The sequence below is a fragment of the Pinus tabuliformis genome, chromosome X (assembly GCF_031772625.1).
Source record: "Pinus tabuliformis cultivar Carrire ecotype Pingquan chromosome X, CPIR1, whole genome shotgun sequence".
Classification (NCBI taxonomy): Eukaryota; Viridiplantae; Streptophyta; class Pinopsida; order Pinales; family Pinaceae; genus Pinus; species Pinus tabuliformis.
Window position 1 is genome coordinate 1,680,620,051 of NC_142308.1, and position 72,089 is coordinate 1,680,692,139.

The 72,089-nt window shown below is 39.6% G+C and overlaps 1 protein-coding gene across 1 annotated transcript; it reads right to left on the minus strand.

The window, feature by feature from the left end:
• Nucleotides 1-19,354: 19,354 nt before the first annotated feature.
• Nucleotides 19,355-50,352, minus strand: LOC149146470 (uncharacterized). Its single transcript, XM_089452775.1, has 3 exons — nucleotides 50,288-50,352; nucleotides 23,505-23,595; nucleotides 19,355-19,975 (listed from the first exon to the last, which is right to left on the minus strand). The coding sequence occupies exons 1-3, from the start codon at nucleotides 50,350-50,352 to the stop codon at nucleotides 19,436-19,438; spliced, it is 696 nt and encodes a 231-aa protein (XP_089308901.1). The 3' UTR covers nucleotides 19,355-19,435.
• Between the last annotated feature and the right edge of the window lie 21,737 nt (nucleotides 50,353-72,089).

Below are 72,089 nucleotides of genomic sequence, written 5' to 3' on the forward strand. Positions count from 1 at the left end.
CAAAGATACTAGGTCAGGGAAAATGAGATATGATTGCAGACATTCAAAGGGGAAGGGTAGGTAGAAAACCTAACACTTTAAGGTGATTTAATGAGATGGTTTAATACTAGTGAAGGGCTAAGAAGAGCATGAAACACGTGAATTCTTCCTAAACTGAATAAATGGTTACAAACTGTGAAAGTTTCCCTGAAACACGGCATGGAAACTTATGAATTCTGTTCATCAACTTGAAAACTATCACAAAATAGACATGAAATGATTGCTGGAATAAAAAACACATTCAAACATATGAGAAAACAAAATAAACAATGTTAAATTTTCGTACCAGAAGTATCCCATGGAAATAGTTGCAACTCATCTATTAATACTGGCCAAAATCTGATACAATAATGTCTCTAATCACTAGTACAACATCCAACTGAGTCCCACACCTGAAAAGAGTGAATAAAGGGAAGATATAGACATCAAAACAAACTCCTCCCAACCTAAGGGGTCGAATCCATGAGAGGAGGAGAAGCTACACCAAAATCTGAATTGATAGCTAGAGTGTAGGGTGGTCAAAGTGACTCATCCCTAATTACGTTGAAACTGATTCATTTGACTTGCTGAGCTCTATTTACCTAATGTATTTACCCCTAGGTAATAGTAAAAGACCATAACTACATTTACCATATCAATTACATGATTAAAACGTTGATTCCCATACTAGAAAATTAAATTTGGCGACGAATAGTAAAAAATCAGGCAAACTGTCAAGTGCACATTCTTTCTATCAAGTGTGCCCTCACAATGTCAAGTGCGCAGCGCCATCTTCAGACCAACTTTTTGTTGCCTTCTCGGTGTCCAAATTGAGCCCAGGATAACGCATTGGAAATAATATCCTGCCTAGTTTCCAAATGTGAATTTAGTTTTCAAAATGGACATGATTTGACCTTCCAAAACTTCATTCGCCCAAGAAAGGTCAAGGCGCAATGCCTAGCTAAAAAAGAGGGAAGAAACATTATTTTTTGCTAGTTTTTTCTCCCTTTTCACCTGCTAGTTTTTTCTCCCTTTTCACCTGCCAGTTTTGCAAACTAGGGCTTTATACATGGTTTTATTATATGTATTTGTCATTATGAATCTAGTGGTGGTCTACATTTCTCCAAAAAGTGTCCCAAAAAAGTGCACAACGCCTAGGGCTCTATGCGTTTGACCATGCAGCTGATATTTAAATTGCCTAAAAAACACAGAAAATATATATTTGCTAAAATGTGCCAAGAGGCTTCAAAATTGGTCAAGGAGATGATTTTTGGTGTAGATAGGCTTGGAGTGAAGCCTCTACTGTTGGAAATAATACTGAGGGGGGGGGGGGTGAATCAGTATTATCAGATCAATCAAACTTTTTCAATGCTCAGAAACATATACGCTACTTCAGTTAAGTGAACCAGCGTGTACACGCTACTGTGACTAAATAAAACAGCGTATAAGAAGAAAACTCATAATTTACTTAGCTTATTCTTCAGTTAAGTGCATGAGGACATTATTCACCACATTAACAGTAAACAGGTGCAGTATAACAGAACAGATCAAAAGCCACACACATGAACACCAAGATATAAGGTGGAAACCCAATGTGGGTGAAAACCACCTGCTGCAAGTTGTCTCTATCTTTCTTTAATATGAAACTTCAGTTTACAATCTTTTTGTACTGGTGCAGCCTTATACCAGTACGCAGGCTACAACCTGCAGAAGGCTACAACCTTCTCTCGTTCTCCAAACTTCCTTGGAAGGGAGCTCCAACCCCCTTTGTTCTTGTACTAGCCAAGATACTAGTACGTAGGTGCTGACCTACAATCTTCTTTCTTTCAGGTACCACTTTTCATACATTTTCAGACTGGATATTCCTGAAGCACAACATTACAATCTGAAGACCACAATTCATTCACCTTTCATAACAGATCATTGAAGCATAAAACAACCAAACTTTGAATCACTGAACCACTGAACCCTGTCAATCACCAGTTACCAGAACACAGAGCAGACTACAGAACTCTGCAAAAACAGTCAGACCCAACTGTAAACCCAAAATCAAGCTTCAAAAGATATACGCTACTTCAATGAGCAAAACCCGCGTGTACACGCGCTTTTACCGAAGCCAACCTGCGTACAGATCTAAAAATAAACTTTCTCAATTTGCAGCTGTACCAGACATCAGTTAGACCCAGAACATAACATTGCGACAGTATGCAGATCTAGAATTACGCATAATCAACCATATCATGATAGTGCATTTCAAACCATTAGATCCCGATCTATACTTAGATCTAGTCTTCCATCAACCGATGTGATCTCTCCTTGGCTTAGATCAAGCAACCTAGAACCTGCATATCAGATCTCTTTCTTTTCAGATATTCAAGCCTTTTCCAAAAGATGGATTTGCCTAATGATCTTCTTCTCCTTATATAGCCTTAGGCCTTGCTCAATACCAAGAGCCAAAACCATAGAGATCCAAAACCATCAACTTCAAAACTAGAGATCTACACGACTATCGAGGTACTTTGGTCCAAAGACATGGGCACAAGTACCGAGGACTAACTACGATGGACCAAAAGGAAACTTCCCGACATATACGCACTTTTCTGTTCATTCATCTGCGTGTATACGCGACTTATTATATAGCTCTCCTGCGTATACGTGACTTACTATGCATATCACCAGCGTGTATACGCAACTTGGACTTAATTAACCTGCGTATATGAGATTTCTTCTTCATTCTGTAGACTGAACGGAGGTCTGTCATCAAAGAGAGTTGCCATCAAGGACAACACCTGTATCATAGCGCCATACCTGAGCCAAAATGCCAACAATCTCCCCCTTTGGACTTGATGGCAACCTTCAGATCCTTAGAATCATTCTCCCCCTTTGTCATCAAGGGCAAAGGGCTATGCTCCCCCTGAGAACATGCTGATACCTCTGCTTGGTTGTGCTGAAACATGCTCCCCCTGACTGTAGGCAAGATCTGCAAAAGATGATCTTCAACAAGAACCAAGACTTATACACCATAAGGGACCTTTCTATCACCAAAAGACTCACTACATACATCCATACTCCCTACCAAGAGGGGACACATCAGAAACAATCAATTATATTACATCATTCATCCCAGGCATAGTGGGGAAACCAACATAGGCCGTTACATGACCTTGACACCATAAAAGAGATATCACAAGAGAGATACATGACATAGAGACAACAGATCTAGACCAAGACTTATGAAAGTCACCAACAGCATATGATAAGCATCTTTTTAGATCAGCAACCAGGATTTCTTTCTGAGCTCCTTTTCCTGAAATCAACAACCAAAACATCTGAATGCCAACAATGCTTTATGAGACTTTTAAGTTGCTCCCCCTGAGCCTGTGCCTGCTGCACCCCCTACAACTGTGCCTGAAGAATTCTGACATACCCATTGCTGTTCAGAACTCCAGAGTTTGCCCTTGCTGTTCAGAACTTCATATACGCGATTTCTCCTGCATGAAACTGCGTATGTACGCGGATATACTTTCTGCAACAAGCGTCCAACAGACACGCGACTTACCCCGCATAAATCGGCGTATATACGCGGATATCCCTTCCGTAACCTGCGTATACCAACTTTTCTGAAAACAAACTTCAACAGCAGGATGAAGCATCAACTACTCCCAGCTTTTGTCTGAGATATTCAAAAGTTTCCCTGGGCAGTGGTTTTGTGAGAATATCAGCAACTTGTTCCTTAGAAGGAACATACTCCAACTTGACCTTCTGCTCAAGCACTTGTTCCCGAAGAAAATGGTACTTGATTGGTATGTGCTTGGTCTTTGAGTGCATGACTGGATTCTTTGAAATGCTGATTGCACTTGTATTGTCACATAAGATAGAGACTGGTGGAGTGCAAGTGATTTGAAAGTCCTGCAAGGTCTGCATCATCCAAAGAAGTTGTGTGCAACAAGATGCTGCAGCCACATATTCTGCTTCAGCTGTAGATAAGGCAATCGAACTCTGTTTCTTGCTGAACCAAGATACTATTCTAGAACCCATGAAGAAAGCACCACCACTTGTGCTTTTCCTATCATCCACACTTCCAGCCCAATCTGCATCTGTGTAAGCATGAAGAGTGAGATCTGTATTTCTAGGATACCATAAGCCATAGTTTTGGGTCCCTTGAAGATATTTGAAGATTCTTTTGACTGCCTGAAGATGAGTTTCCTTTGGGTTGGCTTGAAATCTTCCAACCATTCCTACTGCATGTGTAATATCTGGTCGAGTACCTGTCAAATAAAGCAAACTCCCAATCATGGATCTATAAGTGGGTTGGTGAACTGCTGCTGATTCATCATTTGCACTGAGGCTGCATCCTGTAACCATGGGTGTACATACTGGTTTTGACTCTTCCATGCCATACTTCTTCAAGATTTGCTTGAAGTATTTGGTTTGAGATAAGAAGATACCTCCTTCATTTTGTTGGATTTGCAATCCAAGAAAATATGTCAATTCTCCAAGTAGTGACATTTCGAATTCTTTCTGCATAACCAAGGCAAAGTTTTGACTCATAGTCTCTTCATTGCTGCCAAAGATAATATCATCTACATAAACAATAAGAATTAGCAATTTGTTATTTTCAACTTTTATATAGAGATTGCTATCTGCTGATCCTTTTGAAAAGCCTTGTTGGTGAAGATATTTGTCCAACCGATAGTACCAAGCCCTTGGAGCTTGTTTGAGTCCATAGAGAGCCTTTTTCAATCTGCATACAAGGTTTGGATCATTCCCAAGAATGAAACCATCTGGCTGCTCAATATATACTTCTTCTTCTAAGTCTCCATTCAGAAAGGCCGATTTCACGTCCATTTGAAAAACCTTGAAGTTTTGAAAGCTTGAGAGAGCAAGGAACATTCGGATGGCTTCAAGTCTTGCCACAGGAGCAAAGGTCTCTTCAAAATCTATTCCTTCTTGCTGTGCATACCCTTTACAAACAAGTCTGGCCTTGTTTCTAATTACTTCTCCATTTTCATTTAATTTATTCTTGAAGACCCATTTTGTTCCTATCACATTCTTATCTTTTGGTCTAGGAACTAATTCCCAAGTGTTGTTCTTTTCGATTTGCTCAAGTTCTTCATCCATTGCTTTGACCCAACATTCATCTTTGCATGCCTCTTTCACATTTTGTGGTTCAGTGGAGGAGAGTAATGCCAAGTAGCTTGAAGCTTCTGCAAGTGTCCTTCTTGTTTGTACTCCTGCTTCTTTCTGCCCCACAATCTGAGTTTCTGGATGATTCTTTTGAACATATCTGGATGGAGTCTTCTCTTCTATTCTTGTCTGCTCCTCTGGTTCTTCTTGAGATTCTTCTTCTTCTTGAGGTTCTTCTTCTTCATCATTCCGCCTTTGAGAGTAGCCTTCATCTTCTTCAATGTCTTCATGATGAACTTGCCTAGGAATATATCCCTTCTCATCAACCACTACATCAATGCTGTCAACAATTTTGCCAAGTCTTTTATTGTAGCACTTGTATGCTTTTCTATGTGGAGAATAACCAAGAAGAATGCCCTCATCTGCTCTTGGTTCAAGTTTGCCAAGTTTCTCATCAGTATTCTTAATATAACATTTGCTCCCAAAGATTTTGAAGTGCTTCACGGAAGGAGTTTTACCACTCCAAAGCTCATGAGGTGTTTGAGTGCTGTTTACTCGGACATTTGTTTTGTTAAGAATAATAACAGCAGCATGTGCAGCTTCACCCCAGAAGGTTGCAGGAGTACCTGATTCATCGAGCATAGCACGAGCCATTTGTTGGATAGTTTTGTTCATTCTTTCCACAACCCCATTTTGCTGAGGAGTTCTAGCTGTAGAGAATTCTCTTCTTATCCCATGTTCATCGCAGAAATCGAAAAATTCATTTGAGGTGAACTCCCCACCTCTGTCAGATCTGAGGCACTTAATTTTGTGTCCTGATTCATTTTCAACCAATGCTTTGAAGGATTTGAATTTTTCGAATGCTTCATCTTTGTGCTTCATAAGCCCTAACCAAACAAACCTTGAGAAATCATCAATGAATAATATCAGATATTCTTCTCCTCGAGGTGTCCTTTTCCTAAATGGACCACATACATCTGTATGGACTAGCTCAAGAGGCAAGCTAGCTGATCCTTCCTTCTCTGGAAAGTTAGTTCTGGTTTGCTTTCCAAACTGACAAGATTTGCATATGGTGTTGTCTGGAATTTTGATATCTGGAAGATCGCGAACTGCCTGATATTTGCATGCTTTCCTTATTTGTGAGAAGCTTAGATGTCCCAACCTTCGATGCCATAACCAGTGCTCTTCATCCTTGCTAAGATAGCATTGTTGTTGTCCTTCTTCAAATATGTACAGATTATTTGGAGTTCTTTTGCCTTTGAGAACTGTTTTACCTGTATCAAGATCACGAACAAGACATCCATTCGATCTGAAAATAACCTCGGTTTTTTGATCACACATCTGGCTGACACTTAGTAGATTATGCTTCAATCCATCAACATACAAAACATTTCCAGCCTTGACCTTTTCTTTCAAAGGAGCAATACCTTTTCCTTTTATAGTTGCAGGAGTATCATTTCCAAAAGAAACTTTCTTTCCCTTTTCTAAAGTAGAATAAGATTCAAGTTTTTCTTTATCACCTGTCATATGTTTCGAACATCCACTGTCAATGTACCATAGATTTTCCTGTCCTTCTGCATAAAATGCTATCCCACATCTTTCTGTTTGAGGTTCCTTTATTCTCCATGTTTTGGTGCTTGTGGCTTGTTCCTTTTTCTCCTGAAACCTGCTCCTGCATTCAGAGTCTTCATGACCAAAATTATTGCAAATAGAACATTCAACTTCATTTTCAAGAACCGAAAAGTTGTTATATGTCCTTTTTGTAATCCCTGTCATACTTCTTTGTTTTTGAGCTTCCCTAGTCATGATTGTTTTATATGCAACACATTGAGCTGCTTTGTGACCAAAGTTATGGCAATAAAAGCATTGTCCATTGAAGAAGCTTCTGCGATTATTGAATCTACCAGCCAACTGATTGTAATTTCTATTTTCATTTATTCTTGAACCAAACTGAGAGGATTTTACCTGTGGCTGGTTGTAGCTTTTGTTCACCCTTAAGATGGATTGTCCCTGATAGTTTCTGTTTGTAATTCGTCCCTGCTTTACCTGATTATCTTCATTGTTCTTCTGCTCATTTCTTCTTGCTGCATCAAGATAACTTTTTGAGGTGGATGCTTGAGAGGTTTCTCCATTATAGCCCAAACCTGTCTTGTTTAGAGGAGACCGCTGCACATTGATAATCTCATCCAAAGTTTCAGATCCTTTGACAAACTTAAGATTAATAGCTTTTGTTTTCTCAATTTCTTTTCTGAGGCCAACAATTTCACCTTCTAGTTTTTCAAGATGTTTTTCCTTTTCATCAATTTGAAATTGCAAAGTATCAATGATTACATTCTTTTCTTCTATGCATCTCTTGAGTCTAGTAATTTCATTATAGAGATTATCCACATCTACAGCATCCTCATAATCATCATCTTCAAATGCCATTAACAGCTTATATTTATTACCTTGTTCATCTTCATCACTGTTTGATAAGCCATCACTATCTTCATGGGTGTAGTAGCTTTTCTTATTTGCATTTTGTTTCTTGTTCCATCTAGCAGGTTCTTTTCCTTTATCCTTATAAGGACATTTTGCAGCATAATGACCTACTCTTCCACAAGCAAAGCATTTGAAAGGTAGCTTACCTCTGAACCTTCCAGAACCCCTTTGAAGATTTCTGACAAAATTTGATTCTTCTTCCTCTTCTTCTGGAACATGGCTTGCTTCATAGTAATCTTCTTTTCCTGATGCCTTAAAAGCAGCTTCCCTTCTGTCTGATGGACCTCCCTTTCTCATTTCATAAGCAGTTAGAATTCCATGTAGCTGAGACATAGTGAGAACACGGAGATTTTCCTTTTCTTCTATTGCAGATACTTTAGATTCAAACTTGGGGGATAATGATCTTAGAATCTTTTGAACTACTATAGTCTCTTTTATTTCTTCACCCAAATTTTTCATACAATTAACAATCTCATCTACCCGAAGAAAATAATTAGCCACACTTTCATCATTATACATCTTGAGAGTCTCATATTGAATCCTGAGAGTTTGAAGTTTAGCTTGTTTTACCTGTTCATCTCCTTCATAGCTAGTGATCATTTTGTCCCATATCTCTTTTTCTGATTTGAAGTGCATGACCTTCATGAATTCTGTTTGGGATATACTTCCTAATAGAGTACTGACTGCTTTTGCATTTGTTTCATACTGCTTTTTCTCAGCTGGATCTGTGGGAGTAGCTGAAGGAAAAGCATAGCCTGTTTCTACAATGTTCCAAACTTCTGTACCAAGAGATTGAAGATATGCAGTAACTCTTACCTTCCAATAATTGAAATTTGTCCCATCAAAAATCGGTGGCCTGATTGATGCTTCTTTCTCGTAGTTGCTCATGATGAATGATCTACCTTCAAGCGATCAAGCTTCTCTGAAGGACCTGCTCTGATTCCAATTGTTGGAAATAATACTGAGAGGGGGGGGGGTGAATCAGTATTATCAGATCAATCAAACTTTTTCAATGCTCAGAAACATATACGTTACTTCAGTTAAGTGAACCAGTGTGTACACGCTACTGTGACTAAATAAAACAGCGTATAAGAAGAAAACTCATAATTTACTTAGCTTATTCTTCAGTTAAGTGCATCAGGACATTATTCACCACATTAATAGTAAACAGGTGCATTATAACAGAACAGATCAAAAGCCACACACATGAACACCAAGATATAAGGTGGAAACCCAATGTGGGTGAAAACCACCTGCTGCAAGTTGTCTCTATCTTTCTTTAATATGAAACTTCAGTTTACAATCTTTTTGTACTGGTGCAGCCTTATACCAGTACGCAGGCTACAACCTTCTCTCGTTCTCCAAACTTCCTTGGAAGGGAGCTCCAACCCCCTTTGTTCTTGTACTAGCCAAGATACTAGTACGTAGGTGCTGACCTACAATCTTCTTTCTTTCAGGTACCACTTTTCATACATTTTCAGACTGGATATTCCTGAAGCACAACATTACAATCTGAAGACCACAATTCATTCACCTTTCATAACAGATCATTGAAGCATAAAACAACCAAACTTTGAATCACTAAACCACTGAACCCTGTCAATCACCAGTTACCAGAACACAGAGCAGACTACAAAACTCTGCAAAAACAGTCAGACCCAACTGTAAACCCAAAATCAAGCTTCAAAAGATATACGCTACTTCAATGAGCAAAACCCGCGTGTACACGCGCTTTTACCGAAGCCAACCTGCGTACAGATCTAAAATTAAACTTTCTCAATTTGCAGCTGTACCAGACATCAGTTAGACCCAGAACATAACATTGCGACAGTATGCAGATCTAGAATTACGCATAATCAACCATATCATGATAGTGCATTTCAAACCATTAGATCCCGATCTATACTTAGATCTAGTCTTCCATCAACCGATGTGATCTCTCCTTGGCTTAGATCAAGCAACCCAGAACCTGCATATCAGATCTCTTTCTTTTCAGATATTCAAGCCTTTTCCAAAAGATGGTTTTGCCTAATGATCTTCTTCTCCTTATATAGCCTTAGGCCTTGCTCAATACCAAGAGCCAAAACCATAGAGATCCAAAACCATCAACTTCAAAACTAGAGATCTACACGACTGTCGAGGTACTTTGGTCCAAAGACATGGGCACAAGTACCGAGGACTAACTACCATGGACCAAAAGGAAACTTCCCGACATATACGCACTTTTCTGTTCATTCATCTGCGTGTATACGCGACTTATTATATAGCTCTCCTACGTATACGCGACTTACTATGCATATCACCAACGTGTATACGCAACTTGGACTTAATTAACCTGCGTATATGAGATATCTTCTTCATTCTGTAGACTGAACGGAGGTCTGTCATCAAAGAGAGTTGCCATCAAGGACAACACCTGTATCATAGCGCCATACCTGAGCCAAAATGCCAACATCTACAAGTATGTCAAGCTTCTCCTTCTCTTTTTGGTGAGGTATGGATTCAATTTTTGCCTTAGCAACCTTGAGTTTTGCCCTTGCATTCCTTTCTCTGTTGGCACAATGTTTTTCCATCTTCTTCTCAACTTTAGTTTGCTAATTAGCTTTGTCTAGGAGCTTCTCTAAATGCTAATTAAACTTATCAAGCTAATGCGCCCATTTCTCATTGATCAAGATGGAAAATTTCTCATTCCATGTGAACTCATTAGCAAGCTCAGCCTCCTTTTGTTTCTCTAGTTCTAGAGCTCTTTTCAGCCCTCTAGTTCTAGGTATTTTCTAGGTTATTGCTCTTCTTTAAGTTCACCATACCTATCATAGGCCTCATCAAGCAATGCCTTGGATTTCATTGCTTCCCTCTTTGCCTTGATGAGCGGAATCTCCATGACATCATGTTTGGCTTGAAGTTGCTCATTCTCCTGCTCTAATATGGGATGATGTATTTTGAGCTCTCTAGGTTGATCTGGAGCTCCTTGATGAGTGCATCCTTTTCTTTGATGAAAATTCTTGTGTTCTCACTGTCATCATGCTCACCTAGGTTAACCAAGTCAAAATCATGCTCTGTCTCATGGAGGTCCTCCTCGTCATGTTGAATTTATGTCTTTGTCATATTTTCGTTGCCCTTATGTACGTTCTTTGCTGATGAAGAAGGCAAGGCCCCTCCCACAATCTGTGGGGAAAACAACTGCCTATGGCCTCTCTGATAAGTTTGTGTCAAAGTGCCCAAATCAACCCCTTTAGGCTTGATGAAATCAACCTATTCAATCTTATACTGCTCTCTTATTTCATCTCTATTAGGTGAATGAATATGCTCATGAAATGGTGATGATGGAGGTGATGGTGGGGATGGCTAATCAGATGATGATGAATGATCTATGGGCTAATATGGAGGAATCGAGGTGGAAGAATGAGATGATGAAGGGACACTTTGGACATTCTGAATAGATGAATCAGTGAATATGGGATTGGCTATGAAGGTACTCCATGCAATGTTGAGCTCTTTGAGATGATAAAGGACTATGATTTTAATGAGGGAATGATGAAAGAGACTCTTCATTTGATGTTCATATTCTATTTTCTAGACAATATAGGTCATCTTATAATGCTCCGAAGAAGATAGTAGGGCATATTGAGAATTTTTACCCTAGTGAAATGCATTAAAAGCTATATGTGATAGGAATAAAGTCTAGAAAATCCACCTTCACATGAAAATTATTTCATGATAATTTTCATCATTGGAGCATATCTCTCTAGCAGGTGAGAAAAAGGAAAATAGCCCTTTATTTCATTTTGGTACCTTAGTTTTATGAAAGGATCATACTAGTGTCTCTCCAACTCACCTTATTTATACCATTTCTCCTCAACATCTAGGGTTCTAGTGGCAGCTGATATAATGCTCGTAGATAAAGTAAAAGTGACACCTGCTAAAGTGACTTGGCTGTCTTGGAGTTTTGATATGAAGAGTCTAGTCATAGGATGGTGTTGGACTGCCTGAATTTTCTCACAGAAATCATAACAACCTAGATATTTGAAGGATGTCCCAGCCATAGGAGATGCAAAGAGTTCCTTGAGATTTTTTGGCTTAAATCTGAGCATTCTACCTGCTTTGTGTGTTTTCTGGACCCATATTTCTTCTCCCTCTGTTTCTTCTTCCTCACTGTATGGTTTGTATTCCTCTTCTGCCATGGTCTTTTATTATCAAACCGTAGGGATGTATAAGGTTGTTGGAATGTGGTTTTTTGGGAGTAGGGAATGGGGAAGGGAAATATGAAGGAGATGGGTGAAGGGATGTATGTAATGGATGAGGATATGGGGTATTAATATGATAGATTTTTTGGGATCGGGAAATTGTTTGCAATGTAGGGGGTTTGGGAGGCCAGGTAGTTGTAGCACCTAGGACTTAGGTTTTTGGGACAAGGGTTAGAGAGTATTAGGATAAAAGGGTTTAGGGAAAGGGAGTGAAGGTGTAGGGGGTTTATGAAAGTGTAGGGGTGTTAAAATTTAGGAATTGAGAGTGCAAGGGTAGTTTTTTAGGGAGATATTAGGGTTTAGATGTGAAAATAACACCAAATCTTCAACAAACTTTCAAAAAACCATGAGAATTATTTTAGGAGGAAGAAACATGCTATATTTAGTTGTTACTTACTTGTGGGAGGTTAAATACAACTTTGGTGGAGCTGAGGAGGCGTTTCTAGCTTTCCTAGACAAACACGCAGTGCTTGTGGAAAGTGAGTAGCCCCTATGGAAGGTGCTCATCGCCTAAAGGGAATGCGTAGTGCCCGTGGCAGGTGAGCATTGCCTGAAGGGAACGCACAGCGCTCACTCTATTTTGTTGTTCACACAGAATTGTGAAAAATGGTCTCTTGGGGTTTGCTCGAGAAATGACAAGAGGCAAATTGAGTTGAGTTAGATGCTAGGAAGGCCTTTATACTTGAGTGAATTTTATTTTTAGTTTTAAAACCCACTTTCTAATATTTTACTTCTCCTTTTTTGAAATTTTTGCTAATTTCCCTTTACACTCATATTTTCTTCTTTGCAGGTTGATGATACTAGAGATTTGGCACTCTTTACCTCTGAATTTACTTGGTTGAAGTTGGAACTTAGAGTTGATTTAACAACTTATTAATAGTTACTTATTACATATAATGAACATAAAATTACATAAATTAGAAAAAATATTATATCTCTATTTTTTAGAATAAAATTACAATCTAAAAAAGAACTGATACTTGGAATGAAAATTAGAACTTGGGCAAGCATAGTTAGATGTTTTCCAATCCTCTTTGAATGAGAAAAGGATATTACTTTTCTCACTCTCATACTTTTTGATGGATTTATGCAGTGTAATGGATATTATTGGAACCTTGGAAACCCTAATGACGCAATGAACCCTTGAAAAACCCTAAATGACCTAATGAGACCTTGAAGGACAGAATTTCAAGATGACATGACTGATGTGATGGCATGATGTCATTAAATTTATGGACAATGGATACTTAGCAAGGTTGAAATGAGCCAGCAAGGGGTAAATTTCTAAAAGGTGTAAGGAAACCCTAATTCAACCTTCAGTGACCAAATTTTTGCATGACGACCTAGTGGAATGACAAAAATTTCAGAATGGGACACTAATGCGATATGAAAAGAGGACTTTTGATCACTGATGGTAGTATGCAAATACTGACTCTAACATCGGCCTTGTTGGGGATGATAGACCCTTGGAGGTGTCAAGAACACCATAGACCAAGTGCCTAACCATGTGGTCAATACGGTCACAAACGCAAACTGAAATGCATGACTAAATGCTGACAACTCAAATGACACAAACTGACTTGTGAAAAACTGATAGCTGACTGAAAAATGACCCAATTCTGACTTACTTAACTGACACAAGTACTTACAAAACTTATTAATGGTATTAAACCATTGAGATTTTAGGGCTTCAAATCCGGATGACAACCACCTGCTTACTGAAGAAATATGTACAATCATGTGAAGTGATCCTTCCAGTGTAACCAATCTAGCAGATGGCTACATACTGAAATTATGCTCTCACTTTCCTCGAGCTGGCAGAATGATGTACATGTAGGCAACACACAATAACAATTGAAACCAAGGCTTATGGTAACAAACAAGACAACATTCATCTTCTCCAATGCTTGAAAAAGACTATCGAAGGGATCTTGATAATCCCGAAGCACTACCTTGTCTTGAGATCTAGCAAAAAAAATCCAAGTAGTCCCTTCATTCTCATCTGAAAGAACAGTGGGTTGTTGATTGATAGGAAGGCATAGGGAAGTATAACCCTCTTCTATCTGAGTGTTGGCTATAAATTCCTTGATCATGAGAAATTCTGACTCGATTCCTGATATATTGTCTCTCTTAGGATCATACTCCTCAAATTCATAGTCTAAGTCATCCTTAAACTGAAAAAATTCTTCAAGATTATCAAACATGACAACCCTATCACCTTCATGAAAGAAAACAATATTTGTTATTTGATCTCCTTGTAGGAAATCATCATCATAAACTGGTTTACTCACAACAATTTCCTGTATAGTTTCATCAAATATGAACATTGGAAAATAAGATTGTCTTTCTTCATGCTGATCCATAAATCTAATTTCAAGACTATCCTCCTTTAAACCTAGATTTTCATTTTGAAAAGTGGAAGAAGTTTCACTAACACCTTCTTGACTATGTGAACACTGCAAACTTGCATTAGCTTGGGTCGTGACATGACTTTTTAGGAGTTGATCTATCTCATCTTCAGATAGAGGAGAAAGTACTTTTGTTTTCTTTTGCTAAAGTAGTAATTGCCTTCTTTCCCTCCTAAAGATTCACAAGGATGTTGAATATGGTCTTGTGTATCAAAGTGACTAGCTTCTTCAGATTGTTCTTGAAACTCAAAACTGAAATTTCTATCATTTACCACAGAGTCATCCAAAGAATATTTTTCACTTACTTGAACAAAGATTTCGTCTTGTTTTTCATAAAGGGATTGGATTACCTCCTTCTGAAAACTTTTTTTCTCATGGGATGAGAACAGTTGGGTCGATAACTTCATTTTATTCATTCAAGGTGATCTCAACAATAGAGCTCTCCTTCATGGGATCTGGAACAACATAATCTTCATCATCACAATTTGAATCTAGAACTGGAATAGCCAGCTTGATCTTATCACAATTTGAAATTGGAACTTGATTTTCATTCATACCATCTTCTGCTGCAAGAAGATCTGAAATAAGACCTTGTCTTCCATCATTTTCAATTGTACAAAGATTTTCAGTCTGCTACGAACTTTCCTGAGCATATTGACAAGTATCCTACAAGCTTTCTTTATGCTACTGAAATTGACTTTCATACAGAGCTTCCATGATCTCATCGTCCATGAATTCATCATCTCCATAAACATTCTCAAGATTTTCAATATAAGTATCAACATGTTTACAACAGTTGTAAACTAGTATTAATGATGGACAAGATTCTTTATACCTTTCAAAGAAAATGGTATGAAAATCCTTTAAACAATAAATACAAGCAGGAAGCAAACTTTCATACCAATATTGGGCTTCACCTTCCAGAGTGACCATGAATATCTTCATCAAGCAGTCTTCAGGCAAATAAATCTTTAATCTATGCACATCATAACCTTTCACATATTTGAACATAGTCAAATTTATTTGCCAATTTACCTTAGGTATTTTATTTTGGAAACCTAGAATGTGATCTCTTTTGAATGAAGCATACCTTCTTGCAACAGATCCCATATTGAAAGTTATTCAAGCTACTAAGCTTAATGTAGTGGAGTCACCATGAAGTGTTGATTTTCTAGATATTCCAGTCAATGGAGTCACTAGGTGAATGGTACAACCTTCATATGTGTCCAACTATTGTTCACCATCAACAATTGGATCTAAATCATTGTCGTTCTTTCCCAGGGAAGATAGAGCTTTCAACCCCGACAATGACGCCAATATTTTATCACTCCTCCAGATCTCCAAGGCTAAGGAAGAGTCCAACTGAGCTAACCACAGACCAACCTTTTGACTTGGTAGCTAGCCCTACTAGGCTAGAGAGGGCTCTCTCCAAAGGATCATAGGCAAGATGGCTGGATAGATTAGGGTTTTAGGCTAGGTATAAAGTGCAGGGGTTGTTTTGATTTGATGTTGGGTTACTGGATGAGGATTAGGTCAAAGAAACTAGGTCTTGCAGACATTTAAAGGGTCAGGGTAGGTAGAAAACCTAACACTTTAAGGTGATTTAGTGAGATGTTTAAGACTGGTGACGAGCTAAGAAGAGCATGAAACACATGAATTCTTCATAAACTGAAGAAATGATTACAAACTATGAAACTTTTCCCAAAACAGAGCATGGAAACTCATGTATTTTGTTCATCAACTTGAAAATTATCACAAAATAGACATGAAATGATTTCTAGAATAAACAACACATTCAGACATATGAGAAAATAGAACAAATAATGCCAAATATTCATACCACAAGTATCCCAAGGAAATAGCTGCAACTTTTCTATTAATACTGGGCAAAATCTGATACAATAGTGTCTCTGATCACTAGTACAACATCCAACTCTCTCCCACACTTGAAAAATGTGAAGAAAGGGAAGATATAGACATAAAAATAAACTCCTCCCAACCTCAAGCGTCAAATCCATGAGAGGAGGAGTAGTTACACCAAAATCTGAACTGATAGTTAGAGTGTAGGGTGGTCAAAGTGACTCATCCCTAATTACATTGAAACTGATTCATTTGACTTGATGAAGTCTATTTACCTAATGTATTTACCCCTAGGTAATAGTAAAAGACCATAATTACATTTACCATATCAATTACACCAGTAACAAGCTGATTCCCATAGGTGAAAATTGTTAAACACACATGGACAACAAGAGAATATGAAAGATAAAACATGCAATACATTTTTTTATTAACATGAGATATACATTTATAGTACAATACGTGACTCTTGGATTTCAGATCCCAAGGTCTCTTGGACTGCTTTGGTCTATTCGGCTTCCACACTAACCCATTTAGGATTAGGTGTCCAACATTCCCCCCCTTAATTCGAAGGGTTATGTATGAGTCCAAGAAGAGAGCTGTAATACAAAATGTGCAAAAAATGCATGGCAGCACTAGGCTGAATGTGCTCTATGAAATGTTGGTATAAAGGGCAGTGGTTTAAGGATGACCACCAACACTGGAACGCTTAGTGCAGTTCCCGGAACTCTTCCAAAACTGGCAAGAAACTGAAGTTTTCTGCTAGAGGAAGTGATCCTATTGTTTTAAAGAGGGAAACCTTCAACCATAAAAGGGAGGTCTCACCCCGCATAAAAGGTAAAACTTCAACCTGAAAGGGGAAGTCTCAACCTGTGATGGTTTAAGGATGACCAACAACTCTGGAATGCTTAATGCATTTCCTGGAACTCTTCCAAAACTGGCAAGAAGCTGGAGTCTTCTGCTAGAGGAAGTGTTCTCAATTGTGTTCCTGGAATGCTTCCAAAGCTGGCAAGAAGCTGAAGTCTTCTGCTAGAGGAAGTGTCCCAGATTGCCAACTGAAGGCATGTTCACGGGCATCTTTGTCTCTGGCTACAACTCTGAAACTGGTGTGGCAGGTTGTGGCTCAGGCTTGCTTGATGTGACTTTGAAGCTTGTAGATGACCATCATTTCCCCCCCTGTTAGATACAAGGTGAGAAGATGGAGAAAACTCAACTGCAAGACTGTTCAATATTCTGGAACAAGTTCTGACATGTGTTTGGAATATCTTCTTGGCTGTTGATGCCCATTGCCAAGAAGCGATCCATCCAAGATGAATCTTTGTTCTTGCAGGACGTTTGTTTCTGAAGCATCTGTGTGAAGAATGACTGGTTTTATCACAGTGCTTACATGGATGAAGATCAAAGATCTTTCAAATGGCCAACTCGGTCACAGTGTTGGCATTTCACGATCTGTTGTTGTTGTTGTTGTTGTTGTGGAGGAAGGGCAGAATCTGGAACAAAATGGAGGTGAACTGTCATGAGGAACAACTGAACAGTCATGAATGAATCCAGCACTCTGAAACTGAATGGGCTTGGCATAGTCTGGAATATGAAAGGACAAGTCCTTGTCATATCCAAGACCAGTTCTGTGCTTGTTGTGGACAAGCTGTTCCCAAGGTCTGATGATGGGCTTGGGAAGTGCAGACTGATTTTCTACATCTGCATGTACAATTGCTGCTTTATTGGATACTGAATCTGAATGAACTTGAACAATATTGACTTTTTGTTTATGGGAGTCTGCTTCATTGTTTTGAATAGAAACAGGTTCAGAATGACTCCTTCGTTTTAATTCTTCTTGCTATAGCTGTGTTTCAAGCTACAAAAAATCAATTTTCTCTTGTGCATATTGTAGACATGTCTGAATTTCTGAGAGAGAGCCTTTGCTGATTTGGAATGTTTCATGATTAGAGGAATGTATCAGAGTTTTTAAGAACTCTAATATTTCAGTAATTCGAGGCATATTCTTCATTGTCAAAATTACACCCCTTTAAAAGGCAGATTACAACTATGACCCAATGAGTAAAAGTAACACCCACTCACAATACAAAGACACAGAAAAATCCTTTGTAAATGTGCAGCAAATGAATCAAGGAACAGAAACTATAATGAGTTTTAAATACAGTTCCACAACTGGGGCAGCAGCAACTGCAAACTTGCTTGGATCCTTCAAATACTCCTTCACTTTCAAATCAGCATCAGCAACAATTTCCCAGAATCCAGGTTCTTTAAAATGGACTAGTAACATGCATCTCATAGAATAATAATCATCACATATATTCTGAGTATTTCCAGGTTTACTGGACAGTGAATATGTTGTTTTTCTTGTTAGTCAGGGTATCTTTTTACATGATATCATCAGAGTATCTTCCTATAAGATTATATTTCGACTTTGACATTTTAATGAGTGCACTCATTTGTTTGGCCATGACTATCTGCACTCTCTTTCTTAATATCAACTATATGTAAATTTTTGAAAAAATTTACCCAAATTCCAACAATTTTAACCGTTCCTTCACCTCGTTAGACATCTCCTTTAGAAATTCACTGTTAAAATAAATGAGTACGGTTACGCCTGGTTTAACCGAACTGACCAAATGAGAAAAGAAGAAACCAGAGAGTCCGCAAAAAAATAATGAGTACGCTTACGCCCAGGTAAACCAACCTGACAAAATGGGAAACGAAGAAACCAACCTATGGCCGGTTTGGAAATGCAATCGTTCTAGAAGTAGCCGAAGAAAATGCATACAGATTGAATACGGCCGGTTAGATGCGCTTGAAACGTGACCAAGTCAAAATCCAGTTAAATTCAGTGAACTGATAATGTATGTTGAGTCAACAACTCAGCGATACGTGGCCAGGTTTACAAAAAAAATCCCAACCAAAGTATTTCCAGAAAAGGCATTGATAGCTGGTTTGTACCCTATCTCATTGGGTTACCTAGACGAGCCGAGGCTTCTCTTTTCTGGGGGAGGAGCTCTTGATATCCGTTCCAGGTCAAATACATCATCAAAAGATTGGATTTCTTTCACCAGGCCGTGCGAGGTCGTCCTTTTCTAGAACAAATCTTTCTAGAATCACATTAATGGAAGGCGTTCTAGACATGGATAAGTGCTTTATCACCTCCCTGGATAACTCTTATGCTTGATCATCCAATGCGGCTTTGAGCATGGAAAATTGACTGTAATTAGCGTTTGCAATCACAAACAAACTCCCGTCGGACGGAGGAGATGAAATCAAGAATATTGCCGTCTGTTCTCTTCAGATCCGCAACGATATGGCCAGAAAATCCCGGTAATCTTCTGCATCATCTTCACAGGGAGGAGGATTCAAATCTGGCAACATTTTCCGCTCCTGTCGCTCCGGGCTTCTCCATTCCTTGTAAAGATTGAGATCAAAACCACTTTCCTGCAAGGGTTTCACATCAGACGGGAAATCTTCGCCAGAATTAGCATCATTGTCCACTACTACAGACGACGACGAATCGCAGTCGCTGTGGCACGGAGCGGCATCGAACCCGAACTGCTGTACAGGATCGTTTGGCCAATCCCGCACTTCAGAAACCCTGCTTCGCCTGTATTTCTTATAGATATCGTTGCCAGTCCGCAAAGCGTCTTTAGCCCCTCTATTCCGATGAGTTCTAGTGCTAATTTCGACCAACTTTGTTCCCCTGCCGTTCAAATTGAAAGCTTTCTTCGAATCATCCTGATTTCTTGGACCGCTCGAAGACTCCACGGTGCTGCTATGGCTTGTACTCTGATCGTTGCAGGGAACGGCGAAATTTGTCTTCTTATTCTCATTCTCGACGAAAGAATTGATTCATTGGATCGTGCACCAGCCAGGCTGCAGAGGCGGATATCAAGGCTTCTTTGGCAAGCGAGGATTGTATCAGTCAAGATCTACGCATGTTTCACAACACGCAGGTTTCACAACTCAAGATGTACGCATGGAGACCGCGCACAAGGAATTCAACGAAGGCTTGGCTAGCAATCCTTCAACGGTAATACGCACCCTTTTAGTTTCCCTGAATAGCTAGAACAAGGCGGAATGGTCGCTGGGAATGGGTAAGCCTTGGCAGATTGGAGCCAACAAATTTGGAATATGGACAGACCAGTGTCAGACCAGCGTTATGAATAGATATGTTATGGCCACAGGCAACGCTGGTGCGCCAGAGAGCATTATGTCAGGACAGATGCGTTATGGCAGAGGCAACACATTATGTTAGGGAAACCGTTACACTCAAAGACACCAGAATTTGAGATGCCACATAGAATTAACAGACTTGGAATAGAGATGAGGATTCGGTATGCTGTGAAAAATGTCGTGGTATAAGTCAAGGCATAAATAACACTCACTAGAATAGGAGACAAATCTTCACAGCACCAAAATAGGAAACAGGTCTGGACAGCAAACAGGTCTGGACATACTACCACACAAATGGGTATAACGCATCCTGAGACAATGACACAGATATTACTAATAACCACAAAGCTTTCAATGGTTTAGACTGATAGGAACTTTCTCACGACTTGGCTCTGATACCATGTTAAACACACATGGAAAGCAAGAGAATATGAAAGATAAAACATGCAATACATTTTTTTATTAACATGAGATATACATTTATAGTACAATATGTGACTCTTGGGTTTCAGATCCCAAGGTCTCTTGGACTGCTTTGGTCTATTCGGCTTCCACACTAACCCATTTAGGATTAGGTGTACAACAAAAATAAAATGTGGAGAAGAACAGTGAAAAATTAGGCAAACTGTCAAGTGCACCATCTTTCTATCAAGTGCACCCTCACAGTGTCAAGTGCGCAGTGCCATCTTCAGAAATATTTTGACTGCCTTCTCGGTGTCCAAATTGAGCTCAAGATAGTTCATTGGAAAGCTTGTACTATCTAGTTTCCAAATATTCCTTTTTTTTTCAAATGGACCTGATTTGTCCCTCCAAAATTTCATTCCCCCAAGTATGGTCAAGTGTGAAGTGCCTAGCTGAAAAGGAGGGCAGAAACATGATTTTTTTGCTACTTTTTGCCCTTTTCACTTGCCAGTTTTGCAAACTAGGGCTAGAAAACATACATCTATGAAAACCATGTTTCTAGGAACATACATACTTGTAGAGGTTTATGTAGCTAGGCTTGGATTGAAGCCTCTACAAGTATGTCAAGCTTCTCCTTCTCTTTTTGGTGAGTTAGGACTTCAATTTTTGCCTTTGCAGACTTGAGCTTTTCCCTTGTATTCCTTTCCCTGTTGGCATAGTGTTTTGCCATCTTCTTCTGAATTTCATTTTGCTGATTAGCTTTGTCTAGGAGCTTCTCTAAATTCTTATTAACCTTATCAAGCTAATGCTCCCAGTTCTGATTGATCAAGATGTAAAATTTCTCATTCCATGTGAGCTCATTAGCAAGCTCAACCTCATTTTTTTCTCTAGTTCTAGAGCTCTTTTCAGCCCTCTAGTTCTATGTATTTTTCCAAGTTCTTGCTCTTCTTCAGGTTCACCATACTTGTCATAGGCCTCATCAAGTAATGCCTTGGCTTTCATTTCTTCCCTTTTTTCCTTGATGAGCGAATCTCCATGACATCATGTTTGGCTTGAAGCTACTCATTCTCCTACTCATAATATGAGATGATTTATTTTGACCTTTGTTAGCAACGAGTCCCCTGGGGGTCAATTTTTGGTGTTAAAAACCCAATTTTTGGGGCAGAAGGCCCAAAGTTTGTATAAAGAAATGTAAAGACTCCACATTTTGTGTTCACGGAGTGTGAAGATATCAAGAGTCAAAAAGGGTTTTCCTCCCTTAGTCTAGATAGGTGGTGTCGGTTTTAGAGATCCGCCCTTGGTCTACGGACCATGGGATTGTATAAAAAGGAGGTCTTAGAGGAGTCTAAGGAAGAAGCAAGTGAAGTAGAAGTGTTTGATGAGTCTGTGAAGAGATATGAGTGAGAGTATTAGTGTAGGAAGAGGCTCTACAGCGGAGTGCGCAGAGGCCTAGGGTAGAAGTCTACCACTGAGTGCGTGAACCCATGCAGCTGTGTGTGCAGGGCGAATAGAGTGTGTATTGAAAATATGAATCAGGAATAAGGAGAAGTATTCTGAAATTACTGTGTATTTTTCCTCTATGGATCGCATGTGATTATGTTATGTTAAGTTCTAGGTTTAGGTTATAATGCTAATTTTATGCGCGAATGTATATGTTTCTATTTGTTATATGAACACAACTAATGCTATATGTTTACGTGAAGATAATCTTAACTGCAAGGTAAATTTAGTGAAAACTTAAGATAATTTAGGAAATTATACAATAAGATAGTAGAAAAGGCGCGTAAGTACCTGAGACACTAGGTAGGGTTATGCGAAGGAAAATCGTATACCTTCACGAGGGTTCTAAGAGACGTAAGATAAAGTACATCAATAAGCCCTAAAGGCTTATTGATATACGTGAAGGAAGAAGCTAAGGTATAAAGTCGACATCATGACCATCTTAGGGTACAGAAACTTGGTTCTTGCATCCCCCCATACTACTTCGGGTAAGACTTCGGTCTGCGCTCTGCGGACTTATGCTGAAAGGGCCAGTAGTGCAGGGATTTGCTTGGCTGACTAACGCTGAACCTGGGTCAGGGCCCATCAAGCCAACAAATGGTTTCGTTCTCAGGACATGGATCTGCATAACGAGATGTGTCATATCGCATCATTGGAATCCAACTAAGAAGGAGATTGAATACTGGTTGGATAGGAAGATCCACGAATTCACGGTGCAAGAAAACAGGAATCCACGATTCACAAAGGAATAGTGCTTGGACAGATATTTGTACGCGGGAATTCATGAAATCTTTTTTTTTCTTTCCTGGTTGAATTATATGAGTGGATCGTGAAGTTGGTAGATGGCCAGGGATGGTGGAGGCTTGACAATCCAATTGTCTGGACCCCGGAGTTAGTGCGGAGATTGGAAGCCTCTGAAGATAAGATCATGCATTTCTCAATCACTGTCTCGACCGTATCATAGGAGGGTTTTTGATAGAATCTACAGTTGATACTTCGGTTAGCTATGGGGAAGTAGAACGCCGCTTCTTCAAAGGACTACGAGGTAAGTATTTGAAATCACTAAATACTTCGATTAAGATGCTCTTGTGTGAAAAGTAGGTCATGCGGTTACCTTGATATTTGGAGCTACGCAAAGTGGAAGGTCATTCAGGGATAGAAGAAGAAAGGGTCCTGAGTAAATCCCATTGATTGAACCTCCTTTGAGTGATGACGAAGGAGTAGGGCAAGTTTCTCCACAAAGTATTATTCAATTAATAAGACAAGGGTTCCTACAAATACCTACATTTCCTCCATCTTCTTCCCACCCATCCACATTGCCTCCATACTCACCTCCACCACTCACCCCATTTCCCACACCACCGCCACCTCCACCACTGTTCAATATGGAAAACTCTGTAAAGTTACCTATATTCAAGGGTGTAGGAAATGAATATCCAGACCAGTTTTTGTTAATCACAAAGGATGTATGGGAAGCTCAGGGTATCACGAATGATTAAATGAAGAAAGCAATGCTAGTTAGTGATTTGCAGGACCTTGCACTAAGATGGTACATTAAGTACAGTACTGACAACCCCACATCTGTGTTGGCAGATATCCACGCTACGATGAATAGGGAATTCAAGAGACCTAAGTCTCAAGTGCAATCAATTGTGGGATTCAAGGAGATCATGGTGAAGCCTAGGGAGATGCCTTGGAATTTGGATCAAAGATTGAAGTGTACAATCCATGAAGCCAACATGAACCTAACTGATGGACAACACCGTGAAGGGTTTGTGGCCTCACTCCTACCCCACCTAAGGGTTGTGCTATCACAGCAGAATATTGGGACCCAGGTAGAAGCTCTAGAAATCACGATGAGACTACATGAGACACCAATGCAAGATGCTAATCTGGGGGTCCAGTAGATTCATGTGCAGTTTTAGAACCTTTTCCTCAAAATGCAAAGTCTCAAGAAAGAAAGAACAGCTCAGTCGGAGGTGCGTGAAGAGGTTTGGTGCCTGAAATGCAAAGGTCAGGGGTATGACAAGGATCATTGTCTAGTCTTTGCAAACTATGTTGTAGCAGGGGGACCAATGTCTCTAAGGCTGGAGGCTGCAATAGGGCCAAGTGCAGGGCCTGCGCTATGGTGAGTTATATGCCACATAGCTAGGAAACATGCAACTGAAAATTGCAATTTGCTACAAAAATTCTTACAGACACCACAATAGCTCTTCTACAATTTCTGTCAATCAGTAGGTCATGATGAGCACAATTTCCATAGTTACAAATTAATGATGGACAAGACACCTGCATACAAGGTGCAGGAAGAAATGCGGCCTCTAAACCAAGGTGTCAGGGGAGCGCAAGGTGAATATTAGGGGCGTGGCTGAGGCCGAGGTGGATAAGGGCCTGGTAGAGGCCGAGGGCAGCTTATTTTTTACAATTATGGAGGACCAGGACACTACACGAGAGACTGTCCAAATCTGATGTGACTGTCATGCCGCAACTATACTGAGTTTTACCATGCAACTGAGTATTTCCCTATATTTTTGGCTAAGATTCACAAAACGGGGGTGCAACCTCTACAACCGATGCAGAACCTCTAGATGATGAGGGCTGGGCCTCGCGAGGAAGATCCTAAGATACACATTATGCTTTGGAGTGGAATGATGATTGGCAAGGATAAAGGGAAGCAACCTACAAAAGGTGAGTGGGTCCACAAAGCACCAGAAAAGGAGACAGGGTTTGATCTGGAGTGTGCAAAAGAAACCTTTGTGGAAGCAAAGAAAAGCTTCACTAAGGCCTTTACCTCAGGAAGTCAGGAGAAACCAGTTGAAAAAATGGATCATTTATGATTACCACATTTTTAGAGACCTACATGAAACTACTCCGCGATAGTAAGGCTGTGAAGGGACTGCAGGAGCTAATCAATCAGTTCACTGGCAAGGATGGCGCTACTGGTGAACCATGCGTAGTCATAAACCTTGGTAAGCATAAGGCAAGGACGGGATGTGAGATGAGACTCATCGTGGAGATAGGGGAATACGAAATGGACCAAGTTACCTTATATCTCGAGTCCAATGAGAATTTTTCAGCAAAACAAACATGGGAAAGAATGGGGAGACCTGTGCTTCAATGGTATTCGGTCCAGTTAAGGATGGCGGATCAACAAACAATTATCCCAATGGGGAGGCTGCAAGGGGTAAAAGTTGACATCGAAGGTGCACTCGCAGATTTTGAAGTAATAGAGATTTTGGATGATATCAATCCCTACCCTGCACTCCTTAAGATCGATTGGGCCACTGACATGAATGGGGTAATCAACCTGAAGAAGCGCAAGATGATACTTGAAAAGAAATTGCTCTGCGTAGTGGTGCCATTGGATCCTGTAGAATGACCACACTATACAGAACCGGTTCGTGATTATGAAATTGATGATGATTTGGATGATATCTACAAGATAACACTGTGAGACTAGGGTTGGGTACTCCGACAGAAGAGGGATGTATTGCATGGGACCCAAGAGATACTGCACGTTAGATTCAGAAGAAGAACTAGAGCACTGGCAGAACTAGCTTCATGAAGTATATACGCTGTGATGTAATATGATGACCAAGTCATTGTGTTGCGTGTCATCAGAAGTAAGGAATATGATTTCTTATGATGGGTTGACTAATGTGGATATATTTTTGGATGCATTTGAAAGAGTAGTGCCAGAAAAGAATCGGTTTGAGGCCTTGGATTGGGTGCTCCGCGCTACGATTGCAAGATGGTGGGGTACACACAAGGATAATTTCGGTGATTGGCACAAATATAGGAGGATGATGAGAATACATTTTGGACAGCCAAAAGTATGGATGACAAACAAGTATGATGGAAGGGATGATCCACGTGATCACCTAGCCAAATGGAATAAGGCTTATGGAGTAGAGCCCCAGCCTGAATGGGTGCATCTGTTTTGTCATACCCTGGATGTCATACCAATGAATTGGTACTTGGAAACAGAGCTTCGCCATGGCACTAAAGAATGGGACATCTTGCGCCAGGGGTTTATAATGACGTTCAGCTTTGAGGATGGGTTTGACTGTACTGACGCGACACTACAAGAGGTTAAAGCAATGATCTTTAGGATACCGTAGGATCCTTTAGACCTGATTCAACTTTATTAGACAACCCCGCTGAGCCATGCACTGGAATGTTATAATGTGACCGCTAAAGAAGAAGATGAGGATCCCAGAAAGATTAATATTCCAGAAATCAAGGGTCACCGTGAGGTTGAAGGACTGTAGGTAGAGAATCTCGACATAATCGCGCCACTAAAAATTACACAGGTCAACATTGGCATAGAGGCGGAGCTGAAATTTTTGAAGTTTGGGGACTATTGGGACGATGTGACAGTAGATAAGGTCATCGAGCTCCTCCGCGAATATCAGGATTTGTTCCCCATGAAGTTTTCTGATCTGAAGGGAATAATAGGAGACCTGGGTGTCATGAAGATCACCCTAGAACTAGATGCGAAACCTGTGAAACAAAGACCTTACCACCTTAATTTGAAGTATAAGGAAAGGGTCCACATTAAGTTAGAAAATATGCTCGCGATAGGTATTATTGAACCGGTAGAAGAATCTGATTGGGTAAGCCCAATAATGGTTTAGGAAAAGAAATAGAAGGAAGAGATAAGGATATGTGTAGATATCAGGAAATTGAATGACGCTTGTGTGCATGATCCTTTCCTGACCCCATTCACTGATGAGGTCCTGGATAATGTAGGTAGCCAAGAAGCATACTCTTTAACTAATGGGTTCTCAGGGTACCATAAGATCAAAATCACACCTGAGGATAGAAGAAAGGTGACCTTCGCGATTGAATGGGGTTGTTTTCATTACACCGTAATGCCTTTTGGGATGAAGAATGCGTCGGCAATCATTTCACGTGTAATCATTGCAAAGACTTCATTCATAAATTTTTTGAGGTATACTTTGACGATTGGACAGTGTTTGGATTGGTCAAGTGCCATGTGGAAAGTCTGCACTTGATGCTAGATACATGAAGGAGATACCAGATCATGTTCAATCTGAAGAAGTGTGTGTTTTGTGTCCCTCTTGGGATCTTGCTGGATCATGTGGTATGTAGACAAGGATTAATGGTAGACCCCATGAAGATCATGGTGGTAATCAACTTGGAGGTGCCGAGGAATGTGAAACAACTGCGCACAACTCTAGGGCATACCAGATACTATAGGAAGTTTATCAAGAGTTGTTGCACTAAAAATTGTCACCTTGACATTCTGCTATCTGTGTGAGTTCATTACCACTCATACTTTCCCCCTCTACAAGTCTGAAACATCAGTTCCTAATTTCAAGACTGGAAAATAAGATAAAATCCCTCAAAAGTCTTGAAAACTTTGGTTCCGCACTTTCTCTTTGTCTTACTTGCGGTCCCGCACCTAATGGTCATGTCTCCTATGCACTTGACTGCACTATCTCTGTGTTAAAGGTGTGGACCCCTGTAAAAGTTAAAAAGGCACGAGTATACTCTGAAAAACTCACTTCCAGTCATTTCTAGAAGCTTCTGGAAGGAATCTTGAGGTGGCAAGTTCGCTCTTATAAGGTTCATGTATTCCATACCTTAAGGAGCTAACCCCTTGATGTGAGGAGCTTATCCCTTTGAAGGAGGACTCTATCCCTTCATAGGTGGACCTGTAACCTCCTCCTCCGCACTATAAAAAGAAGCATTGGGCTGGTTACTTAGGAGGTTAGAAGCTGAATATTTTTGAGGTGAAATGCTACTGGAAATTAGTCTTCTTTAGTTGAGCTTTTATGAAGAGAGATTACATACCTCTAAGATCTCATTTGGAAGAGTGAAAGGCTTTTCAAAGTAAAGGAAATTCCTATTTCGGACCGCAGGAAGAGCTTGTTAAACATCAAGGTTGAAAAGGTTGTAAGGTTCTTCTACTATTCAAAGTTAATAGAAATATATTTGTTTTTCTCAATAAGCTATTAATTGATGGTTTATTTTATGGATTCTTTGATCACCATAATAGACATGATTTATGATATTTTCTATGTAGGTGCTATTTAATGTTTGCTTGTTTTTGATTGCAGGTCCTCAAAGGTAACTCTTTCGAACGACCAGGGGATGACTACTACAAACAAGAATTCGATCTAAGGTAGGATCTTAACACCTTTGTAGTATTTACTTATAAATCGCATATGTCTAGAGAAATATAGGTTTGTTTGTCCGTTTGTTGCTAGACTATCTTCTGATACTAGGGAGATCGGCCTTGTCTGCAAGATCGATTTATCCGGCCAACAAATTGGTGACTCTGCTAGGGAATGGTATTTGGTTTTTGGTTTTTTTTTGACTTGAGAAAATTGTTTTCTTTTCTGGTTTTTTATTGTTGTATACTGGCTTGGGTAGTTTTTAAAATCTGGAATTATTTTTTGTTTTTTTTTTAAGTTTTTGGGGACTGTACTTTCTCTTTACAGACAGTGCGGGCATCTCCGCACTTTTCCTTTAGTAAACAGAGCGGAACCGAACCTGTTACTTCTGGAGCCTGTGGACCGTGTAAAATTTTGAAAAACCTAAAACATATTCTTCCAGTTAAGTTTAGGTTTCATTTAGGATTTTTAGTGTCTACCCAGATCTGTATTTTTCCTATCAAAAATCTCTTGTGAGTAAGTTCCAATAGTATTTTTGTTTTGAATGATTTTCTAGAAGTTTTTCATGCTTGGAGTGGTTTTAACTTTGTCTCTGTAGTGACTCAAAGATCAGAAGCTTGAGAAACCTTTGATCACCCTGGTGTTTTTTCGTCTTCTTGATGAGTCTCACTTGGTTGTGAAATCTATCCTTTATGAGAAATAGATTTAGTTTTGTCTTTGCAAATCTTTGAACAACTTTGTTATAAGTTCTTAATTTCATTTTTACAAAAGAAAAAATATCTGGATGTTTTTTGATTGGTTTGCTATTTTGAGCAAATGAAACCTTAGTTTACTAAATAGCGAAGCAAAACTTCCTCAAAAAGAATTGAAGCTTTTATTTAATTAGATTTTTAAAGTTTTTACATCTCAAAATTAGTTTTGGTAGTTTTGAGTGTTTTTCTAGAACAAGTAGATCTCTTTTGAAAGAAAAATGTTTTTTTTGTAGTTTTGAGTTTTGAAAAGAAAAGGGATTTAATGTGAGCATTAATTATTTGTCTTGTTTTGAGTTCTTATTGGAAAGACAAAAAGATTTTATTTTCATTTCCGTGTTGAAAGAAAGAATTGTTTCTTAAAGAATTGCATTCTCGAACTCTTTCTTTTAGCTAGAATTTCATTGAAAGAAAAATGAAATGCTTATCATTTTAGGGGCATTTTTTTAGTGTTTTTGGAGTCGAGTCTTCACACCTTCAAAGTTTCATTTCCATACCTATCGACTTAAAGAAAAACCCATAAAAGCAATGCTTAATTAAAATTGATCTAATAATCTTTTCTATTTCTAGGGCTCTTATCACGAATATAGCTTAGGCTAGTATCTTGGAGTAGGGAGTAATTAACTCTCCAAGATAGTTAAAACAAACAAGTAGATACATCTTGCAGTAGGAAATAAATCCAATTATAATTGATACATTTTGGGAAGCTTCTCTTAAAGGAGTCAATCACGAGATCATGTTTGAACCTTTGAGACAATCAATTATGTTTCATTGGGAAAGATAGAATATCTGTGCGTATTATAAATGGTAAACCTCGGATTAACCATTGTTGAGGAGCCTGGGGTCACTTGTTGGTAAACGTCAGATTGACCATGTCGAGGAGCCTTCAAGGGGATTTATCTTTGTTACTCTGCCCTTGCACGTAGATCAGATCTTAAACTGTTCCCCCAGTTGTATTTGTTGTTGTTGGTAACCTTAGTTTCCATAAACTTAAGATTATTTCTTAAGGTGACGGTGAAGGAAGGATCTCATTGTACCTAGAGTAGATGTCGAATAGACTCACTTGGACTCTTTGGGGGGTTCTCTTCACTCGTGATGTTTTTCTGAAGAAACTTGTGCTAGTATGTTTCATTAAGTAGGTTGTCAGGGTAACTGTTCCAACCACCCTTTATGTATTAAACTTCTACTAAGTTGGATTTCATCACCAACTAGTGTCTTTAGTATGGGAAGTTAATGTTTGTTTGTGGTTTGAACTCTTAGATTTTTAGGCATGTGATTCAGATGTTTGTTTCTTTAGAGACTTTAGGTGTTTTTATTGAAATTTTCTTTGTTTGCGTATGATTAATTAATATTTAATCGTGGCTGAATTACCGAGACAGTCTCGTAGACTTCAGGGGAAACCTCTTGAGTATACACCAAGCTAGATTGAAGGGCTACAAGCTCTCGTATCACCTAGTGACAGTAGAGTTGGATCACCAGAAACCGGAGAGTCATCTTTAACTGTTCATAATGATTACCAAATACAAACAACAAAGTATATTCAAGAGCCCATTTCATTTCCGAAGTTACTGGTAGTATTTCTCCTTCTAGTGAATTAGCTGAAGAACCTGAAATTTCTGAGCCTGACACTAAACCTACTATTACACCAGCTTTAGGATTTGCTTCTCCAACTTCTAGTGGTCCTGGTTCACCTAGGGTAAGAAATATCATTACTCAAAATCTTCCTTCTGGCCTCATTTCTATTGAAGAACTTGTTTCCAGACGAAGACGTAACTCTTCCCAAAAACAAACCGATCTTAAATCTTAGGGAGCGTGAATCAATATTCTACAATCCTTTTAGGAGTGACGCTTGGTATTTATCATTGCCAATTTTTTTAGAAAACCCTGGTCTTATATTTTCACCACCTCAAATTCCTTTCCATCCTACACCAAGAGGTTATTATCCTTCATCGATCATGTCAAGATAGTCGTCTATGTTTTCCCAATCACTGGAAACATTTTTATTCGATGGTCCTTTGGTTCCTTCGGGGTACCAGTCACTCTCTGGTACCTTTTCAGGAGCAACTCCTCAACCAACTGAAACGTTATCATCTGGTAGTAATGGAACTCAAACATTGAACGTAGAATAAATCCTTATGATGTCTAGTAGTACTCCAAATCCTCAACCTCAAGATAGTCAGTTACCACCTGGGGGCTAACCCCAAGGTAGTCAGTTACCGCTTGATGGGAAACCCCAAGGTAGTCAGTTATCGCCTAGGGGGCAACCTCAAGGTAGTCAATTACTTCCTGGAAGTCTACCTCAAGGTTTTCAACCTTCAGGACAGTACATACCCCAAGGTCAACCCCAGTTTCAGTACGTGCCTCAAGGTTATCAACCTCAAGGTCAGTACCCAACTCAAGGTTTCCAACCGCCTTCTGGTCAATCATTTTTTCAAGGAGCTGAAAATGTACCGCTTAATTATCAGCCCTACGTTCAACCAAGTTATGTTCTTCCATATGCACAACCTTTTATGGGTCCATACTCCGAAATGAACATGGTGTGGGATCCATCTCAAACTCAATAGACTTTGCAACCTAATGTGAAGTAACTTAATCAACCTGGACAACCTTTGGTTTCTGGTCCAACCCAACAACCTGTCCAACCTACTGTTAAAATCCTTGCATCTGGTATAGTTCAGCAGCCTAGGCCTAGCTCATCTTGTACTCTGCCTCAAACTGCTGTAACTACTAGAACTTCTGTTCAACCTACAACACCTATTTCTGGAGTATCTGCAGCTCCGGTTTCTTCTACCCCTGCATTAGTACAAATTCCTCAAGTCTCTGTGCCACAGTCAGGACCTACGGTTCAGACTTTGGTCTAGATGCCTACAGGACAAGCTAGTACGATTGCTACAATTGCCACAAGTCAACCACAATTCGCATATCAACCGTACCAGGGACAGTATCAATTCGGTCCTACTATACAAAACCTAGTTTATCAGTATCAACCGTACCCTAGCTATACTTATCAATAGCCTTAACAACCCCAGTTTGGTCTAGTTAATCCTGGTTTTCCAGGAGGTTATAACATTCCTAATGCAAATCTAATTCCAGGTTATCCTGGATATCCTCCTCCTAGAACTGGTCTCATTACTCAAGGTTTTCGCGACCCTAACCGTCAATTACCATTTATTGCAGCTTTAGATTTACCTGATTTATCATGCCTTATGAACGATCTGATTTACTATCTTCCGTATTGGCCACCAATGCCTAGTAAGTTGCCTAGTGATATCCTGAAATTCGAGGCTAAGTCAGGTGAGGATCCATCAAATAACATTATGATTTATTACCTCTGGTGTGCATCTAATTCAATCATTGATGATTCAATTCAATTGCGTCTTTTTCAACGAACTCTCATTTGTCTTGCTGCCAAATGGTACATTGAGTTACCGCGAGCCTCTTTTAATAATTTCTAGCAGTTAGCCACTGCTTTCTTAACTCATTTTCAGTTGCCTGTCAGATACAAAAATGGCGCGGAACTTTTAACATAACTGAAACAATCCACGTCCACATATATTTTTGATCATATTCATGAATGGTGACGTAGAAGGCATTTAGTGAAAGTTTTCATTCCAGATCAAATTTTAGCGAGATGGTTCATTAAATCATTGTTACCCAAAATCACTGAAAATGTAGCTAAGGGACAACTTGTTACTAAAGAGAAAGTCATTTCTTAGGCTCAGTACCTTGACCTCATCTATACGTAGTCAGGTACTTTACATAAAAGAATCCCTGATCTTCCAAAACATGGTCAAATAATTGCAGCTCCTTCAGGGTCTCATGCCGCAGATGGTATGATTGGTTCAGTTAGTACTAAAAGTAAGAAGAAATATTCAAATAAATCTTCTCCTATAATAACTTTACTTGATTCCCCAATAGGATATTATTTCACTGAAATTTCTGCCGACATCCATGTTATAGAATCATCCACAACCAAATCAAAATCTGGTAGTAAAAAGAAAGGGAAGAAGAAAAAAAAACAAAATTCAAAAGATAAAATAGATAAAAATGAATCTACTGACAAAAAATGGAAACCTCGCTATCCTTGTTTCATTTGCGACGAGGATCATTTTACTAAAGAATGCCCACATCAAGCTGAGGTTTCGAAATTCATTAAAGGTTCTCAAACTCCTGTTGTCATGAAGGATCCTTTTCCTACTCAAGATAGTAATATGATTGGTTCTTACTCGAATGTCTCAGAAGAACCCATTATGATGATGTCTCATGTCAAGATTGCAATGTGATCACAAGATTATGGTAGTAAAAATCATGTTGGTGGTAAAGAAGCAAAATCTTCTAATTCAAACACATCAACTACACCTTCTCTTGGTTCCGGTCCTACAGATCAAGAAACCCAACCCTGACTTAGTAATCAAACCACTTGCTAAAGGTGTACTTCGGAAATCAGCTTTCAATCCACATGCGAGAGCTGCTCAGAATTACAACATTGTTGAAGACTTAGCTATTTCCCCTTTAGCAATGTCGGCTTTGGAAGTGCTGCAATCATGCCCAGCACAACGTAAATTACTATTGTCTGCTATAGGAGTTGTCGATATTCAGGATCCAAACCTAATAATCTTCAATTTAGAGAATAGTAGACTCTGCCTCCCTCATCAAATGGCTTTCCAGATTCCAGCTTTAGTAAAAAATAGACCTTGCTTTCGGACTATGATTGATGAAAGGGATTCTACATGTATTATGTCGATCCAGTGTTGGAAATCACTTGGTTCTCCCACACTCAATGAGTCCTTGACAATTCTAAAGGTTTTTGATGGCCGAGGGTTCCATCCTTTTGTTATTTTGCAGGATTTACCTATAGGGGTCGAAGACAAAACCATAGATCTAGATGTGGAAGTGGTTGATGCCCCTCTAGATTACAACCTTCTCCTGGGTTGCAGTTGGTCTTATGCTATGACTGCTATTGTTTCATTGGTTTTTCGGCTTATTGAGTTTCTTCATATTGAAGAGATCGTTATGATAGACTAGCTGACTTATTTCTCATCCGAACTAGCCTCTACGGATAGTATTCAACACATCAGTAAAATGACTATCCCTTACAAGGATGTTGGCATAGGTTTGATTAAATATTTTGTTTTACTAGGAACTTTTTCCTTCCCTCCTCCTAACGTATCGCCTTCTATTTCAAATATTCATATGATTTCATTGAATACTGTTACTTTTGATGATCCTTGGATCGTAACTTCCAATTTTGAGGTGGATTCATTTGATGGCGCGATGCCTTTGAGTCCCTTTGTAGTTGCATATCAGGTTGTACAGTCGTTTTCTTATTCCTGTTCAACTGCTCCTCTTCACCCTATAATTGTTGTCGGTCCTTTCGCAAAGTGGGGTATTGACTTTATTACATGTAACCCTCACTCGACCGAGGGGAATGCATATATTAACCTAGCATTAGATTATTTTACTAAGCTGGCCGAAGTGATGCCTACATTTTCAGTAGATGGCAAGACTGCTTCAACTTTCGTATTCAATCATATAATTGCTAGATTCAGTGTTCCTCAAGCTATTATTACTGATCATGGAAGTCACTTCGAAACATCATGATGACTAAATTGACAGCTCAACTTGGCCTGTGCCACAATAGTTCTACTCCGTATTACCCGTAGGCTAATGGTCTGGTTGAAGCTATCAATAAAGTCTTAGTCACTATGATCAAACGAATCATTGGTATTCATAACTCGAATTGGCATACCATGCTATTTTCAACACTTTGGGCATATCGGACCTCAGTGAAAACATCGACTGGTTTCACTCCTTTTCAACTGGTCTACGGTTTGGAAGTAGTGTTACCTATTGAATGCGAAATTTCGTCATTACAATTAGCCATAGAATTACTCCCAGCTACTTCTGAAGAAGAGAAATGTTTTTTGTACTTAGCTGAGCTAGATGAGAATCAATGCACTACTGCAATAGTAAATGAGACTCATGCGAAATGAGTGAAAGCTCAGTACGATAGAAATGTTACACCTCGTAATTTTTCAGAAGGAGACCTAGTTTTACTATATGATAAAGCAAACGATAAGCTAGGGGCTGGAAAATTTGTACCTATGTGGCATGGTCCTTACATTATTAAGTGAAAGCTGGTAAAAGGGGCTTATGAATTGATAGATTTTGGCAGTGTATCTTTGGGTAAACCCAAAAATGGGCTTTATCTGAAGAGACTTTATGCTTAAATTCTGTGTGGAGATTTTTTGTTAGATTAGTTTCTTTACAGTTGGTGTGTTTTAGATTAGAAACGTGTGCCTAGTTTAGAGAGTGTTCTTATCATTATTCTTGCTTATCTTGATTTTACTCTTGATATTGCAGATGTCGACGTCTCTTCAAACATACATTGGTTTTGCTGATGGTGCTTGTCATAGTACACAAAACATTTCTTTCACAACTTGGGTTATCTATTCACCCTCTGACGAGTTAGTGTCTATGCATGGGGTAAGCCTTAGTCAAACAACAAATAACATTGTAGAGTATAGTGCAGTGATTGAGTTATTATCTGAATCCATCTCATTTGGGATTTGGAGTTTGATTGTTAGGCTGGATTCTGAACTCATTGTATTACAACTTAATAGGGTTTATGCCATTAGAAATCCAATGTTATTAAGGTTATTTTTGAGAGTTCATCTCTTGGAACATGAATTTGATTACATTGAATATCAGCATATTCTAAGACATTTAAATACATTAGTAGATGCAATTGCTTCTAGTATGATAAATAGACATTCACAATAATCAAAACAGTAAATTTGATAACATTCGATAACATGTTACATGAGATAGTCAGTAATAATGATATATCATAGCATAGAATTGTGTTTCAAAATATACATTGTCTTCGATCATAGGTTGAAAAACACCTTATGATTGGAAAAAATGATAATACAAAAACTCAAAAATGTCATGAGTCTACAAAATCGATCATCCTATCCCTGGAAATGATCACAACAAGAAACCACTGCTCAGGCCACCCCACAAAGGAACCTCCTAAAAGGTCCTGGGACCCCAATCACATATCTCTATAACCTAAGTGGAATATCATCCATATCAGTCTTTGGAATATCTAGTGTCAAGCGCTCTAGATGATGCTCCAAGTCTGTTAGAATCTCTGCTAATTGGTCCTGTGAGGCTGGTGCTGCTGCAGGTAGTTGTCTCTTCTCGTAACTGGAGAGCTACTAGTTGTCGTGGATACACATCTGCATTTAAACTTTTTCTTGTCAATTTTGGACGATTTAAAATATAAAAAAAATTAAAACTTAGAAAGTGTTGAAAATGGTTTTTACCTGAATCATCCCATTGCTCTCTTGGTGGAAGAATCAAGTCTAGGTCACCGCGGTAATCCATCCTCGCGTATGGAAAGTCTTGAATCACAAAATGTTGGTTTTTCAACCAACGAAAATATTTAGGCGGAAATCGAACAACCTCTGTGCCCTCCTCAGGGTGACAAGCCATCAAAGAAACCCAATGAACCATTCTAGGCTCTCGAGGAAGACCAACATCAATAGGAATATGTTGCGGGGCTAACATGGGGATCCTATCTAGAGGAAAGCTGACTATGATAAATCCATATCCAAAGTTCTTCAGTTGTCCATTCTTTGCTCTGGTTAGTTGGCCTTTCACATTTGCCAACACAGCCTTGCACCAGTTGAATATGGTGCCTCGGAAACAATCTACAATCATCTGCATCTACGATCTAGTAGCCACATGCAATGCTGCACTCCCGCATAGCCTGGTAACAGTGAACGCAATAACTTTAAGTTCAGGACAACTGATAGTTTTAATATCAATATGTTTATCCCTTGATTGATCATCGCAAAACTCCAATCTGAGACTAGCGACAAACTGACCACCTGGCCTAGTCCCGAAAAGAGATAATTCTTCACCCCTCTTGGACAAACCAGTCAAAAAGTATATGTTCTTGAGCTCGATTTCAAGCCGGTGACCACCAATCACGAAGCACTGGTCTTGTGTGTTCCATCTGTGCACCAACCATTGCAAGAGGTCTACTTGGGCCCTCATGGCCAGTATGCCCCAGGACTTAAGCAATCCACATGCTCTCAATGCTTGCAATGTGGGCATATGATTTATTGTAGCAAAATCTACATCCTTGTGCTCACATTCTCACCAAATAAGCATTTTGAATGTCCTACAATGCATAAAAAGACATGTTAGAACAAGCTAGTTCGAAAAATTTTGGGCAAATTTGGAAGAAATTTAAGTTTGAAAATTCATTGCACGAGTTCCGCACCTGCTGCTTACAAATAGTGCATAGGTCCGCATGGCTTGTGAGCAATAGGTGCGGACCCACGACGTTTTCCTTTATAGAAAAAAGTAGGGCTCCGCAGGCGCCGCATGTTGCACTTGTGGACCCCTGCGAGCGAATTTTTAAAACTAATTTTCCTTTAAAAATCAAATTTAAAGCCTAAAAACGAAATGTAAACAGATAAAATGAAAGTTAAGGAGGACGTGGATTACCTGGAGTTGATGGTTTTCAATTCCGACAGACAGATTTTCCAGAATCTTCACAGGAACTTTCTTACCCAAAAACTCTCACTTCTCACTCTGAACTCAAATGGTAAAAATGAATTCAGAAAAGCCCTCTTTATAAGTCTTTTCGAATAAATGAATTTCTAATTTATTTATTTTTCACTTTAAAAAGGCAGTTTTTAGAACATTTTTATTTATCTTAAACAGGTATGTGTAATGTTTTGAGTTTTTGTGCAAAGTATTGGATTTTTCGGGAAAATTGATCATTTTTCAACAAAGAGCAAACTTTTATCACTTTTTCGGACTCTTTCAAAAATTTACAAAAAAGCAAAACATTGGAGTCCTCTTTAAGCTCTTTTTAGATTCTCGAAAATTGAAAAGATTGCCGAGCACTTGATTGTTCAAACTCATTAAAATAAATGAATAATTGTCCCCTCAGTATAAGTTTACCCCTTTTACGGACTGAAATGGACTATTTACAAAAAAGGTATACGTTAACTAATTACAGTCAATAGAGTCCTCTTTAAACCCTTTTTAGACTCGTTAAATATGAAAAGATTGTCGAGTGCTTGTCTTTTTCAGCTCGTTAAAGTATTGGAAATGTCATCCCTCCTGTATTATTTTATCCTTTTTCTAACCTAAGGGATTATTTTACGAAAAAGTACCCCCATGGAGCTTTCTTAAGTTTTTCTTCTGACTACCTAAAATTGAAAAACACCGAGTTTTTCCTATACTGAACTCATTAAAATTTAACAGTAAAGGACCTATTCAATTTTAAACAGGAACAAACCACTCCTTCTCAGGGTTCGAATTTTAAACTAAGTTGGACTCATCCAAAGGATGAGCTTATAAACAAGCAAATGTTATCCTCCTCAAGCTTGTCAAAAATAAAGAGGTACTTTCCAGAAATGGTGGGGGAAAAAGAGAAAAATGAACCTATTTTTTACACTTCGTTTTTTAGAAAAATCATTAACCACTCTTGAACACGACACTTTTTGTTTACCTGGGTTGGGAAAATCCTTTGCCTAACAGTTAATCAAACCATATTGAAAGTCTTCAGCCAGTTTTTAGGTATTAGCTTTGGGTCAATTGTCACCAAACCATCTGCAGTGTCGTTATGTTTTCAAGAGAATAGTTCAAACAAACCATTCATCTGCGAGATATATGTCATCCATTTTGACCATCCCTGAGTCAGTCCTTGCCAATATATTTCTTCAAAACTTGATCTATGATTTCGTGTTGTGGGCTTGCCTACGACAAATCACTTTCCATAGGCTTCAGCTCATTATTTAGGAAGATGATCTAGAGATCGTCAGTACCTTGAAAGCTGCATGCCCTAATGGCAGTTTTCTCACCTTCGACGATAGGTTGCATCATTGACCTTCGATCGAATGATTCTATGACATGTTCGACTTCAACTCATTTGTTCACATTTCATGGATTGAACTGGGTACTTTGAGAGCCATTGACATTACTGGTGGTTTCTCTCACACTTGTTAACAGTCCACATTATTGACTGGTAATCAAGTGGTTTCTACCATGTTCGACTTTGACACATTCATTCACATCGATAGAATCGTACTAGTTCGGGAAGCAGAAATCAAGACCCTGGATCTAGTTTCTACCATCCAGGCTACGAGGAATTTTGTTATTCATTATACAGTGGACAATTCATAAACAGATGGTTGCGTCCATACTGTGTCTACACATGTCTATACTCTTGATGTATTACAAAATCATTCCCGTATTAGAACAGTTCAATCAGTTTTCTAGTCAGTTTTGATCTGAGTATGGGAATGCCTACCTCAGTGATGATATGTCTACATATATATATTTTGCATTGAATGTTTTTACAGGTTCTGATTGGGGTGTCCATAAGATGATCCTTGAAATGATAAAGTACTTCACTCTTCATAAAAGACAGACTCTATCTTCATCTATTATAGACTTCACACTTTAGGGGGAAATCTGTTGCACTAAAAATTGTCACCTTGACATTCTGCTATCTGTGTGAGTTCATTACCACTCATACTTTCCCCCTCTATAAGTCTGAAACATCACTTCCTCATATCAATCCTAGAAAATAAGAGAAAATCCCTCAAAAGTCTTTAAAACTCTTGTTCACACTTTCTGTTTGTCTTACCTACGGTCCCGCACCTAATGGTCATGTCTCCTGCGCACCTGACTGCACTGTCTCTGTGTTAAAGGTGTGGACCCTTGTAAAAGTTAAAAAGGCTTGAGTATACTCTGAAAACCTCACTTTTAGTCATTTCTAGAAGCTTCTAGAAGGAATCTTGAGGTGTCAGGTTCGCTTTTATAAGGTTCATGTATTCCATATCTTAAGGAGCTAACCCCTTGATGTGAGGAGCTTATCCCTTTGAAGGAGGATTATGTCCCTTCATAGGTGGACCTGTAACCTCCTCCTCTACAATATAAAAAGAAACATTGGGCTGGTTACTAAGGAGGTTAGAAGCTGAATATTTTAGAGGTGAAATGCTGTTGGAACTTAGTATTCTTTAGTTGAGTTTTTATGAGGAGAGATTACATACATCTAAGATCTCATTTGGAAGAGTGCAAGGCTTGTCAATGTAAAGAAAATTCTTGTTTCAAACCCCAGGAAGAGCTTGTTCAACATCAAGGCTGAAAAGGTTGTAAGGTTCTTCTACTATTCAAAGTTAACACAAATATATTTGTTTTTCTCAATAAGCTATTAATTGATGGTTTATTTTATGGATTCCTTGATCACCATAATAGACATGATTTATGATATTTGCTATGCAGGTGCTATTTAATGTTTGCTTGTTTGTGATTGCAGGTCCTCAAAGGTAACTCTTTCGAATGACCAGGTGATGACTACTACAAACAAGCATTGGATCTAAGGTAGGATATTAACACCTTTGTAGTACTTACTTATAAATTGCATATGTCTAGAGAAAGATAGGTTTGTTTGTTCGTTTGTTGCTAGACTATCTTCTGATACTAGGGAGATCGACCTTGTCCGCAAGATCGATTTATCTGGCCAACAAGAGCTATGCCCAGATCACCACGCCTATGGAGAAATTTTTGAAAAAGGATGTTGCGTTCTGTTGGAATGATGAATTTCAGAAGAGCTTGGATGTGTTGAAAGAGAAAATGGTCACTATGCCGATCCTAGTCTTCTCAGACTGGAAGAAGAAATTTCATGTGCACATGGACACATCATGTGTTGTGTTAGGAGCAGTATTGACATAGGCTAGTGAGGGAGAACTGAATCATCCTATAGCGTCCTCAAGTAGGAAATAGTCTAAAGCAAAGAAAAATTATTCCACGATAAAGCGCGAAGGATTAGCTATGGTGTACGCGCTCCAGAAGTTTAGACACTATTTTTTGGGCAGATATTTTAAGATGTATACGCATCATTCTGCATTGAGGTACCTAGTTAATAATCCTGTGTTGGGGGGGAAGATTTGTAGATGGTTGTTGTTGTTCCTGGAGTATGATTTTGAAGTCATTGTGAAACTTGGACGGTTGAATGCAGGACTAGATCATATGTCGCACATTGAAATTGGAGAGAAGCCTAATAATCTAGAGGAATGGCTACCTCACATAGCTCTTTATGGTGCGCATCATAGACAATCACTTTGAAGATATTATCTGCTTCCTAATGACAGGAATGACTCCGAAAGGTTATACGAGTCAACAGAAAAATGAACTGGTAGTGCGCATGGCAGCCTTTTCTATCATTGCAGGGTACTTGTACAAAATAGGGTCAGACAAAATATTGTGACATTATGTGCCTGACCTTGAATGAAGCAGCATCCTCGTTGAGGCTCATGGAGGAACCGCAGGAGGACATTATGCAGGGAAAGCGACAACGCAGTAAATTCTATGTGCAGGGTTGTGGTGACCAACCATGCATAAGGATTTGAAAGCATATTGTAGGGCATGTGATGAATGTCAAAGGACTGGTAGGTTGTAGTAGAGGGATGAGATGCCTCCGATGCCGCAGATGGCATTATAACCATTTGAAAGATGGGCAATCAAATTTGTGGGACCAATTCAACTACCAAGAAAGATGACGAGTGTGTGGTACATCATCACCGCAACTAAGTATTTGACCAGATGGGTGGAGACATAGCCTATGAAGGACTATACAATCGCGAAAGTAGAAAAGTTTATTTTTGAATATGTGTTGACAATATTTGGTTGTCCAAAGATCTTAATGAGAAATCATGGTACACACTTTCTTAATGCAACAATCAGCATGTTGACAAAAGAATTCCAGGTGTATCACCAAAAACGTACCCCTTATCATCCACAGGCTAACGGGATGGTGGAAGAATTCAATAAGATACTGGAGAGAACATTGGCGAAGATCTCCAATGCTTAAAGAAATTATTGGGATGTGCACATACCCGTGGTGCTATGGGCCTATAGAACAACTTGAAAGAAGCTAACTGGACAAACACCTTTCAGATTCGTGTATGGCATAGAAGCTATGATTCCAATGGAATACATTGTACCTAGTATGTGGAGAATGGCACTCATGGGAATATAAGATCGTGGAGCCCTAGAAGAGAGGCTCGTGCAGCTAGTGGAGCTTGAGGAGGACCGATTTCTAGTTGGATTTCATCAACAAGTTCAAAAGGAGCGCGAAAAGGCATGGCATGATCGACACATCAAACTGCGCACCTTCAAGGTAAATGATCTAGTCTTGTTATATGACAATAAATTTGATAAATTTCTAGGGAAATTTAGGATGCACTGGCTAGGGCCATATTTCATCAAGGAGATTACCGATGGTGGAACAGTTCGGCTGGTCAAATTTAATGGAGAACCTTTCCCAGGGAAGGTTAATGGAAACCTATTGAATTCATACACTAGGGATCCATCTAGGTGACTATATGAGGGAAGCATAGTCTTAGCGCTCTGGGGAGATGAAAGGAAGTGCAGGACTATAAACTACATTGCCCAGGTCGGAGAGCTGCGCGATTGGGGAACCATGCGGAATGAAGAAATGTCACAGAGCCCGCAGAAGCACAAAGGAAGCTGCACTACCAAAGGAAAAACAACGTAGGATAGCTAGAAAGTGACCATTAAAGTCACTATTCATGATTTGACGATGAAAAAATGGCCAAATGGAGCAGGGGGAGTTTAAGTCGGAATTTATGGACCAAATCTTTGAAAATCTACCGCCAATCTCACATTAACGAACTGATTTTGGGGGGAAGGATCAGATTTGAATTTGAAAATGAATATAAATTATATAGAGTTTCCCGGTAGAAAACACTTGGCATTTTGAGAACTCAGATGTTGAGCTCTCAGGCGCACATGAACCATGAAAACTTTGAAGTTTTGATAGCAAGTTCAATATTTGAGATGTTGCCAAAGGACACACAAGATTTTTTTCATAGCATCATGTCGACACCTACAGAAGCTATGATCACTGAAGTAGTGACAATTGAGGGAGTTTTTCTAGAGGTAGCTATAGCAGCACAGGGAGTTGCCTCGTTAGTTGTGTCTGCAGAAGTACCAACATAAGTGCCTAAATCCCCCAAGAGACCTAGGCCAAGGCCTACACCAACTCAGGAGGGTCCAAAATTGAAGAAGGACAAGTAGAAAATGCAGCCGCCAGTGCATGCATCACCTAGGAAGCACCCACATCTAGGAAAACCCACCACGCAAGAAAATGCCAAAATGATTGACCTAGAGCCAGAAGAAGAGGTCGAAGATATCCCCATGGATGATGAGGATATTGCAATGGAAATGAAGGATGTTGAAATTGAGGGGTCAGACCCCATCTCTAAGCTGCCTGAATACATTCCTCCATGCAAGGGCAAGACGAAGGTGCCCAAAGATATTGATGAGAGTAAGGTCACCCTGCACACACCCCTCTTGCCGAACCAAATTGTCCATGAGGGACTGCGCTTGGGGCATGTCCCCCTTTTGAAGTTGGAGAAATAGGATGTTGGGTTATGTTATATTCTTTCCACGTAGTTAACAAGGGGTTTGAGGGGTACCCGTAACCCCACTTTATGGGGTCCAGGGCAGCGCCCCAGAAAATTTTGGTTTTGGATCCTATGTTAGGTTGGGTGGACCCACCTATGGTTTTGTGCATGATTTTCACACATGTTTCTTGGACGCGATGGTTTTCGGTCCATGGTATTGGACGTGATAGTTTTCAGTCCATGGTATTGGATGATTCGACATGTATAAATACGTATTGTAACATTGAAAGGAATAATAATGAAAAATCAAACTAGTAGTCCCGGTTTTCGGATCCAGGGGAAATATCTTTGTATACGTGTTTTATGTGTTATGCTCTCGCATTGTTTATTTTTTGTGTTTTAGAATTCATATGCAAGTAATTTCTGTACGGGATTAAAACCTACATTTGGTATTAGAGCAATTTTGGCTTCAAGGGGATGCCTTTGTTGCTTAGGGGTTTCGCTCGAGCCTATGGTAGACCCTATTCAGTGGGAGATCTACGAGATAGATTCTGGTGGTGAAAGAATATGGCGAGCAGTGGAAAGATAGAGATCGAGAAATTTAATGGTCAGATTTTTGAGTTGTGGAAACTCAAGATGGAGGATCTGTTGGTGGATAAAGATCAGTGGATCATAGTAGATCCGTGTACTAAACCAATGAGAGTGTCCGATGAAGAATGGAAAAAGTTGGATTGGAAGGCAAAGAGCATAATACGATTGTGTGTCTCAAATTTAGTATTGTTGAATGTATCAGGGGAAGCTACGGTGAAGGCTTTATGGGACAAGTTAGGGACTTTGTACCAATCTAAGTCTCTAGTGAATAAACTGTTCCTGTGGAAAAATTTGTATAACCTGAGGATGAAAGATGGAGACCTGGTGACAGAGAATTTGAATGCATTTAATACTGTGGTAAGTCAGTTAGCATCTGTTGATATTAAAATTTCAGGTGAAGATAAGTGCATCAGTTTGTTGTGTTCTCTACCAGATTCGTGGGATAGTCTAGTTATTGCAATAGTTAGCAATGCAACTACCTTGCAGTTTCATGAAATAGTCTCAGCCTTGTTGATAGAGGAGATGAGACAGCAAAATATGGAGAGCCAGAACAAAAACAAAAATAAGTCATCGAGTGGGAGATCTAAATCTAGAGGGAGATCTAAATCTCTAGGAAAACCTGTAAAGGTGGTGTGCTAGAAATGCGGAAAGGAAGTCTGCTTCAAAAGGGACTGTAAATCTAAAGCTCCTGACAAAGGAAAGGGATCTGATGAGGCTCCTTCTGCAGAGGTGAAAACCACCTCAAATGAAGGTGGGGATGTGTACTTGGCTTCTTCAAGAACACATGTAGATCATGAGGCATGGTGGATTGACTCAGGTGCATCCTTTCACTTCACTCCCCATAGAGAGTGGTTATGCGAGTATGAGAAATATGATGGTGGTGATGTCTTCTTGGGGGATGAAAGGAAGGCTAAAATTGTTGGTTGCAGAAAGGTAAAGTTGAAGTTGCAAGGTGGAAGAGTTAGAACACTTCAAGGTGTTCTACATATTCCTGCATTACCCAGAAATCTAATTTTTGTAAGCAAGCTAGATGATGTAGGTGTAAAAACAGTGTTCGAGAAGGATACCTACAAGATGGTTCGGGGAGCACTGGTATTGATGCGAGGAGTTCGTATTGGAACTCTGTACAAGTTTCTAGGTAGCAGGGTTGTTGATGGTTGCAACAGTTCTATGGTTCCTGAAAGTGGAGCAGAAAACCTTGTGGTCTCTAGAGAAAAGACCATGTTGTGGCATCAAAGGCTTGGACATATTGGAGAGAAGGGCCTTTGAATACTTCATGGTAAAGGTATGGTAGAAGGTATGAGTAATAACTCTCTGGATTTTGATTTCTGTGAAAATTGTGTATACGGGAAGCAGAATCGGGTGAGTTTACCCTCTGGTGGTAAGAGGGTGAAACACATATTAGAGCTTATGCACAGTGATGTGTTTGGACCTGTGAAGGTTCCATCACTGGGTAATTCTGTGTGCTATGTATCATTTATAGATGACTTCTCAAGGAATACATGGATATATTTCCTTAAGAAGAAATTTGAAGTCTTTGACAGGTTTAAAGAATTTAAGGCTCTAGTGGAAAACTAGACAAAGAAGAAGATAAAGGTGCTCAGGACAGATAATGGTGGAGAGTTTTACAGTAAGGAATTTGAAGAATTCTTCAATAAGTGTGGTATAGCATGGCAGAAGACTACTCCATATACACCTAAGCAAAATGGAGTTGCAGAAAGAATGAATAAGACATTGATGGAAAGGGCAAGAATCATGCTTAGTGGTGTCAGGTTAGGATAGGAATTCTAGGCAGAGTTGGTGGATACTGCATGTTACCTGGTCAATAGGTCACCTTCATCAGTGTTGGAGGATAAGACTCCACAAGAGGTATGGACTGGTAAGAAACCCTCTCTTTCACATCTGAGGGTATTTGGATGTGATGCATATGTACATGTTCCAAAGGAGAAATGAACCAAGTTGGATATTAAATCTGAAAAGTGCATCTTTATTGGGTATAAGGATGGTTTAAAGGGTTATAAGCTTTGGAACCCAGTCAAACGGAAGGTTGTGTACAACCGAGATGTGGTGTTCAGAGAGGTAAAAGATGTTATTAAACATGAAGTCCAACGAAAGGAACCTGAGAAGATAGAGTTTGAGCGAAAGGAGGAAGAATCAGACTCTACAACAGAGGACGAATCAGAATATGAAGAGCCACAAACTCCAGTTGTGAGAAGATCAGTTCGAGAAAGAAGGCTTCCAGAAAGGTATAGTCCATCTGCTTTCTATTCAAATTTTTCTTTGTCTGTTACTAATGATGATCCCAGAATTGTGAAGTAAGCAGTGGATTCAGAGGATGGAAAACTCTGGAAAGAGGCCATGGTTGATGAAATGGCATCTTTGCATAGAAATTAGGCTTGGGATCTGGTGGAGTTTATGGCTAGAAGGAAACCCATTGGCAACAAATAGGTGTTCAAAAAGAAGACAAATGCAAAAGGAAAAGTGGAGAAATACAAAGCTCGTTTGGAAGCAAAAGATTATTCCCGGGTGCCGGAAATTGATTTTGGTGATATTTTTTCTCTTGTTGCCAAGGTCACTTCTATTAGATTACTTTTATATGTTGTTGTTGCTCTTGATTTTGAGGTAAAACAGATGGATGTGAAGACAACATTTCTTCACGAGGATCTGGAAGAGGAGATCTACATGAAGCAACCTGAAGGCTTTCCAGTGAAGAGTAAGAAAGAACTGGTATGCAAGTTAAAGAAGTATCTGTATGGGTTAAAACAGTCACCAAGGATGTGGTATCAGAAATTTGATACATTTATACGGGGACTTGGTGTTATCGGGAAAACTAGTGTCTATGCAGAGCTGCTAGTCCCACTAAGGCTGGTAGCTACCTTAGAAACAAACAAACTAAAACTACTTTCGCTTTCCTTTATGAGAAATAGATAAGAGGGGAATAAGGAGACCAACCTCTGTCTTGCACTTGGTTCCTCGCTCGATTCCTCTCCCTTCTGATAGATCTTTTCCACTCGCTTCCTCGTCTACCCAGCTTCAAAGAGCACCTGTAGACTCAAAGCAACATAACACTATCCAAGAACATAGATCTATTATCATAAACAATATAGGACCATATATATATTGACCACACAAATGCATATAACATCAATCATACAAGAATGTGGAGGAAAACTTGAATAGCTTTATTGATCATCAAGAAAGAGCAAAGAGGATTACAACCAATTATTCTGACCCAGCATCATCCTCTCAGCAAGAAAGCCCTTCTTCACCTCATGAAAAGCTTAGATCACCCAACACTATGATATTGCACCAAGAAACCAGCAACACTTCCTTACAAGATACAAAATTCTGGTCTCTGGATCTCGCGGATGAGGGATCCATATAAAGATGTTTGCAAGGGGGGTGAGTCAGCTTTTGAGATTTGATTAGTGTCCTCTCTCTGATAGTCCTTGATTCCACTTGGAGATTGATGATCTCTTACTCATCCCTGGGTGAATGCAGAGAGACAAGTGTCACAGGAGAAGTTTCTAGAAGATTCCATGATCCTCCACCTTGCAGATTGGCCATGCCATTCGTCCACTCTCGCCCATCGCACCCCATAGAAGGGCTTTTCAAGATGCATCGCACCTCCTATGTGTATTTAGGTGGGATGCAGTGCACTTTGTCCATGGAGCAGGTGAGATGGTCCAGTGTTGACCAGTTTTGAGCAATTTTTCATGGAGAACTTCTGGGAGAATATGTAATCAGTTGACCTTGTTATTTTAGAGGTTGGAACAACACTTTTAGGGACTTAAGAGCCCTTGGTTTATGGACATTTATGATTGGGGTTGCAGTGCCCAAAAATTTCTATAACACTTGGCTTCACCAGAAGCAAAGCAGATCACTATGTGTATTTTAAATTAATTGGTGACCGTGTTATTTATTTGGTCTTGTATGTGGATGATATGTTGTTGGTTGGAAATGACAAAGAAATTATGTAGGATTTGAAGACCCAATTGTCCTCCAAATTCAACATGAAAGATCTTGGTGCTGCAAACTATATTTTGGGCATGGAAATTAAAAGAGATCGGGCAAAGAGGAATCTCTAGTTAAACCAGAGGAAGTATGTCGAGACAATATTACAGAGGTTTAATATGCAGGATAGTAAACGGGTGAAGGTTCCTATTCCTGTAGGTGTGAGGTTATCTGCTAAACAGTGTCCCAAGACACAAGAAGAGGAAGAGGACATGTCCCATGTTCCATATGCAAGTGCAATCGGTAGCCTGATGTATGCAATGGTCTGTACTAGACCAGACATTGCACATGCAGTGGGGGTATTGAGTAGGTTTATGTCAAAACCAGGAAAGGGGCATTAGACAGTAGTGAAGCGGGTTTTCAGGTATTTGCGTGGCACTAGTGATTATGGTCTGTGCTACCAAGGAAGACTAGGATTGGACAGAGTGTTGGATATTCGTGGCTTTGTTGATGCAGACTGGGCTAGAGATCTGGATTAAAGAAGATCTACAAGTGGGTACGTGTTTAACCTATTTGGAGGTGCAGTCAGTTGAATGAGTAAGAAACAATCTGTAGTGGCACTATCAACTACAGGGGCAGAATACATAGCAACCACTCAAGAAATTAAGGAAGCAGTTTAGTTGCAGAGATTGTGTTCAAGTATGGGGTTAGTACAGGAAGCTATAAGGATAGATTGTAACAACCAAAGTACAATTTTCTTGGCAAAGAACCTTGCATATCATTCAAAGACAAAGCACATTGATGTTCAGTATCACTTTGTGAGGGATATGATAGAAGACAAAAAGGTGTTGTTGGTAAAGGTGGACACTTTGAAGAATAATGCAGATGCAATGACAAAATTTGTGAGCTCTGAGAAGTTCTCTTGGTGTAGAGAGACAATGGGCGTTTCAGGGCTGGAAAAATGACTAAGCTCTCTTGTGGCCCCCTATGGAAAGAAAACAACAAGTGGGAGAATGTTGGGTTGTGTTATATTCTTTCCACGTAGTTAACAAGGGTTTTGAGGGGTACTCGTAACATTGAAAGGAATATAATGAAAAATCAAGCTGGTAGTCCCAGTTTTGGGATCCACCGAAAAATCTCTGTGTATATGTATTTTATGTGTTATGCTCTCGCACTGTTTATTTTCTGTGTTTTAGAATTCGTATGTAGGTAATTTCTGTATGGGGTTAAAACCTACATAGGACTTAGCTGACACGGAGCAATTCCCTCATTTAGCGACAAACCAACTTATCCACTGTGTCTTCCTCAAAAATACTAGAGTGACCACTTTGGAGCTGAGGAAGTGGTTGAAAGGCATGGACAAGGCAAGCCTGCTAAACCTGCTATGGGTGCTGCATTACAACCGCACACCTATCATGATGGTAGTGATCAAGCAGCTGATGTGCTTGGTGCACGATGGGTGTCTGTGGCTAGAGGAGCCGATACCCATCACTGACATGCTGATCCATAGGATCACGTGGATGTCGTACACAGGAGAAAATCTGGCCATGGCATTTAGCAGAAAGGTCGGCGAGCATGCATTTGTCGAGGCGATGAAGGAAAAATTCAAGCTCGTAAAGAAGCTATGTGGCTACACCATTTCGAGTATCTCTGACCCCGCGGTCAAAGTGGTGATGCAAATATTGGCAGGGAAGGTCATGCGGAAGTGTCACACAGATGAAGTGTTAACACCAGTGATAGCTTTGGTAGCCAAGTGTGTAGAGGGAGTTCAATTTAATTGAGCACACTACCTCTATGGTAAGATCCTCATGAACTAATGTGAGGCACAAGATCATAGTAAGTCTTTCCACTGTGCATTGCTATTGTTGTCCGCTGGTTGCATGGGAGCTACCTTAAGATAGCCAGTTTCGTCTAGTCATGCGAGACCTACCAGAGGCTGCGAAGTTCGCTTCCCTGTGGACGACGAACGATCCTCAATAGATAAAGGACAACAAGATCTTCTGGATCTTGATGGAAATGAGCATCCATATGGCCATCAACCACAAGCCACCACTAACACCTACAAATTTTGAGAAGTTGTAGGAGTACGTGGAATTCAAGGTTGACTTCCACCATGTCTCAATATAGGCGTGGAAGGACCCTAAGGAGAAGTAGCATGGCTTGCCATACTTGGCCACAGATGGTGCAATTGTAGCAGTTCTTGATTGTTGGCCGACAGATTGGCGCAACGCCATGAACTCAATAGTGAGACCTATCAAGACCGCCTCGAAGCGAAAGAAGGAAGAAGCAAAGTTGAAGATGGAATATTTGGCCATGAGGAGGAAAAAGGAGGCTGATGAAAAGGACAAGGCAGAGCGCTTTGCCGCACAACAGCCGGGTGGACAGGCAGGCGCAAAGGAGTGTGGCTCTAACTAGAGTCATAAGTCACCTTCCCCAAAGAGTGATTAAGAAGATGATCAAACAGAGAAAGGAGGAGCGGACCTTGAGACGACTCTATTCCACACCAAGCGCACCAGAGACCTAGAGAAAGTAGGGCTGCAGAAGAATTTCAAGGCTAGGAAGATGTCTCTAGACCCGATCACCCTAACAGAGGGGGACTTAAATGACATAGTTGATACATTACGGGATGCCACCACAAAACTGCTGCAACAATTCGAGCATTAACAAGAACGGGCATTGGGTTCTACACAGACAATCTACATGAGCTGTAGATCCACACGTCATAGATACAAACCATCATCGTGTCAACCAGCTTGGTGCCTGACACCTCAGAAGCTACAGGGATGGTGCGTGCAAGGGATCCCCAAGAAATAGTGTTGTCGGATGGAGCATTGACAATAGAGATTGAAGCTAACAAACCCACTATTATTGCCCTCAAGAGAGTTGGACTTAACCTGGCTGCACTTCCCAATGAGGTGCTTCACGTTTTGCAAGATGGTGTGATCATGGAAGTTCGGGCCCGTGAACAGTGTGCATTGCAGGTGATCAACAAATAAAAGGTCAACAACGCCCAACTAATTGTGCATATAGAATCCACCCTTGACCTTGTAAAAGACATTACAGATAATAACTAGCGCATTTCCACAGTCATGGTTGAGGCATGCAGGACTGTCCTGGAGCTAAGCATTCCTGAGGCTAAGGTTGTAGATGTTCACAAGCTCATTGCTAGAGTGCACGATGCACGAACTGAATTGGCAAAGGTTTAGCTAGAGCTCAACCTCAAATTTGCAGCATTGCAGTTGAAGGCCCAGCCTTCGACTTCACTAGAGATCAGAGAGCAGCACAAGACCATAGTGAAAGAAACGGTAGCAGCTATTACACTAAAATTTGTCACCATGACTATTTGTAGTTAGTATGGCTCCATCAACTGTCATACTATCCTCCTTGGCAAGTCTCATACCTCTGCTCTTCATGTCAAACTCCAAGAAAGAGAGAAAGTCTTTAAAAATCTATATAACTCTAGGTATGCAGTTTCTCTTAGCCTTACCTGCGTGTACGCACCTCAAGTTCACATTCCATGCGTACTTGTATGCTCTGTCTGGAAAGGGGTGGGTGTGTACCCCTGTAAAGGTCAAAAGGCGCGAGTTTTACTTCAAAAAAGTTACTTGTGGTCGATTCTAGAGCATTCTAGAAGTTTGTTTGACGTGTATTGAGCGCCTCCAGATGGTTCATGTATCCTTATGAAAGAGGAACTTATCCCATCAAGAGGGGAGCTATCCCATTCAAAGAGGGGCTTATCCCATTGATGGTGGACCTGATTAACTTCCTCTAAAGCACTATAAATACAGGCATTGGGCCAGAGGGAGGGGAGGTTGAAAGCTGAACATTCCTAAGGGTAGATGCTGCTGGAATTAGGACTCCCTTATAGAGCTTGAGAGGAGAGATTCCCATCCTTTCTTAGCTTCATTTGGAAGTGGGTGAGCTGATCAAAGTAAAGGAGAACTCTTGCTGGACCCTAGGAGGGACCTGCACAACACCAAGGCTCAGGTTGTAATGGTTTCTTTTGTTTCCACTTAATACAATTAAGCTCATTTTTCTCAACAGATTGTTATACATGATTTGTTTCATATACTCCTTGGTCTGTATGATGAATATGTTTTATTTTATGAGTTATTCAGGTGCTATGTAATATTTTGCTTGTTAGTGAATTCAGGTTTCGAAGAGAAGGAGGAGCTCATCCGGATTGGCGAGGCTGGACTACTACAAAGCGTTGGACTAAAGGTATGTTATAAACACCTGATTACTTGTATTCTAAATGCATATTTAGGGAAAGGTAGTGTTTAATTGTCTTGTTTGTCACTAGAAAGCCTTAGCTTCTAGGGAGGTCGGTTTTGTCCGCAAAATTGACTCTTTCCGCATGACAAAATGGCGACTCCGCTGGGGATTCCATGGATTTGATTGATTTCTCTTTTGCTTGATACTTTGATTTGAGAAAAGTCGATTTCTTTCTGGTTTTTGGCTGATTGACTGTGAATTTGGGTGGAATAGCTTAGGGTTAAGTTAGATTTTTTTTTTCTTGATTTTGAGAGCAGTACGCACCCTCTGCGTTAAGCACAATGCGTACCTGTACGCACTTTTGCTGTGTACACAGAGCGTGGCTGCACCTATGCAAACAGGCTGCCTGCGTACCCCTGTCAAAAGCTTAGAAAATTTCCATTTTTTCCTTTTTCTCCTATTAGATTTTGTTTATAGCTTATTTTTGCTGCCCAGATCCACTGTTCACCTGTCAGAAGCTTTCATCATGGCTAATTTCATTGGCATTCCTGCTTTAAGCTTTTATCAATTGGGTGTTTTGGGTCTCTTTTTTGAGAAATTCTTAATTTGATTTCCTTTGGTCATACTTGGAGGTTTGTCTCAGTCTTTTCACAATTTTGCATCTTTTTGCTTTTGTTTTTGCAAAAAAATTTCCCCCTCATTCTCCAGGGGGGGCTAAATTGTGTATGAGTGTTAATCGCCTTTGAGTGTTTTTATTTTTTTGATCTTTGGAACTCTCACCCAATTTTCTCGACTTGCACTTGATTGATTCTTAGATTACATTAGAATCGTCTTGTGTTTCAGAATTCTCTTGCATAGATCACATTTGCATAATTAGAATTCTCATTTTCAGAATATGAATGAAAAATGTGCATAGATTACATTTGCATACTTTTCAAGTGAATTGTGCTTAGATTACCATTGCATAGTTTACATTCTGAAAAATCAATCGTAGATTTAGATCAGCTTTCTTTGATTTGAATTTACACAAAAAAAAAAAAAAAAAAATGGTTTGGAATTGATTTGCATTAGTTTTTCTTGATAAAATTAGTGCATTAGAGAATTTGTTATATTTTCTCTTAGTGATCAATTTTTTGCATTCAGTTGCGTCGGGTCATAACACCATTGGTTTCGTATCCATTTACCCATTTGAGTAAAAACATCCCTAATAACATAGCGCTTAATTAAAATTCATCTAGTAATTTTTACATTTCTAGGGCTCTGATACACCAACATAGCTTAGGCTAGTGTCTTGGAGTAGGAGAGTAATTAACTCTCCAAGACAGCAAAACCAAACAAGTAGCTCATCTTGTGGTAGGATAAATCCAACTGTTACATTTATGCTCTGGGAAAGATCCTCTTAAAGCAGAAGCATGAGACCGTGTCCGAACCAGTGAGGGGATCAATCCTCCTTCATTGGAAAAGACGCCAGATACGCACGTACTACAAACGGTAAACCTCAGATTATTGTCAAGGAGCCTGGGGTCACTTGTCGGTAAACCTTGGATTATTGTCAAGGAGCCGGCAAGGGGATTGAGCTTGTTACTCTGCCCTTGCGTGCTATCGGGTCATAGATTGTTCCCCCAGGTGTATTTGTTGCTGTTGGTGACCTTAGTGACCATTATCTTTAGGGTTCTACCCAAGGTGACGGTGGAGGGAAGATCCCACTGTACCTGGAGCAGACGTCAGCTAGACTCACTTGGATTTTCTGGGGGGTTCACTTCACTCGAGACGATTAAAGTGGAGGAACTTGGTCCAGTCTATTCATTAAGCAGGTTTCCGGGGTAACTGTTCCACCCGCCACGTCTGTACTGAATTCTGCGACGTTGGATTTCATCACCAACTAGTGTTTTCGGTCCGGAAGGTTACTGTTTGTGTGTGGTTTGACTCCTAGATTTGATAGCGCGTGTTAATTTGTTTGTTTTTACTTTTAGAGACCATAGGTGTGAATTGTGAATTTTAATTGTTAAGTGTGAATTGTGAATTGTTAATTTTAGTTTTAAAAATTGTTAATAAAATTCACTGAAGTTGAATATAATGGCAAATGTTCCAGAATTTACCAACCTAGGAACCCCTCCTAACGAGAATCCTAGTACTTTTCCTTACTTTGGAAATGTTGGTCCTCCTTATATGGCTACTTTGTCATTACCTGGATTTACAATAGGTTTACCGATATGGTTATTTTCAACTTCGTTGGCCCAGAATACTCCAATTGTTCCACCTCAACCGAAATTTGCTTCACCTCAACAGAGTTCACCATCTCAACATCACCAACCTTCTGTTGGTCCTTTACCTTCTTCGCCTAATTTTTCTTCCTCCATTTCTTCCTCTTCACTTGGTAAAAGCCTTGATGCTAGTAACCAGGTGTCTAAGAAGAAGAAGAAAGGGAAGAAGAAGAAGAAGAAGAAGAAGCAAGATAAGAAAGAAGTCAACCAATCAACCACGACTGTAAGTGTTAGTTGTGTTGAGGAAAACTCCGACATGCATCGTAAACCCAAATACCATTGCAGGCTTTGTAAGGGTGACCACTTCCTTGTCAATTGTCCTGGTATTCCAAAGGTCTTGGAAGTATGGTCAGAAAAATCTCATCAACTTTCCATTGATCCATCAACCAGTGATAGTCAGGTTCCTGGGAAAAAGGGTAAAGTTAGGTTTCCTTGTAAGTTATGCAAAGGGAGTCATCAAACTCACATTTGCCCTCACATGGATGAAGCCTCAACATTGTTGGAAAACCTTACTGTTCCACAGCCAGAATTTCCAACTGGTTACGTAAACTTTCTCCCAACCTGCCATCAACTGATGGAGTGATTGATCTAATTTCAAGTACAATCAATCACACTCTTCCATTGGAGAGTGAAACTCATGTCACTCAGGTTGATGATCCATTAGTTGATCAAGTGGTCGATTCAATTTCACATTCGGTTGATCCCGCTTTCCCTTTAGAGAGTGAACTTCATACTGCTCAGGTTCTTCTTGTTACATCAGATTCTTCTACGCCGGGGGGCATTTCATCTGTTTCTACAGAACCCCCTCCAAGTACTGAGGTCTTTTCCTTTGATTGGAATAGACTGATAGAACCTCGTCTTCCTTCCTCCATCCATTTCCAAATCATTGTCAAGGCTGGTGGTAGGGACATACATCGTACTCAGGTAGATGACGGTGCTTCTGTTATTATTTTATCCTCAACTGTTTGGAAAGCTTTGGGTTCCCCTCAGCTTGCACCTATTACGCAGAATCTGAAAGCTTTTAACCGAACCATTAGTGAACCTTTAGGGATCCTTCCTAAGTTTTCTATTACCTTGGAAGGTAAAACTGTCTGTATTGATCTTATGGTAGTTCGAGGTCCCTTGGATTTCAATTTACTCCTTGGGTGAGGCTACGTTTATGCAATGAAAGCTGTCGTATCGACACTCTTTCGCGTGATGTCTTTCCCTCACAATGGTAGTATTGTGACTGTAGACCAGCTTTCGTTCCCTAGTCTTGTTTCAACTACCAGTAATATGACACCCCTAAATGTTCCTGATTCTAAAGTGGTATCTACCCTGCCACGGGTTAATTATGTGGCAACTGGTCCCATGTTTTCAGTTACCGATGTAAGTGAGCCTCTCACTGTTTGCTCATCTTCCTTTGATTTAGATCCGGTAATTGACATGAAAAACTCTATGGGATTATTTGAACCCGATGTTCTTATCCCTTTTGAGTCCCTTGACATGTGTTCCTTCCAGAGAACTATTCTTCCTTCGGATGAAGACCTCTTGGAAGCCATGATCAAGGTGTGTCCATTGACATGTCTTTCTTCCAGTTGGAAGCCATGATCAGTGAGTGCGAGGATAGTTCTTTTCCTGTGCCAACCTTGTTAAAAAATGAAACAGGTGTCTACGAGGATAGTTTGTTCCTCTCTCAACCTCGTTAAAAAATGAAATTGGATGTTACGAGGAAAGTTCCTTTTACTGTGTCGACCTCGTTAAAAAATGAATCAGTGAGTATGAGGACAGTTCTTTTCCTGTGTCGACCTCGTTAAAAAATGAATCAGTTGGTGAGGAAAGTTCCTTTTACTGTGTCAACCGCGTTAAAAAATGAATCAGTGTGTACGAGGATAGTTTTTTCCTGTATCAACCTCGTTAAAAAATGAAACAGGCTAGTATGAGGATAGTTCTTTTACTGAGTCAACCTCATTAAAAAATGAATCAGGTAGATTTTAGGATATGTAGGTAGATTGTAGAAAGTAGGATTTTGAGGATAGTTCCTGTTATTGAGCCAACCTCGTTAAAAAATGAATCAGGTATGAGGATAGTTCCTGTTACTGAGTCAACCTCGTAAAAAATGAATCAGGTATGAGGATAGTTCTTTTCTTGTGTCAACCTCCTTAAAAATGAAACAACTCCCTTTTCAACGTAAATTAAAATGAAAGTAAACCTTCATTCCATCCATCTAGATGAATGCAATGAAGCTTGGGGGGCATGTACCTCGCTTTGCATCATTATACTGGGGGCATGCGAACTTTTTGAGCATAGTTCCTTGTCTTGTGTCAAGCTCGTTAAAAAATGAAACAAGGGTAGGTTAAGTAGGTAGATTGTAGAGAATAGTCATGAGCATAGTTCCTTGCCTTGTGTCAAGCTCATTAAAAAATGAATCAAGGATTTTAGAGCACAGTTCCTTGTCTTGTGTCAAGCTTGTTAAAAAATGAATCAAGGTTTTTTAGGTATAGTTTTTTGTTAAGTAGATTGTAGAGAGTAGACATGAGCATAGTTCCTTATCTTTTGTCAAGATCGTTTAAAAAATGAAACAAGGGTTTTGAGGATAGTTCTTTTCCTGTGTCAACCTCACTAAAAAATGAAACAACCCCGACGAGTCTTTCCAAAATTTCGAAAGTCAAACTTCATTTCATCCACCTCATTGAATGCAATGAAGCTTGGGGGGCATGTACCTTGATTTGCGTCATTATGCTGGGGGCATGTGAACTTATAACAAGCATAGTTTTTCGTTTCAAGCTTGCGTAAACATGAAACCGAATCCGAGCATAGTTCTTTTCCTGTGTCAAGCTCGTTAAAAAATGAAACAAATCCTCCTCTAATTGAGTCGAGAGTTTGACTAGACCTCATAAATGTTAAGTTGTATATTTAGGTTAGTTATTTCAGTAATGATCTCGTAACTCAACCTTCATTTCATCCAACTGGTTGAATGAAATGAAGCTGGGGGGCATGCACTCTAGCAGTTACGCTTAGGGGGCATCAAGCACAGTTTTCTCTCTGTTTCAAGCTTGTGTAAAAATGAAACTACTTTGAAGCATAGTTTTTTATCTGTTTCAAGCTTTTGTAAAAATGAAACTTATCTCGAGTCAATTTTAGTTATTTTCAAGACTCGTTAAACTCATGAAAATCTCGAGATTATTTTTCCATCTTTCATTCTCGTAAAACAAATAAAAATGCCGAGTTCTTTCCGTCTTTTCCTACTCATAAATTAATTTGAAAGTCGGCCATATGAGTACATTTTTATCATTTTTTCGAACTCATTAAAACTTACGAAAAAATGAAAACCATGAGTACATTTTTATCATTTTTTCGAACTCGTTAAAACTTACGAAAAAGTGAAACCTTGGAGTTCTCTTTTAAGCCCTTTTCTGACTCCTAAAACATGAAAAGATTGCCGAGCGTTTCTTTTACACTCGTTAAAACGGAATTAAAAGACGGTCCCCTTATAGCCCTTTTCTGACCGTAAAAACAGGAAATGATTGCCGGATTTTTGTCGTTTCAAATTCGATACTGGTAATAAAACGACGTGTCCTTGATCGCTTTTTACTTTTCAGGTCAAAGACACTAATTATGAAAGTACTCCTTGGTCGTAAAAGATCAAGCGGTTCTCTCAAGTAATATTTTATACTTTTTCGGGCTTGGGAGACACAAATTTACGAAAAAGTTCAACCTTGGAGTCTTCTTAAGTTTTTTCCAGACTCTCTAAAATTGAAAAATGCCAAGTTTCTCCTATACTGGACTGATTAAAATTTCACAGTAAAGGACCTGTTCGATTACAAACAGGAACGGACCGATCCTTCTTAGGGTTCGAATCTAAACTAAGTTGGACTCATCCGAAGGATGAGCTTATAATCAAGCATATGTTATCCTCCTCAAGCTTGTAAAAGATAAAGAGGTACTTGCCAGAAATGGTGGGGGAAAAGAGAGAAAAATGAGCCTATTTGTTATCCTTTGTCTCAGAAGAAGCCTTATCACCACTCTTGAACACAACACTTTTCATTCACCTGGGTTGGGAAATCCTTTGCCTAACAGTTGATCAAACCACATTGAACATCTTCAAACTGGTTCCGGGTATTAACTATTGGGTCAATTGTCACCAAGCCATCTGTTGTGTCGTTATGTGCTCAAGAGGTCACTGCAAATAAACCATTCATCTGCAAAATACCCGTCATCCATCTCGACCATCCCTGAGTCAGTCCTTACAGTTACATTTCTTCAACTTGATCTATGATTTCATGTTGTGGGCTTGCCTGCAACGGGTCGCTTTCTATTGACATCAGCACATTATCTAGAAATATGACCTAGAAATCGTCAGTACCTTGAAATCTGCATGCATCAATGGCAGGTTTCTCGCCTTTGACGACGGTTTACATCATTGACTTTCGATCGAAGGATTCCGTGAAATGTTCGACATCAACTCATTCATTCACATTTCATGGATTGTACTGGGTACTTTGAGAACCATTGACATCACTGGTGGTCTCTCTCACACTTGTTAACAGTTTACATCATCGATTGGTAATCAAGTGGTTTCTACCATGTTCGACATCAACTCATTTATTCGCATGGATAGAATCGTACCATTTCGGGAAGTAGAAATGAAGACCCTGGATCTAGATTCCACCATCCAGGCTGCGAGGAGTTTTGTATTCATTATACAGTAGACTAATCATAAACAGATGGTTGCGTCCATACTGTGTCTACAAGAGTCTATGATTATGATGTACTGCGAAATCATTCCTATATCAGAGCAGTAGTTAGTTTGTTAGTTAAAGTTTTCAATCTGAGTATGGGAATGCCTACCTCAGCGATGATATGATCTTATCTATGTATTTTGTGTTGAATATTTGCAGGTTCTGACTGGGCTCTCCACAAGATAATCCTTGAAATGATAAAGTACTTCACCCTTCCTAGATAATATGAAACCCTAATCTACTACAGGCTTCGCACTTTAGGGGGCAATCTGTTACACTAAAATTTGTCACCATGACTATTTGTAGTTAGTATGGCTCCATCAACTGTCATACTATCCTCCTTGGCAAGTCTTATACCTCTGCTCTTCATGTCAAACTCCAAGAAAGAGAGAAAGTCTTTAAAAATCTATATAACTCTGGGTACGCAATTTCTCTTAGCCTTACCTGCATGTACGCACCTCAAGTTCACATTCCATGCGTACTTGTACGCTCTGTCTGTAAAGGGGTGGGTGCGTACCCCTGTAAAGGTCAAAAGGCGCGAGTTTTACTTCAAAAAAGTTACTTGTGGTCGATTCTAGAGCATTCTAGAAGTTTGTTTGACGTGTATTGAGCGCCTCCAGATGGTTCATGTATCCCTATGAAAGAGGAACTTATCCCATCAAGAGGGTAGCTATCCCATTCAAAGAGGGGCTTATCCCATTGATGGTGGACCTGATTAACTTCCTCTAAAGCACTATAAATACAGGCATTGGGCCAGAGGGAGGGGAGGTTGAAAGCTGAACATTCCTAAGGGTAGATGCTGCTGGAATTAGGACTCCCTTATAGAGCTTGAGAGGAGAGATTCCCATCCTTTCTTAGCTTCATTTGGAAGTGGGTGAGCTGATCAAAGTAAAGGAGAACTCTTGCTGGACCCTAGGAGGGAGCTGCACAACACTAAGGCTCAGGTTGTAATGGTTTCTTTTGTTTCCACTTAATACAATTAAGCTCATTTTTCTCAACAGATTGTTATACATGATTTGTTTCATATACTCCTTGGTCTGTATGATGAATATGTTTTATTTTATGAGTTATTCAGGTGCTATGTAATGTTTTGCTTGTTAGTGAATGCAGGTTTCGAAGAGAAGGAGGAGCTCATCCGGATCGGCGAGGCTGGACTACTACAAAGAGTTGGACTAAAGGTATGTTATAAACACCTGATTACTTGTATTCTAAATGCATATTTAGGGAAAGGTAGTGTTTAATTGTCTTGTTTGTCACTAGAAAGCCTTAGCTTCTAGGGAGGTCGGTTTTGTCCGCAAAATTGACTCTTTCCGCATCACAGCAGCAATATAAAGCGTAGTGACAGAATGCACGGCACTCTTCGAGTAGTCGCTAGAAGTGGTCACCAGCCTCCAAGACGACCCCACTATGCAGAGGCTGGAAACAGAAGCACGGGAGCTGCAACAGTGCTACGATGAAGTTAAATCGATAGTGCACACTGTCAACATCACACAGAGGTTATCTAAGATGGAGGAGGCCAAGGCATTGAAAGAGAAGGTAGATGCGACTCAACACAAGGAAGGAGTGTTGTAGGTTCGCTTACAGCCTTGGTTGGATGAGGCCAACTTGATCATGATCACTATTGAAGGCACATTAGCTAGTCTGCAAGGCTAGCGATAGAGCGGTTGGTTGAGGAGATGAAGCAAGTACCAACATAGTGCACCACCAAGGTAGCAGTTGTCCAAGCCGATCTGGGGGTTCTTCATGACAAAATCTCCACACCAGCAGAGTGACTCAAGGGTGAGTCACCATGTTTTTGTTGGGGGCTTGTTCCGAACGGGTCCCCTGGGGGTCAATTTTGGGGTTAAAAACCCAAGTTTTGGGGCAGAAGGCCCGACTTGTCTCTCAAGAAATGTAAAGTCTCTGCATTTTGTGGTCACGGAGCATGAAGATATCAAGAGTCAAAAAGGGTTTGTCATCCTTATTCTAAATAGGTTGTGTCAGTTTTAGAGATCTGCCCTTGGTCTGCGGACCATGGGGTTGTATCAAAAGGAGGTCTTAGAGGAGTCTAAGGAAGAAGTAAGTGAAGTAGAAGTGTTTGACGAGCCTGTGAAGAGTTAAGAGTGAGAGTCTTAGCGTAGGAAGAGGCTCTGCAGCTGAGTGCAGAGAGACCTAGGGTAGAAGTCCGCAGTTGAGTGCATAGACACCTGCAGCTATATGTGCAAGGAAGATAGAGTCTGTATTGAAAATCCAAATTGCCAATAAAGAGAAGTATTATGAAAATACTGTGTATTTTTCCTCTATGAATTGCATATGATTATGTTATGTTAAGTTCTAGGTTTATGTGATAATGCTAATTTGATGGGCGAATGTATATGTTTCTATCTGTTATATGAACGCAAATAATGATGTATGTTTACGCAAAGATAATCTTAACTGCATGGTAAATTTAGTGAACACTTAAGATAATTCAGGAAATTATACAATAACACAGTAGCAAAGGCGCATAAGTACCTGAGTCACTAGGTAGGGTTGCACGAAGGACAATCATATACCTTCACGAGGGTTCTAAGAGATGGAAGATAAAGTACATCGATAAGCCCTAAAGCCTTATCGATCTGCATGAAGGAAGGAGATAAGGTATAAAGTTGACATAACGATGATCTCAGGATGCAGAAACTTGGTTTCTGCATCCCCCCATACTGCTTCAGGTGAGACTTCAGTCCGCGCTCCACGGATTGATGCCGAAAGTGGATGACTAACTATGAACCTGGGCCAGGGCCCATCATGCCAAAAACCTTTATATGTTGATTTGGAGCTCCCTAATGAGTGCATGTTTTTCTTTGATGAGAATGCTTGTTCTCTCACTGTCATCATGCTCACCTAGGTCAACCAAGTAAAAATCATTCTCTATCTCATGGAGGTCCTTCTCCACATGCTGAATCTCTGCCTCTTTCATCGTTTCCTTGCCCTTTTGTACCTGCTTTGTTGATGAAGAAGGTAAGGCCCCTTCCCCAATCTGTGGGGACGCCACCTACCTATGGCCTCTGTAATAGGTGTGTGTCAAAGTACCCAAATCAACCCCTTTAGGCTAATGAGCTCAACCTGTTCAATCCACTCTTGCTCTCTAATTTCGTCTCTATTAGTTGAATGAATATGCTCATGAAATGGTGATGATGGAGGTGATGGTGAGGGTGACAAATCAAATGATGATGAATGATCTATGGGCTGAGATGGAGGAATGGAGGTGGAAGGATGAGATGATGAATATATACTTTGGACATTCTGAATAGATGAATCAGTGAATATGGGATTGGCTATGAAGGTACTCCATGCAATGTTGATCTCTTTGATATGATAAAGGACTATGATTTTAATGATGAAATGATGAAAGAGACTCTTCATTTGATGTTCATATTCTCTTTTATGGACAATATAGGCCATCTTATCAATGCTCTGGAGAAGATAGTAGGGTATATTGAGCGTTTTTACCCTAGTGAAATGCATTAAAAGCTAGATTTGATAGGAATAAAGCCTAGAAAATATACCTTCACATGAAAAGTATTTCATGGTAATTTTCATCATTGGAGAATATCTGTCTAGTAGGTGAGAAAAAGGAAAATAGCCCTTTATTTCATTTCGGTACCTTGGTTTTATGAAAGGATCATAATAATGTCTCTCCAACTCACCTTGTTTAAACCATTTCTCCCCAACATCTGGGATTCTGATGGTAGTTGATATAATGCTAGTAGATAAAGTAAAAGTGACACCTTCTAAAGTGACTTGGTTGTCTTGGAGTTTGGATATGAAGAGTCTAGTCAACATAGGATGGTGTTGGACTGCTTGAATTTTCTCACAAAAATCATAATAGCCTAGATATTTGAAGGATGTCCCAGCCATAGGAGATGCCAAGAGTTCCCTGAGATCTGTTGGCTCAAAGCTAAGTATTATGCCTCCTTTGTGTGTTTTCTTGACCTTTTTTTCTTCTCCCTCTGTTTCTTCTTCCTCACTGTATGGTTTGTATTCCTCTTCTATCGTGGTGTTTTATTATCAAACCGTAGGGACGTATAAGGTTGTTGGAATGTGGTTTTTTGGGAGTAGGGAATGGGGAAGGGAAATATGAAGAATATGGGTGAAGGGATGTATGTAATGGAGGAGGATATGGGGTATTCATATGATATATTTTTTTGGATGGGGAAATTGTTTGCAATGTAGGGGTTTGGGAGCCTAGGTAGTTATAGCACATAGGACTTAGGGTTCTGGGACAAATATTTAGAGAGTATTGGGATAAAATGGTTTAGGGAAAGGGAATGAAGGTGTAGGGGGTGTATAAAAGTTTAGGGGGTTAAAATTTGGGAATTGAGAGTGCAAGGGTATTTTTTAAGGGAGATACTAGGGTCTAGATGTGAAAATAACATCAAATATTCAACAAACTCTCAAAACACCATGAGAATGATTTAGGAGGAAGAAAAATGCTATATTCACCCATTACCTACTTCTGGGAGGTTGAATACAACTTTGGTGGAGCTAAGGATGCAATTATAGATTTCCTGGACAAATGCGCAACACCTGTGGCAAGTGCGTACCACCCCTTGCAAGTGTGCAGCACCAGAAGGGAACACACAATGCCTGTGGCAAGTGAGTAGCGCCTGAAGGGAACGTAGAGCACCAGCTCTGTTTTGCTTATTTCACCCAGAATTGTGAAAAATGGTCTCTTAGGGTTTTCTCAAGAAATGATAGGAGGCAAATGGAGTTGAGTTAGATGCTAGGAAGGCCTTTATACTTGAGTAAATTTGATTTTTAGCTTTAAAACCCACCTTCTAATGTTTCACTTCTCCTTTTTTGAAATTTTTGCTAATTTTTGTTTACACTCAGATTTTCTTCTTTGTAGGATGATGATGCTGGAGTTTTGGCACTCTTTACCTCTAGATTTACTTGGATGAAGTTGGCACTTAGAGTTGAGTTAACAGCTTAGGAATAGTTACTTATTACATATGATGAACATAAAATTACACAAATCAAAAAAAATATTACACCTCTTTTTTTTAGAATAAAATTACAACCTGAAATAAAACTGATACTTGGAATGAAAATTAGAACTTGGGCAAGCATAGTTACATGTTTTCCAGTTCTCTTTGAATGAAAAAAGGATATTATTTTTCTGACTCTCATACTTTTTGTTGGCTTTGCAGTGAAATGGAGTATTATGGGAACCTTGGAAACCCTATTGACCTAATGAACCCTTGAAAAATCCTAAAAGACCTAATGAGACCTTGAAGGACTGAATTTCAAGATGACATGACAAATGTGATGGCATGATGTCATTGACTTTATGGACAATGGATACTCAGCAAGGTTGAAATGAGTCAGCAAGGGGTAAATTTCTAAAAGGAGTAAAGGAAACCCTAATTCAAACTTCAGTGAACAAATTTTTCAATGGCAACCTACTGGAATGACAAAAATTTAAGAATGGGACCCTAATATGATATGAAAAGAGGATTTTTGATCACTAATGGTAGTATGAAAATATTGAATCTAACATCGCCTTATTGGGGATGGCAGCTGAATATGGTCTTGTGTATCAAAGTGACTAGCTTCTTCAGATTGTTCTTGAAACTCAAAACTGAAATTCCTAACATTTTCCACAAAGTCATCCAAAGAATATTTTTCACTTAATTGAACAAATATCTCGTTTTGTTTTTCATAAAGGGATTGTATTACCTCCTTGTGAAAACTTTGCTATGATGGGATGAGAACAATTAGGTCGACAACTTCATTTTCTTCATTCAAGATGATCTAAAAAATAGAGCTCTCCTTCATGGGATCCGGAACGACATGCTCTTCATCATCACAAACTGAATCTAGATCTGGAATAGCCAACTTTACCTTATCACAATCTGAAATTGGAACTTGATTTTCTTTCATACCATCTTTTGCTACAAGCAGATCTGAAATAAGAAATTGTCTTCCATCATTTTTGTGATGCGAGCAAGTTCCATCTATAGACAGAGGCAACTCCTCTAGCCTAAGAGTGGGTCTAGTCACAACAAGAACAATATAAAATCAAATTCCCTTAGATAGTTAATGTCATCAAGGCCTACCTTCAAATCCTTGTTTGATGAAGTTCTCGTTGTGTTGCTCCAACTCTCGTTCTAATCACTTTTGTATCGAAAACAACATACAGAGAAATAAAACAAACATAACAGAATACAACAAAAATGATCTACTTAAACGGTCAAGGAACTTCAAGCTATCAATATGAAATTTGACATAAGATAAAGGAAATAAACCGTTGATTTGTATTAATATGAATTGAAGTAAAACTTACAACCATGCCTTGAAGTTGTAGGTCTCCTTGAAGGGTCCTGTCAGCATGTCTCCACAAGAATTCACTCATGAATTGTCTCCCAAGAGGATGAATAAATCTCTTTCCTACCCAAAAGGCAAAATTATGATGCTAGAAAACTCATACAATCAAGCCAAAACCACACAAAACTATCCCAAGGTAAGCTATATTAGAGGCTACTTCCAAACTCTCTCTAACTTCAACTCTTCCTTTCTCTCTCTCTAGCAGATCTCAGTTATGAAGGAGGTATTTACAGGAGGACGAGCCTCCATAAAAGATGGGAGAAAGAGCTTATCCCTTTGGGAGGTTGCACAAAAGGTGGAAAAACCATCCCAAATGAGAGAGCCAAGCTCATTTGATCCAACAACCAACCCTAGGACTGCGCATTGACAATTTGTTAAAATAAACTCGCCAAAAGTAGCTCATCGCTAGTGAAACATAGGGGAAACATGACGATGTCGCTAGGCTTAGTTTAATCTTGGTCATCTTCACGGGTGGAATAACTGATGACCTACGACGACCCAAAAACAAAGGTTAAAAAGGGTCTGCTCCAGGAGTAATGAATTGAGGTATTCTTCCTAATATGACAAGGAAGATATTGACACATATTTTGCAACATGACACAAAGAAAATGTCAATAACACGGACCGACAATGTCCGGGATTAGGGAATGTAGGGTCGATGACAAAATATTATGTAACTGATGCCCCCTAAAGCATGAAGGCCGAGAGAGTGGGAGGGGTGAAATGCTTTACGAATCCATAATTGAAACAAAACACCATCACAGAGAACCTAGAACTGCAAGTACAACGTATATCTCTTATACATAAGTACATAGTGAAAGGAAATACATATGATTAAGGCATGGGCTCAGCCATCCAGAAGATAAACATAAACGATCTGTGGTATGGCCACAACCATCCAATCAGAAGGACTATATAAAAGACTCAAGTATGGTTGCAGCCACCCAATCAAAAGAGTCATGTATACAATCATGAACCAATCCACACAACCTGGACTTGTGTAAACTGAGCCCATGGTCTTGAATCCCAACCCAATCAAGGTACAAATTCTAATATGAAAATATATGTGCTGAAGTCAAGCATACCAGAAAATCTCTTGATTACCGGTCAATGATTTAAACAGTTAACAAGCACAGGAGAGACCACCAGTAATTTCAATGGTTCTCAAGGTACTACTAGTACAATCCACGAAGTGTGAAGAATGATCTGAAGTCAAACACCCGTGAAATCACCTGATCAAAGGCCAATAATGAAAGCCCTTTGTCAAATGCGAAGAACTTGCCATTAAGGCATGCAAGCTCCAAGGTACCAGAAAAGATTCTCTAGATCAAATTCCCAGATAATGAGCTGAAGTTGATAGGAAGCGATCGCTCGAAGGAGGGCCATAATGTTTCCCACATCATAGATGTGAAACAAAGGAACAAGATGAATGTGGATGAGACAGATAATTTGAGGCAGGTGTGTAAGGATACAATCTACAGAAGGATTAAGCTCTTAAACATATCGGCAACACGACTCCTGAGTTTGGCAGCGTTTTGGTACCAAGGGATCAAAGGTCATGATGTTGTAGCAAGGATCATATGGAATGAGGCAAAATGGATAACCAAAAACCCGGAAGGCCAAAGATAAAGTGAGGATATCCAAACCCGACATGAAGCAGAAAGTGTGTCAATGTTCAAGAGCAACAAGCTGTCATAATAATTAATACAACCAATGGAATACTTCCAACTTTTCCCCCACCATTTCTAGAGAGTACCCCAATTATTTTTGAAACAAAAGCTTGAAGGGGATAGCATATGCTCGTAATATAATTTTGTCCTTCGGACAAATCCGACCTAGTAAATTTTAACGAGCCCTGGGAAGTAGGAGCTCGGTCTCATCATGATGACAAGTCCAATGTTGTCACGGTTTAATGAGTCTGACATAGGTAAAAATCAAAGTCATTTTCATATTTAGAGAGTTTGAAAAAGACACGGAAAAGAAAACTCCAAAGGTCCCTTTTAGTAAATTTGTCCCTCGAACCGAAAACGTAGAAAACAATACTTGAGAGAACCACTTGACCATTTCAGCCAAGGAGTACCTTTTTCTTAAATAGTGCCTCCCAGCCCGAAAAAGGGGTAAACACACAACATTTCGCATTCGTTAACGAGTTCAAAATGACAAGGTCTCGGCCTTCTTTTCATTTTTAAAGGGTCGAAAAAGAGCTAAAAGCGGACCCCCCCCCATTTTTATTCTCTTTAATAAGTCAAAAGGGGAAAATACTTGGCAATCTTTTCATCTTTTACGAGTTAGAAAAGAGCTTAAAGGTGACTCATCCTAGAGGAATGAGTGGTATAAAGGGTAGCAACTGGTTCCGGCAATGGTGGAACTGCTCAAAACATGTAATGGTCAAGAGGTTGGCTAATAAAACCACTCATCATTGCGGTCCCTTAGGAAAGGATAAACAACCAAGTGAAAGCATATGATTGGCCAAAGAGATGGTGGCGATGGAATGAAACAACCAAGGCTTATCTAGCAAAAATTAACTGATAAAAATGTCGATCACGAGAGTTAAAATTGGGTATGGGTTCATTTTTACACAAGCTTCAAACCATGGAGAACTCTACTTGGATTCGGTTTCATGTTTACGAAAGCTTGAAATGAAAAGCTATGATTGCTATAAGTTTGCATGCCCCTAGCATAATGATGCAATCGAGGTACATGCCCCCCAAGCTTCAATTCAATCAACTAGGTAGATGGAATGAAGGTTCACTTTAGGGATTTTGGAAAGACTTGACTGGGATTCTACGAGATCTTAGGCAAATATTCAATTTGGAAATGGGAGGTGTTTCATTTTTTATTGAGGTTTACATAGTAAAAGAACTATCCTCAATCCCTTGTTTCATTTTTTAAAGAGCTTGACACAAGACAAAGAACTATGCTCATGACTCCTTGTTTCATTTTTTAATGAGGTTGACACAAGACTAGGAACTATCCCCACATCTTGTTTTATTTTTTAATGAGGTTGAAACAAGATAAGGAACTATCCTCATCACTCCTTTGTTTCATTTTTTAATCAGGTTGACACAAGAAAAGGAACTATCCTCATCACTCCTTGGTTTCATTTTTGAACGAGGCTGACACAAGAAAAGAAATTCTCCTCATCTCTTGTTTCACTTTTTAATGAGGTTGACACAAGACAAGGAACTATCCTCATCTAACTATTCATGGACCATATGAGAACTTGGATCCAAAGAGGTCTTCACTAGATGGAAGGGCCACACTCTGGGAGGAATAAATGTCATTTGGTACCAAAGACAGATCGGGTTCCAATGCCCCCAGTACATAATGTACAATACCATCTGTTTGATCATCAGCATATGTGGAGATGAAACAGGTAGCCACATAATTGACCCATGGCGGGGGATGTGCTATTTGCAAACAAGAGCTGATAGGGGACGATTGTTGCAAAGAAGATGCCTGGTGACCAATGAATGACAGTTGATCAATAGTCACAATTCTTCCTTCGTGCATGAAACAAACCACATGGAAAATTGAAGAAACAAGAGCTCCCATGACATACACATAGTCGCGTCCAAGGAGGAGATTGAAATCTAATGGACCTTGGACTACCATCACGTCTATATAGATGGTCTTTTCTCCTGAAGTAATAGGAAACTGCAGAAGGATCCCTAAGGGTTGACTGGTTCCTCCGTTGATAGCCAACAGATTCTAGGTGATAGGCACAAGTTGTGGGGAGCCTAAATATTTCCAAGTAGGAGAAGAAATGATGCTAATAGACGCACCTTCATCTAATATAGTGCCAGGTACTACCATATTATAAGCTTGTACTATGATCTGGAAAGGAGCATAATATGGGAGGCAGAAAGTATCCAAGTGATTGCAACCGAAAGAGACAACAAAACTACTTGGTGGGGGTATCATATGACTGCCCCCAAGCTCTACAAGAATAGAAGAAGGACTCTCCTGAAAAACTGGGATGGGAGGGTCACTCTTCGATTCATGAGACTCTGAGGAGACGAGAAGAACATGAGAAGTATGATCACTACGCTCTTCCGGAACAGAGTGGGCAACTGGTGGCAAAGCCATGTCGACACTCTTTTCAACCAATGGTTGGTCAGGAATAGACACAAGAGCGTCACACTCAGGAAGAGCAAGACGAACAAGAGATGAACCAAAGTCAATCTCTTTACCAACCGGGAGAGGGTTAGAAGAAAGTCTCTAATAACCAATAGGGAGTTGGGGTTGAGGAGCTGTGAGGTTTTCCAAAACTTTGGAATCTTTATCCATAAGAGGACAAAGGTGAAGAAGATGTTCTCCTTCACATAGCTTATAGGGGAATCTAATCTTCCCTTTCTTCTTACTATCGCTAGCCATGAGTGTAGCATCAACATGATAGCCAAAGGTTGATGGGGATGGTCGATCCAGATTTTGAGACCATACCTACAAGACTCTGAGAATGCCAGGACAGTCTCAGAGGAGATGGTCACCCTTACACAACCTACAAGGGAATTTGATCATCCATGGAGGATCAAAACGTTTACCTAAAAGAGGTGCATTTGGAGTAACAACCATACAGTTGGCCTCTTGCTTAGCTGACTTCTTCTTCTTGGTCTTCTTATTCTTCTTCTTCTTCTTAGCCACCTGGTTACTAGATTTAAAACTTTCACCAGGTGATGTAGAAGAGGAAGCTGAAGAAATAGGGGAAGAAGGCGAGGGGTGAACCTTAGAATCATCGTGATGTGGTTCGAATGAAGGAGACGGGAGGGCAGGAGTTGGGACACTTGGGATCACTAAGGTCGAAAATAACTAGACAGGTAAACCAATGGTTAACCCAGGGAGGGACAATGTTGCCATATAAGGAGCACCATCATTTCCAAATGAAGGAAAATGACCAAGATTCCCTTCGGAGGGGAACCCTTGATTGGTGGACTCCAGAAATGTTTCCATTGGGATCGACTCTAAAGAATTACCAAGGAAGATAAATTTTACAAGGAATATTTTGCGAGAAATTAATTTTATGACATTGAAACAAAACTTTGCCTTTTCATGTTTTAAGAGTCGAGAAAAGGACAAAAGGTGACCCTATCACTTTCGATTGGAAATGAGCTCGAAAGGACAAGTGCTCGAACAATATTTTAAGTTTAATGAGTCAAAAAGATCAAATCATTGCTTTGAAACTCTAAGAAAAAGGTTTACCAGACAAATCATAAAACTGTATATACACCTTGGTATCAAAATGAAAGAGAAATGACCAAGGACTTCCCGTATGGTAGCTAGTCTTCACGAATATTGCTTTCGGTACGTTACGATTCGTAATGCGGTAGAATTGGCTTCCTATGGATAACATGATTGCAACCTAGTGGGGTCTCCCGTCATATATGCGACGGTACAGGCAGCACAAGTCCATACTAGCACTTATCAAATCACAAAAGGAGGAATCACCCAACCTTATTGAAAACAACAACCACTAGATTTAAAGACGCTGGAACACGTCTCTAGCCTAGACCTCTAGATATATGAGCGTTAAGTTTCAATGCTTCCTTAGGTTAATTCAATAAATTTTAATGGTTGATCTTGAATTAGGTTTCAATTACAAGGCCCTACCGCTGTCGTTTGACAAAAACTCCTACATGCAGCTATATGAGAAAAGAAACCATTTCTTGTCAATGAACAACTAACTAAAGAAAAGTGAGAGGTTCATTTCAAAGCAATAAAACAACAAGCAATAAAATGCAAGAATGGTACTTTTCGTTATTTCGCAAGCATACCAATCAAGGCGAAAGAGAAATTCTTCTATCTTTCACTAACTTGCAAGAAATCAAATTAAGAAAATGAAAAATACATCCTTTTCTTTTCTACTACTAAATGTCAAGAATTTACTAATGCAAAAGATTGTTCTTATTTCCTAATGCAAAATGAATGCGATATTTTGATTTTTCGAATAGATGAAAAGAAACCAAATGTAAAAATCAAAACAATTCTAGTTTTAAGTCCTTTTAAAATGAAATCACTCAATAAGTAAATAGAAACATTCCACTTAGAAACAAATCAAAGACTTAAAACAAAGAATATGTTTCTTTTGGCAAAAACTTGAAAGCTTTCTAACTAACCAGGAAGCAATGTGATCTATGCCAAACTAATGGAAGGAAACCAAAGAGACAAGAATTGAAAGTTTTGATAACCAAACGTCACATACTAATCAGGAAGATGAAAGAACAGTCAATAAGGAAAAGCCTCAAACAAAGAAAGGGATCATTTAAGACACAGATCAAAGGTCTAAACAAACAAGCAACCCAAGAAAAGTCTAATGCTTCAAGAAACCCTAAGGTGAACAAGTGACACAGTTCAAAAGGATAAATCTCAAGGGAATGAAAACAAGAGTCATGTATTCTAGCAAACAACAATTTGGCACACAACAAA

What these genes read in the sequence shown, in the direction of transcription:
- LOC149146470 (XM_089452775.1), bottom strand. Translation starts at nt 50,352, where the DNA reads ATGGCGTTGCGCCAATCTGTCGGCCAACAATCAAGAACTGCTACAATT. An exon ending in ATTGCACCATCTGTGGCCAA is followed by an intron (nt 23,596 to 50,287) that starts GTATGGCAAGCC and finishes CATATTGAACAG; the next exon opens with TGGTGGAGGTGGCGGTGGTG. An exon ending in GGGAAGAAGATGGAGGAAAT is followed by an intron (nt 19,976 to 23,504) that starts GTAGGTATTTGT and finishes TCTTTCGTCGAG; the next exon opens with AATGAGAATAAGAAGACAAA.